We start from the raw sequence: 72,089 nt of genomic DNA, 5'->3' as shown, positions 1-72,089 counted from the left end.
ACATGTCATCCTGTCCACCTTGGTCTCTACCTCTGAAACAGGACCTTCTGATACAGGGTCCCTTCAAACATCAAAATCTAACTTCTCTGAAGCTGACTGCTTGGAAATTGAACGCTTGATTTTATCAAGACGTGGGTTTTCTGAGTCAGTTATTGATACCTTAATACAGGCTAGGAAACCTGTTACCAGAAAGATTTACCATAAGATATGGCGTAAATACCTATATTGGTGTGAATCCAAAGGTTACTCTTGGAGTAAGGTTAGGATTCCTAGGATATTGTCTTTTCTACAAGAAGGTTTAGAAAAGGGTTTATCTGCTAGTTCATTAAAGGGACAGATCTCAGCTCTGTCCATTCTGTTACACAAACGTCTGTCAGAAGTTCCTGACGTCCAGGCTTTTTGTCAGGCTTTGACCAGGATTAAGCCTGTGTTTAAAACTGTTGCTCCACCATGGAGTTTAAACCTTGTTCTTAATGTTTTTCAGGGCGTTCCGTTTGAACCCCTTCATTCCATTGATATAAAGTTGTTATCTTGGAAAGTTCTATTTTTAATGGCTATTTCCTCGGCTCGAAGAGTCTCTGAATTATCAGCCTTACATTGTGATTCTCCTTATTTGATTTTTCATTCGGATAAGGTAGTCCTGCGTACTAAACCTGGGTTCTTACCTAAGGTAGTTACTAACAGGAATATCAATCAAGAGATTGTTGTTCCTTCTTTATGCCCAAATCCTTCTTCAAAGAAGGAACGTCTACTGCACAACCTGGATGTAGTCCGTGCTCTAAAATTTTACTTACAGGCAACTAAGGAATTTCGACAAACGTCTTCTCTGTTTGTCATTTACTCTGGGCAGAGGAGAGGTCAAAAAGCTTCCGCTACCTCTCTTTCTTTTTGGCTTCGTAGCATAATTCGTTTAGCTTATGAGACTGCTGGACAGCAGCCTCCTGAAAGAATTACAGCTCATTCTACTAGAGCTGTGGCTTCCACTTGGGCCTTCAAGAATGAGGCCTCTGTTGAACAGATTTGCAAGGCTGCAACTTGGTCTTCGCTTCATACTTTTTCCAAATTTTACAAATTTGACACTTTTGCTTCATCGGAGGCTATTTTTGGGAGAAAGGTTCTTCAGGCAGTGGTTCCTTCTGTATAAAGAGCCTGCCTATCCCTCCCGTCATCCGTGTACTTTTGCTTTGGTATTGGTATCCCAGAAGTAATGATGACCCGTGGACTGATCACACTTAACAGAAGAAAACATAATTTATGCTTACCTGATAAATTCCTTTCTTCTGTAGTGTGATCAGTCCACGGCCCGCCCTGTTTTTAAGGCAGGTAAATATTTTTTAATTTATACTCCAGTCACCACTTCACCCTTGGCTTTTCCTTTCTCGTTGGTCCTTGGTCGAATGACTGGGAGTGACGTAGAGGGGAGGAGCTATATGCAGCTCTGCTGGGTGAATCCTCTTGCACTTCCTGTTGGGGAGGAGTAATATCCCAGAAGTAATGATGACCCGTGGACTGATCACACTACAGAAGAAAGGAATTTATCAGGTAAGCATAAATTATGTTTTTCTGTTTAAAGGGACATTCTAGGGGTGTCATGTAAATAATAAAGGACCTCAGGGACTACAGAGGATGGCACTACAATCTTGTTATCCTGAATCTAGAATTCTGAATGCTGGATATTCTCTGTGGAACTGTATGCATTCTCTGAGTTTGAAGTATTTTGACGAATAGTAGTATCCTGTAAGGAAGCTTTGTTAGCTAGGGAATGTCCCTGTTGTAGGATAGTGGTAGGCTCTACATCTTCTTCACTTTTTTCCCTATATGGGATAGGGTATTCGCTTTACCATTCTTTGCTCCAGGATAATATGAGATGAGGAAGTGAAAGTTTTTTTTTTTTTTAAAGCAATATGCTCTGTTTGAATCACAAAAGAAAGTTTTTGGGTTTCATATCCCTTTAATTTCAACTTTGCAGGATATAAAAACTGAAAATGCTTTCCCTTCTTTATGTTAAACTGTAAAAAAAAAAATGCTCTTCTTCTCCAGGAAACCTTTAGGGAATAATCTTTATAAATAAATATGTGCTGTTGTTCAGAGATCCAAGGAAATGTTTTTCATATGCACCAAAAACTACAGATTTCTCTTGAAAGTTCAAATATTTAATAATTGGTCTTGATTTAGAACTTCCATTTGAACAATCTTTAAAGGTATATGAAACCGATTTTTTTTCTGCCATGATTCAGATAGAACATGCACTTTTAAGCAACTTTCTAATTTACTCCTATTATCATGTTTTTTTTGTTCTCTTGTTATCTTTATTTGAAAAATCAGGAATGTAAGCTTTGGAGCCAGAACATTTTTAGTTAGAACCCGCGCTTGCTGATTATTTTTTTAGCTCTTCCATTTTATGGCATATACCGGTACTTATATTATCAGTTTCCAGAGCTGCCAATTTCTTTTCAACTGATCTTTGTCTTTAGAATCATATATTCTAATTAGAAATATTAACAACTGCTTTTTGGAGCTTATCCATTTTCGGTATTAAAGGGATATGAAACTCAAAAATTTTCTTTTACGAATCAGATAGAGCCTGCAATTTTAAACATTCTAATTTACTTTTTTTTTATCAATTTTACTTTGTACTCTTGGTATCTTTTGTTGAAAAGCAGGGATGTGTGCTTAGGTGCCGGCCCATTTCTGAAGCACTATTTGGCAGCAGTTTTGCAAGAATGTTATCCATTTGCAAGAGCACTATTTCCTGCCATGTAGTGTTCCTGATGTCTACCTAGGTACTGTATCTTTTTAACAGGGAATATCATGGGAGGAAAGCAAATTTAATCATATAAGTAAATTGGAAACTTTTTGAATTGGTATGCTCTGTCCGAATCACAAAAGAAAATGTTTGTGTTTCATTGTAATATGGTTTTAATTGTAATTTGTGAGACAATGCGGTTAGGAACATCTGATTGATCCTGAGCAAAGACATTTAGGGAGGTTTCTTGATTATTTTTCTTTTAAGACCTTTTTAGTCTAAGATGTAATTTTAGCTGCTGATATATACTTATCTATATAAGCAGCTATATAATTTTTTTTCCGATGTTTAAATGCTTATTACCTTTTCCTTATTAGTGAATATATAAATATATTTTCTCCAACATAGGTGTGTCCGGTCCACGGCGTCATCCTTACTTGTGGGATATTCTCTTCCCCAACAGGAAATGGCAAAGAGCCCAGCAAAGCTGGTCACATGATCCCTCCTAGGCTCCGCCTACCCCAGTCATTCTCTTTGCCGTTGTACAGGCAACATCTCCACGGAGATGGCTTAGAGTTTTTTAGTGTTTAACTGTAGTTTTTATTATTCAATCAAGAGTTTGTTATTTTGAAATAGTGCTGGTATGTACTATTTACTCAGAAACAGAAAAGAGATGAAGATTTCTGTTTGTATGAGGAAAATGATTTTAGCAACCGTCACTAAAATCCATGGCTGTTCCACACAGGACTGTTGAGAGCAATTAACTTCAGTTGGGGGAACAGTGAGCAGTCTCTTGCTGCTTGAGGTATGACACATTCTAACAAGACGATGTAATGCTGGAAGCTGTCATTTTCCCTCTGGGATCCGGTAAGCCATGTTTATTACGATTGTAAATAAGGGCTTCAAAAAGGGCTTATTAAGACTGTAGACTTTTTTTGGGCTAAATCGATTGATTATTAACACATATTTAGCCTTGAGGAATCATTTTATCTGGGTATTTTGATATAATAATATCGGCAGGCACTGTTTTAGACACCTTATTCTTTAGGGGCTTTCCCAAAGCATAGGCAGAGCCTCATTTTCGCGCCGGTGTTGCGCACTTGTTTTTGAGAGGCATGGCATGCAGTCGCATGTGAGAGGAGCTCTGATACTTAGAAAAGACTTTCTGAAGGCGTCATTTGGTATCGTATTCCCCTTGGGGCTTGGTTGGGTCTCAGCAAAGCAGATACCAGGGACTGTAAAGGGGTTAAAGTTCAAAACGGCTCCGGTTCCGTTATTTTAAGGGTTAAAGCTTCCAAATTTGGTGTGCAATACTTTTAAGGCTTTAAGACACTGTGGTGAAAATTTGGTAAATTTTGAACAATTCCTTCATGTTTTTTCGCATTTGCAGTAATAAAGTGTGTTCAGTTTAAAATTTAAAGTGACAGTAACGGTTTTATTTTAAAACGTTTTTTGTACTTGTTATCAAGTTTATGCCTGTTTAACATGTCTGAACTACCAGATAGACTGTGTTCTGAATGTGGGGAAGCCAGAATTCCTATTCATTTAAATAAATGTGATTTATGTGACAATGACAATGATGCCCAAGATGATTCCTCAAGTGAGGGGAGTAAGCATGGTACTGCATCATTCCCTCCTTCGTCTACACGAGTCTTGCCCACTCAGGAGGCCCCTAGTACATCTAGCGCGCCAATACTCCTTACTATGCAACAATTAACGGCTGTAATGGATAATTCTGTCAAAAACATTTTAGCCAAAATGAACACTTATCAGCGTAAGCGCGACTGCTCTGTTTTAGATACTGAAGAGCATGACGACGCTGATATTAATATTTCTGAAGGGCCCCTAACTCAGTCTGATGGGGCCAGGGAGGTTTTGTCTGAGGGAGAAATTACTGATTCAGGGAACATTTCTCAACAAGCTGAACCTGATGTGATTGCATTTAAATTTAAGTTGGAACATCTCCGCATTCTGCTTAAGGAGGTATTATCCACTCTGGATGATTGTGACAAGTTGGTCATCCCAGAGAAACTATGTAAAATGGACAAGTTCCTAGAGGTGCCGGGGCTCCCAGAAGCTTTTCCTATACCCAAGCGGGTGGCGGACATTGTTAATAAAGAATGGGAAAGGCCCGGTATTCCTTTCGTCCCTCCCCCCATATTTAAAAAATTGTTTCCTATGGTCGACCCCAGAAAGGACTTATGGCAGCCAGTCCCCAAGGTCGAGGGAGCGGTTTCCACTTTAAACAAACGCACCACTATACCCATAGAGGATAGTTGTGCTTTCAAAGATCCTATGGATAAAAAATTAGAAGGTTTGCTTAAAAAGATGTTTGTTCAGCAGGGTTACCTTCTACAACCAATTTCATGCATTGTCCCTGTCGCTACAGCCGCATGTTTCTGGTTCGATGAGCTGATAAAGGCGGTCGACAGTGATTCTCCTCCTTATGAGGAGATTAAGGACAGAATCAATGCTCTCAAATTGGCTAATTCTTTCACCCTAGACGCCACTTTGCAATTGGCTAGGTTAGCGGCTAAGAATTCTGGGTTTGCTATTGTGGCGCGCAGAGCGCTTTGGTTGAAATCTTGGTCGGCTGATGCGTCTTCCAAGAACAAGCTACTTAACATTCCTTTCAAGGGGAAAACGCTGTTTGGCCCTGACTTGAAAGAGATTATCTCGGATATCACTGGGGGTAAGGGCCACGCCCTTCCTCAGGATCGGCCTTTCAAGGCAAAAAATAAACCTAATTTTCGTCCCTTTCGTAGAAACGGACCAGCCCAAAGTGCTACGTCCTCTAAGCAAGAGGGTAATACTTCTCAAGCCAAGCCAGCTTGGAGACCAATGCAAGGCTGGAACAAGGGAAAGCAGGCCAAGAAACCTGCCACTGCTACCAAGACAGCATGAAATGTTGGCCCCCGATCCGGGACCGGATCTGGTGGGGGGCAGACTCTCTCTCTTCGCTCAGGCTTGGGCAAGAGATGTTCTGGATCCTTGGGCGCTAGAAATAGTCTCCCAAGGTTATCTTCTGGAATTCAAGGGACTTCCCCCAAGGGGGAGGTTCCACAGGTCTCAGTTGTCTTCAGACCACATAAAAAGACAGGCATTCTTACATTGTGTAGAAGACCTGTTAAAAATGGGAGTGATTCATCCCGTTCCATTAAGAGAACAAGGGATGGGGTTCTACTCCAATCTGTTTATAGTTCCCAAAAAAGAGGGAACGTTCAGACCAATCTTAGATCTCAAGATCTTAAACAAGTTTCTCAAGGTTCCATCGTTCAAGATGGAAACCATTCGAACTATTCTTCCTTCCATCCAGGAAGGTCAATTCATGACCACGGTGGATTTAAAGGATGCGTATCTACATATTCCTATCCACAAGGAACATCATCGGTTCCTGAGGTTCGCATTCCTGGACAAACATTACCAGTTCGTGGCGCTTCCTTTCGGATTAGCCACTGCTCCAAGGATTTTCACAAAGGTACTAGGGTCCCTTCTAGCTGTGCTAAGACCAAGGGGCATTGCTGTAGTACCTTACTTGGACGACATTCTGATTCAAGCGTCGTCCCTTCCTCAAGCAAAGGCTCACACGGACATTGTCCTGGCCTTTCTCAGATCTCCCGGATGGAAAGTGAACGTGGAAAAGAGTTCTCTATCTCCGTCAACAAGGGTTCCCTTCTTGGGAACAATAATAGACTCCTTAGAAATGAGGATTTTTCTGACAGAGGCCAGAAAAACAAAACTTCTAGACTCTTGTCGGATACTCCATTCCGTTCCTCTTCCTTCCATAGCTCAGTGCATGGAAGTGATCGGGTTGATGGTAGCGGCAATGGACATAGTTCCTTTTGCACGCATTCATCTAAGACCATTACAACTGTGCATGCTCAGTCAGTGGAATGGGGACTATACAGACTTGTCTCCGAAGATACAAGTAAATCAGAGGACCAGAGACTCACTCCGTTGGTGGCTGCCCCTGGACAACCTGTCACGAGGGATGACATTCCGCAGACCAGAGTGGGTCATTGTCACGACCGACGCCAGTCTGATGGGCTGGGGCGCGGTCTGGGGATCCCTGAAAGCTCAGGGTCTTTGGTCTCGGGAAGAATCTCTTCTACCGATAAATATTCTGGAACTGAGAGCGATATTCAATGCTCTCAAGGCTTGGCCTCAGCTAGCGAGGGCCAAGTTCATACGGTTTCAATCAGACAACATGACAACTGTTGCGTACATCAACCATCAGGGGGGAACAAGGAGTTCCCTGGCGATGGAAGAAGTGACCAAAATCATTCTATGGGCGGAGTCTCACTCCTGCCACCTGTCTGCTATCCACATCCCAGGAGTGGAAAATTGGGAAGCGGATTTTCTGAGTCGTCAGACATTGCATCCGGGGGAGTGGGAACTCCATCCGGAAATCTTTGCCCAAGTCACTCAGCGGTGGGGCATTCCAGACATGGATCTGATGGCCTCTCGTCAGAACTTCAAAGTTCCTTGCTACGGGTCCAGATCCAGGGATCCCAAGGCGGCTCTAGTGGATGCACTAGTAGCACCTTGGACCTTCAAACTAGCTTATGTGTTCCCGCCGTTTCCTCTCATCCCCAGGCTGGTAGCCAGGATCAATCAGGAGAGGGCGTCGGTGATCTTGATAGCTCCTGCGTGGCCACGCAGGACTTGGTACGCAGATCTGGTGAATATGTCATCGGCTCCTCCTTGGAAGCTACCTTTGAGACGAGACCTTCTTGTTCAGGGTCCGTTCGAACATCCGAATCTGGTTTCACTCCAGCTGACTGCTTGGAGATTGAACGCTTGATCTTATCGAAGCGAGGATTCTCAGATTCTGTTATCGATACTCTTGTTCAGGCCAGAAAGCCTGTAACTAGAAAGATTTACCACAAAATTTGGAAAAAATATATCTGTTGGTGTGAATCTAAAGGATTCCCTTGGGACAAGGTTAAGATTCCTAGGATTCTATCCTTCCTTCAAGAAGGATTGGAAAAAGGATTATCTGCAAGTTCCCTGAAGGGACAGATTTCTGCCTTGTCTGTGTTACTTCACAAAAAGCTGGCCGCTGTGCCAGATGTTCAAGCCTTTGTTCAGGCTCTGGTTAGAATTAAGCCTGTTTACAAACCTTTGACTCCTCCTTGGAGTCTCAATTTAGTTCTTTCAGTTCTTCAGGGGGTTCCGTTTGAACCCTTGCATTCCGTTGATATTAAGTTATTATCTTGGAAAGTTTTGTTTTTAGTTGCAATTTCTTCTGCTAGAAGAGTTTCAGAATTATCTGCTCTGCAGTGTTCTCCTCCTTATCTGGTGTTCCATGCAGATAAGGTGGTTTTACGTACTAAACCTGGTTTTCTTCCAAAAGTTGTTTCTAACAAAAACATTAACCAGGAGATTATCGTACCTTCTCTGTGTCCGAAACCAGTTTCAAAGAAGGAACGTTTGTTGCACAATTTGGATGTTGTTCGCGCTCTAAAATTCTATTTAGATGCTACAAAGGATTTTAGACAAACATCTTCCTTGTTTGTTGTTTATTCTGGTAAAAGGAGAGGTCAAAAAGCAACTTCTACCTCTCTCTCTTTTTGGATTAAAAGCATCATCAGATTGGCTTACGAGACTGCCGGACGGCAGCCTCCCGAAAGAATCACGGCTCATTCCACTAGGGCTGTGGCTTCCACATGGGCCTTCAAGAACGAGGCTTCTGTTGATCAGATATGTAGGGCAGCGACTTGGTCTTCACTGCACACTTTTACCAAATTTTACAAGTTTGATACTTTTGCTTCTTCTGAGGCTATTTTTGGGAGAAAGGTTTTGCAAGCCGTGGTGCCTTCCATTTAGGTGACCTGATTTGCTCCCTCCCTTCATCCGTGTCCTAAAGCTTTGGTATTGGTTCCCACAAGTAAGGATGACGCCGTGGACCGGACACACCTATGTTGGAGAAAACAGAATTTATGTTTACCTGATAAATTACTTTCTCCAACGGTGTGTCCGGTCCACGGCCCGCCCTGGTTTTTTTAATCAGGTCTGATAATTTATTTTCTTTAACTACAGTCACCACGGTACCATATGGTTTCTCCTATGCAAATATTCCTCCTTAACGTCGGTCGAATGACTGGGGTAGGCGGAGCCTAGGAGGGATCATGTGACCAGCTTTGCTGGGCTCTTTGCCATTTCCTGTTGGGGAAGAGAATATCCCACAAGTAAGGATGACGCCGTGGACCGGACACACCGTTGGAGAAAGTAATTTATCAGGTAAACATAAATTCTGTTATTGTTTCCTTCACAAGCAGAACTGCCTCCGCAAGTTTAACATATCATGACAGTTATTAAGGAAGCTTTAGTTAAAGGGACAGTCTAGTCCAAAATAAACTTTCATGATTTAGATAGGGCATGTAATTTTAAACAACTTTCCAATTTATTTTTATCACCAATTTTGCTTTGTTCTCTTGGTATTCTTAGTTTAAAGCTAAACCTAGGTAGGCTCATATGCTAATTTCTTAGACCTTGAAGGCTGCCTCTTATATGAATGCATTTTGACAGTTTTTCAGCACTAGAGGGCATTAGTTCATGTGTGTCATATAGATAACACTGTGCTCACGCATGTTGAGTTACCTAAGAGCCAGCACTGATTGGCTAAAATGCAAGTTTGTCAAAAGAACTGAAGTAAGGGGGCAGTTTGCAGAGGCTTAGATACAGGGTAATCACAGAGATAAAAACGGCATTGATATAACTGTGCTGGTTATGCAAAACTGGCAAATAGGTAATAAAGGGATTATCAGCTATCCTTTTATACAATAAACATTCTGTTGTAGACTGTCCCTTTAATTGTAGTGTGTGTAGTTGGCTGGAGTTCAGTCTCTGCTAGGCCATGGTGGGATAGCTCTTTAGGAGCATTCTCCAGCACTAGGTAACAGAGCTCTTTGCTACCATGGAAGCGTACGCTACCAACGGCTCCTCTACCAGACGTTTCTTTATCATGATTTATAAATTACTTCACCACATTAACTCATGAAATACTTATTGTTCCAAACCCGCAAAAGTCCTATTCCATTTCATCAGAATGCCGACTTTTTTTGCACAAGATTTCCAAAATAAATATAATGTTCTTTACCCCATTGAAAATCCTATTTGGAGGATGTAATCTGGGTTTGAGTCTGCAGACAAGGCAACTCATGGTCATTAAAGGGACATTAAATTGTTACGTACAACTAGAGTATCATGGGTTCTACTCAACATGTTATGTTTTCTTTCTGAGCCATAGTCATTCTCCTATTTATTCTGTTATGTGTGATCAGTCCACGGGTCATCATTACTTCTGGGATATAACTCCTCCCCAACAGGAAATGCAAGAGGATTCACCCAGCAGAGCTGCATATAGCTCCTCCCCTCTACGTCACTCCCAGTCATTCTCTTGCACCCAACGACTAGATAGGATGTGTGAGAGGACTATGGTGATTATACTTAGTTTTTATAACTTCAATCAAAAGTTTGTTATTTTACAATAGCACCGGAGCGTGTTATTGCCTCTCTGGCAGAGTTTGAAGAAGAATCTACCAGAGTTTTTACTATGATTTTAACCGGAGTAGTTAAGATCATATTGCTGTTTCTCGGCCATCTGAGGGAGGTAAAAGCTTCAGATCAGGGGACAGCGGGCAGATGAATCTGCATTGAGGTATGTAGCAGTTTTTATTTTCTGAATGGAATTGATGAGAAAATCCTGCCATACCGTTATAATGACATGTATGTATACTCTACACTTCAGTATTCTGGGGATGGTATTTCACCGGAATTACTCTGTTAAAAGTACATTAAACCTTTTAATAGGTATTTATTATGTTAAACGTTTTTGCTGGAATGTAGAATCGTTTGCATTTTCTGAGGTACTGAGTGAATAAATGTTTGGGCATTATTTTTCCACTTGGCAGTTGCTTGTTTTAATTGTGACAGTTTCGTTTCTCTCTCACTGCTGTGTGTGAGGGGGAGGGGCCGTTTTTGGCGCTCTTTGCTACGCATCAAAAATTTCCAGTCAGTTACTCTTGTATTTCCTGCATGATCCGGTTCATCTCTAACAGAACTCAGGGGTCTTCAAACTTCTTTGGAGGGAGGTAGATTCTCTCAGCAGAGCTGTGAGACTTATATATTGACTGTGATTAAAAACGTTGCTCTGTAATTTTTATGTTTCAAATTTAATTATTGTTACTTTACTAATGGGAACAAACCTTTGCTAAAAGTTGTGTTGTTTTTAAGGATTGATGCTATAACTGTTTTTTCAGTTCATTATTTCAACTGTCATTTAATCGTTTAGTGCTTCTTTGAGGCACAGTACGTTTTTGTTAAATAAGATTGTAACCAAGTTGCAAGTTTATTGCTAGTGTGTTAAACATGTCTGATTCAGAGGAAGATACCTGTGTCATTTGTTCCAATGCCAAGGTGGAGCCCAATAGAAATTTATGTACTAACTGTATTGATGCTACTTTAAATAAAAGCCAATCTGTACAAATTGAACAAATTTCACCAAACAGCGAGGGGAGAGTTAGTGTACAAGATCTGTTATTAATGGGAGTGATCCAGCCGGGCACGGTGGCGCGTGCCTATAATCCAAGCTACTTGGGAGGCTGAGGCTGGCGGATTGCTTAAGTCCAGGGGTTCTGGGCTACCCTGTGCTATGTCGATCAGGTGTCCGTACTAAGTTCGGTATCGATATGGTGACTTTGGGGGAGCTCGGAGCCACCAGGTTGATCTAAGGAGGGGTGAACCGGCCCAGGTCGGAAACGGAGCAGGTCAAAACCCCCGTACCGATCAGTAGTGGGGTCGCGCCTGTGAATTGCCAGTGTAGGACAGCCTGGGCAATAAAGTGGGACGCTTCCTTTTAAAAAGGCTCAGGGACAATGGAATCAGGAGGAAAGTCTCCTGCCAATAAACATTCTGGAATTGAGAGCAGTTCTCCATGCCCGTCTGGCTTGGCCCCAGTTAAAGACTCGGGGGTTCATCAGGTTTCAGTCGGACAACATCACGACTGTAGCTTACATCAACCATCAAGGAGGGACAAGAAGCTCCCTAGCAATGATGGAAGTATCAAAGATAATTCGCTGGGCAGAGTCTCACTCTTGCCACCTGTCAGCAATCCACATCCCGGGAGTGGAGAACTGGGAGGCGGATTTCTTGAGTCGCCAGACTTTTCATCCGGGGGAGTGGGAACTTCATCCGGAGGTCTTTGCCCAAATACTTCGACGTTGGGGCAAACCAGAGATAGATCTCATGGCGTCTCGCCAGAACGCCAAACTTCCTCGCTACGGGTCCAGATCCAGGGATCCGGGAGCGGTTCTGATAGATGCTTTGACAGCACCTTGGAACTTCGGGATGGTTTATGTGTTTCCACCCTTCCCGCTGCTTCCTCGATTGATTGCCAAAATCAAACAGGAGAGAGCATCAGTGATTCTAATAGCGCCTGCATGGCCACGCAGGACTTGGTATGCAGATCTAGTGGACATGTCATCCTGTCCGCCTTGGTCTCTACCTCTAAGACAGGACCTTCTGATACAGGGTCCATTCAAACATCAAAATCTAACTTCTCTGAAGCTGACTGCTTGGAAATTGAACGCTTGATTTTATCAAAACGTGATTTTTCTGAGTCGGTTATTGATACCCTGATACAGGCTAGGAAGCCTGTTACCAGAAGGATTTACCATAAGATATGGCGTAAATACCTATACTGGTGCGAATCCAAAGGTTACTCCTGGAGTAAGGTTAGGATTCCTAGGATATTGTCCTTTCTACAAGAAGGTTTAGAAAAGGGTTTATCGGCTAGCTCATTAAAGGGACAGATCTCAGCTCTGTCCATCTTGTTACACAGGCGTCTGTCAGAAAATCCAGACGTCCAGGCCTTTTGTCAGGCTTTAGCTAGGATCAAGCCTGTGTTTAAAACTGTTGCTCCGCCATGGAGTTTAAACCTTGTTCTTAACGTTCTACAAGGAGTTCCGTTTGAACCCCTTCATTCCATTGATATAAAGTTGTTATCTTGGAAAGTGTTATTTTTAATGGCTATTTCTTCGGCTCGGAGAGTCTCTGAGTTATCAGCTTTACATTGTGATTCTCCTTATTTGATTTTTCATTCAGATAAGGTAGTTCTGCGTACAAAACCTGGGTTCTTACCTAAGGTAGTCACTAACAGGAACATCAATCAAGAGATCGTGGTGCCTTCCCTGTGCCCGAATCCTTCTTCAAAGAAGGAACGTCTTCTACACAATCTGGATGTAGTTCGTGCCCTCAAGTTCTACTTGCAGGCAACTAAGGATTTTCGACAAACGTCTTCCCTGTTTGTCGTGTACTCTGGTCAGAGGAGAGGTCATAAGGCTTCGGCTACCTCTCTCTCCTTCTGGCTTCGTAGCATAATTCGTTTAGCCTATGAGACTGCTGGACAGCAGCCTCCTGAAAGAATTACAGCTCATTCTACTAGAGCTGTGGCTTCCACTTGGGCCTTTAAGAATGAGGCCTCTGTTGAACAAATTTGCAAGGCTGCAACTTGGTCTTCGCTTCATACTTTTTCCAAATTTTACAAATTTGACACTTTTGCTTCTTCGGAGGCTATTTTTGGGAGAAAGGTTCTTCAGGCAGTGGTTCCTTCTGTATAATGAGCCTGCCTATCCCTCCCGTCATCCGTGTACTTTTGCTTTGGTATTGGTATCCCAGAAGTAATGATGACCCGTGGACTGATCACACATAACAGAAGAAAACATAATTTATGCTTACCTGATAAATTCCTTTCTTCTGTTGTGTGATCAGTCCACGGCCCGCCCTGTTTTTTAAGGCAGGTAAATATCTTTTAAATTATACTCCAGTCACCACTTCACCCTTGGTTTCTCCTTTCTCGTTGATTCTTGGTCGAATGACTGGGAGTGACGTAGAGGGGAGGAGCTATATGCAGCTCTGCTGGGTGAATCCTCTTGCATTTCCTGTTGGGGAGGAGTTATATCCCAGAAGTAATGATGACCCGTGGACTGATCACACAACAGAAGAAAGGAATTTATCAGGTAAGCATAAATTATGTTTTTTAACCCTTTACAAGTATCAGTTATTGAAGCTCTGCATATTTACACTGGGTGCCGCCATCTTGGAGCTGTCAAAAAGCAGATCTGTTAAAGTACAATGCTCCTATCACAGGCTACAACAATATGTGAGCTACAAGACGGCGGCGCCCAGTATAAAATGCAAAGCTTTAGCAGCTGGATTTTGTAATGAGGCAAAATAAGAAAACGGCTTTAAAGAGAGTTGCCAGTGCAGTAGGGAAAACAATTACATTGTGAGTAGTAACCAAGGTACTGTAGTTGTACACAGCTGTTTAATATTATAAAGTGAATTGTTTAGCAGTTTTTATCTAATTACGGAAAGATGTGTAGCAGGGTTAGCATTGATAAGTCAATAGGGTACATTAATAGCTCTGAGGATTAGAAACTGCCCCATTTTCAGAGCTAAATCACATGTAAAGGATTGCAAAGTTGTTTTACTACACACAACTAAACGATAAATATTAAAATCTCATGGAGTTTTTTGTCACACCCTTCCTTATATATTAAGTTTAAGGCACAAGGGTTGCAGGAGTACTCTAGTTGGATAATACCTAAATACTTCTGAAATGTAGAATTCTTAGGTTTCATCTGGAGGATAAAATCATGTAGGTTACAACGTATTTGTTCCAGGATTGTAAAGGAACAAACCCCATGTGATATTGACAGAGGTGTAGGACGAATTACAAATAAAACACCATTATAGAGACACCATAATGATTTTAATAAAAGAGAAAATTAGATAATGAGATTTAACAGTAAGATGATATAGCTAATTAAACAATTATATCATTATCAAACAATTAAGAGATAAGCAGATTTCTCATATCTGTCCTTGAAACTTGTTTAGCACAGCCAACTACCTAGAAAAAAGGTGCTGGCATGAAGTCCATTGTAGCGTTTACAAGCTTTTACAACCCAGCATATTTGTATCAGAGGTTTCCAACACTAGTACTATAAGACAAGCAAAGATAAAGATACATATTTTGCTATTATAGCTTATCTCTACACCTGGGCTGTGCACAGTGAAGCTTTCTATATGCTCCAAAAATGTCCTGGATAAAATATTGATTCCTTCTCACTATGTTCTGCATGTAAACTTTGAAATCACTAGATGATAATTACATAATGCTTAAAGGGACAGTCTAGTATAAATTAAATGGATGAAGGGAAAAACCCAGGCGCCAACTGTACGGAGGCAGGTAAATACATATACTAACAGAAAATAATTTTAAAACAATTTATTACATCCAGAATGGTGTATACAGTACATCCAGAATAATGTATACAGTACAGTAAATTACACAGTACAATAAAAAGCAGTAAAACCAAATTTCATGGATCCATGAGGGTTTTTACAATGAATAAAAAATACCAGGTTAAATACATAGATAAAATCAAGATGGTGTAAAAACAAGATGATATAAAAACAACAAAGCCTTTCTAAATGCTAAAAATATATTATGAACCTTCTTGTAAAATGTTCTAATAAATATGTTCCAGTGGTTAAAAATAGTAAGTGGTCGATATGTGGTGTTCTGGGTGTAGGTGAATGTAGAACTATATAGCTGAAACAAATGGTCTCCAAAAACTGTGAAAGCTATTAAAATCCTAAAGATATATATACACTTTGTATGTGAGAAAGTCAAAACTTGTCGTGAAAAATAAAATCCTCCGTGAGAAAAGGGATTTGTAAATAATGTCTGTGACGAAAGTGCCGGTGAAAAAAGTGCAAAAGTCAAATGGCACTGAGGACAAAAAAACTTAAAAACTCCTTAAAAAACTGTGAAAGTAAATCAAATCCAAATCATGTGCAATAAGAAGATATAAAAACAAATCCAAATAAAGTCAATCAAAAAAATTAGTCCAAAAAATACTATAGATTCCAAAGTCTATGTCTAAACAGACACCCCTGAGGAAAAAACGATTAGGGAACCGTGATGTGTGCAACAAAAACACTTGCAATCAAATAATGGTCTAAAATGTGATCAAATTTCTAATCCCCTTGATAGGTGAAAGTCCCACCGTAAAAAGTTGATAGTAGAAAATTATAGATGTGTTGCCTCCTAGAAAAAAATAACAAATATAGTGTAGATGGTACAATAAAAAAGTCACATTCAGAATAAGGCTTACCAGTGTCTATGCGTTTCGGCCCGTGTCAGGCCTTTCTCAAGACTGCTAGACGCACCTCCCCTGGGCTACAGGTACATAGTAGGCGCTTATAAACAACCCCTTTCTAGTATAAATTAAACTTTCATTATTCAGAAAGGACTTTTAATTTTAATCAACTTTCCAATTTACTTTTATCATCAAATTTGCTTTTTTCTCTTGGCATTCTCAGTTTAAACTAAACATAGGTAGGCTCATATGCTAATTTCTAAGCCTTTGAGGGCTGCCTCTAATCACATGCTTTTTAAATCTCTTTTCAACACAAAGAGACAGAAAGTACACGTGGGCCATTAAGGGTTTAAATTTTTTAGCTAAGTTCAGTCAACATAATACCAACCCTACACAATACCAAACTTACATATATGCAATAAAGACACAACACTCAGAGTTGGGAGAAAAAATCACCTCCCCAACCAGGGGACGGGTTGCTTTATTAACTAAGTAAATAAATAACTTTAATACTGCATCGCTACCCAGCTGGCAAGATGATCTTGTCCTAATTAACCCTCTAAGGGGTGTGGCCGCCCTGGGAATGAGGACGCCCTCATTCCGCCTACGTCTCCGCCCAAGGAAGATCGACCAGCGAGCCGACCTATCCCTAGCCCCCCATGACTAGGGTCCTGAATGCCCGCTGTACTTTCCTTCTATGATGCTACTGACCAATTGGAATTTTAGGCCACACCCCTTTCCGCAACACTTGGGAAAGCATGCCGCCATGCAGACCCCCAACCTAACAATTTAGGGTTAACGGAGTCTCCAACACTGGATAGTCAACGGTCCCCCAGCCAAAAGACTGTTAGTCCCGAAGGGAGACCCCATATTACCATTTAGCGCCTCTGGGCTTACAAAGGTCCACATGACTATGTAGCCCCCGCCAAAGGAAATTGAGCCAGCTGCCTTAGAACTGCACACCTCCATCTGCTTCAGAACCTGTAAAAGAACGACATCGAACAACAAACAAACAGGGAGGACTGGGAGGGAAGACAAGAAACAGGTTAGTGGTTTTACTTTCAGTTCTGCAGCTCTATTATCAGCTCTGAATCTCCTCCTCCTAAGCTCCCTCCCCCTGCCCTGCAGGGAACACATCCTTTGACACAATCCCATTTTCTCCTTCCTTTCAAAAAATTAACCCTTAACTTGTTACATCCCTAAATAGGTCTTTCACTTTTCCTAAGGGTTTACATTTTTTAGCTAAGTTCAGTCAACATAATACCAACCCTACACAATACCAAACTTACATATATGCAATAAAGACACAACACTCAGAGTTGGGAGAAAAAAAACACCTCCCCAACGGGGGGAGGGGCTGCTTTATTAACTAAGTAAATAAATAACTTTAATACTGCATCGCTACCCAGCTGGCAAGATAATCTTGTCCTAATTAACCCTCTAAGGGGTGTGGCCGCCCTGGGAATGAGGACGCCCTCATTCTGCCTACGTCTCTGCCCAAGGAAGATCGACCAGCGAGCCGACCTATCCCTAGCCCCCCATGACTAGGGTCCTGAACGCCCGCTGTACTTTCCTTCTATGATGCTACCGACCAATTGGAATTTTATGCCACACCCCTTTCCGCCACCCAAAAAGAGGACAAGATACTCTTGCCCCACCAATCCTCACCTGAAGCCAGGACCTGCCTAATATTTTCCAGGAAAAAATTAGTTCCTCTATCGGACAAATGCACCTGATCCTTCCTAAACAATCCACCATGATCAATACGACTATTGTCAAGCATAACCACCTTCCTCCTTGAAGTCAGCACCTCCATACTGACCTCCCCATTTAGTTTCCTCCTCACTTGGAAACCCTTTAGGAGCCTAACCTGAGGCCTGCCCCATCACCTTCTGGCTTCAGCAACCAACTCGGGCAGGTGTTACCACAACACGCCCTTCCTACCCAACCACCTAATTGACACTTCTTCAGCCAATAAACCTAACTGCTGACCACTGTCTGGGATGCTGCCCGAATGGCCTCCCAACGTATATGAGTGGCCCACCATCCAAATTCTTCTGCATCCCATCTCCTGACCTGCAGAAAACCACCAACCATCAATAGGGTCCTGGCTACCCCAAATTCTAAAGCATCACAGCCGCTAACCTTTGATAAACCACTAGCGCTCCCTCCAACCTACAACTGCTTCAAACTCCTGATACATTTCTTCTACTGCCCCACAGACCAACGCCCCATAGCCTTGATCTCCCCCTCCGTTTCTAACCTGAAACTGATGATAAAAGGAACCCATCCCCTTGCACTAAAACCACCAATCTACCCCATGCCTGATTCCTCTTTTTTTTTTTTTTTTTAAACAAAACTGCGCATATTGATGGCCCTACCTGCGATTGCAAATTGAACCATCTACCCTTCCTCACCTGCTCTGTTTTAGATCTATCCACAAACACTAGAACTGCCTGTTCAACTAAACTAACGTGTCCTCTCAATAAACCTGTTCCCAGAGAAGTTTAGTATCACACTACCCAAGCACTTCAAAGAGCTTTTAAAAGGTACCCCCGTCACGCCAAGCTACAGTGTACGCCCGCCCAGACCTAGGTACTAGCAAACCCTTCAACAGCCTTAGCACAGCTCCCCCGCACTCACCACCTGCCAGAGATATGTTGGACACTCGTTACCCCTGACCTCTGCCTCTGGTGCTAGTTCCCTAAACTTCTCCCACTTAAACCGAGAAAGAGCATCAGCGATCTCATTCTGAACCCCTGGGACATGTCTAGCGCTAAACACAATGTTATGCCTCAAACATCTAAGCACTAACTGCCTTAGAACATTCACCACGGGTGGAGAACTAGCGGAAAGCCCATTAATAGCATAAACCACGCTTTGATTGTCGCAGCAAAAAACTACCGCTTTATTCTGTAACTTTTCCCACCATAGCTCAACAGCAACTAAGATAGGGAATAACTCCAAGAGGGTCAAATTCCTAACTAAACCTGCGCTGCACCAATCCTGCGGCCAAGGTGAAGAACACCACATGCCATCAAAATATGCCCCAAAACCTGCACTACCCGCAGCGTCCGTGTACAGATGTAACCCTCTACTGGAAACCGGAGGAGCCCTCCAGATCCTAACCCCATTAAAATCTTTCAAAAAGCACAACCATACCGCAAATCAGCAATGATTGCCTTAGATAACCTGATACGTGCCCTCGGGTTGGTTAAACCCCTTGTAGCGGCCTCCATCCTACGGTTAAATACCTTACCCATAGGCATGACTCTAGTAGCAAAATTTAGCGTACCCAACAATGATTGAAACTCTCTTAAGGTAGCATGACCTGTCTCCAGGAAAACTGAAATGCACGCAGTGGCAGCCCGGATCTTCTCCAGCGAAAGTCTACACTCCTTAGCCACTGTATCCACCTCGATGCCCAAGAAAACAAGACATGTAGATGGACCCTCCGTTTTCTCACTAGATAAAGGAACCCCAAACTCTGCCATCAGAGATTGCATCGTCCCTAAGATGTAAGCGCATTCGCCAGACCCTGCAGACCCTAAGAACAGAAAGTCATCCAGGTAATGAGCCACCTGACCGAGGCCAGACCTGTGTACTACTGCCCAATGAAGAAATGAACTAAATCGTTCAAAATATGCACAAGAGATGGCACATCCCATCGGCAGGCAGCGGTCCACATAGTACCGTCCCCCCGCCCTGCAACCCATCAAATGAAAACTATCTGGATGTATCGGTAAAAGCCGAAATGCAGATTCGATGTCTACTTTAGCCATCTCTGCCTCCCCCCCTAAACTCCTTACAATAGCTAATGCCGATTCAAATGATTAATAGGCCACTGACGTGTCAGCCTCATCCAGCGCATCGTTCACCGAATTCCCTTTCGGGTGGGACAGATGCTGAATTAGTCTAAACTTCCCCGGTTCTTTCTTGGGCACAATGCCCAATGGGGACACCACTAAATTTTCAAGCGGAGGGGACAAAAAAGGTCCCGCCATTCTACCTAATCTAACTTCCTTATCTATCTTTTCTTGCAAGACTTCCGGAAACTGGTACGCTTATTTTAAATTGCGAACCGCAAATGGGGGGCAAACTAACTTCCTAACTGGTATTCTAAAACCATAAGCTAAACCTGCCTGTAAAAATTCCGCCATCTCCCTATCCGGGTAATCCCTAAGCGCTCCGAAAATTGCCCCAAGTGTCATTGGCGTGTGAGCCCTTTCCCGCAAAACCCTGCTAGTGTGCTGTGAAAGTGCAAGCTCACCGTTTCCAGCTCCTGATACCACTCCGGCTGCCGCCGTCCCGGTCTGCGAGGATTCAAATGCGCCCACGATAACCAGCTCACCAGCCGTTGGTCTGCCTTTCGACGCCCCCATTGCACTCCTATTATTTTCCACCTGTGAAACAGAAAAAACAGAGGGAGCACCACAGACAAAAACAGGTGTCCCAGCGGACCCCCCAGCCTCTACCTCAGTAAACCTGGCTCCAACATTTTGATCCCCCACCATATTCCTAGCTAACCCCCGCCCCCCCCCTATTATTGACCAGATTTCTCCCCCCTTCAGGACGGGTAAGAGACCCGTGGGACCCCCTGCTGCCTTGGGGTGCTCCCTTTACCTTAGCAGGTCCTGCTTCTCCTGCGACCGGACCCACGCTAACGCCCGCCTCAGCAGCCGCAACCACTTGCTGATCACTCGATGCCCCCGGATCCAAGATGGCGGCCGGGACAGAGGTGTGCGGAGCTAAGCCGGACGCGCGGGACCAGACACAGGAGAAGAGAGACGCCGGAGGCCATGTGGCTCCATAAACGGAGCACCAGGGCTGCCCTCCATGCCATGCAGACAGGATATAGCTGCAGGTGAAGGGAATCTCACCGGGCTCCGCTGTGAAAAGCGGAGCTCTGGTGATTGCAACAGCAGATCGTCTGCTGGCTTCCTCAAAGGGTCAGAGGCAAATGATGCCCCCAGCGACTGAGGAGGAAAAAGACTAGGGGCAGAGAGGGACAGACCGGCCCCAGTAGGGAAAGAAAAGCGGGTGGGAAAATCAAGAGGCCTTAAAGTTAGAGCCAGAGAAGGTAAAGAGACATAAGCAGAAGTGACAAGACTAGGAAGGGAGACAGGGGCAGAGAAAATAGGACCAGGAGAAGAACTAGTGACAGGGATAGTGTAAATAGGCAGAAAATCAGCAGCTACAGGAAAGGCCCCAGCAGCAGATGATACTGCAGGGGAAGGGCTAGAGACAAATATAGAAGTCAGTGTAGAACTAATAGAGGGGTCACAGACAACCACTGTATCACCAGCTGATGCAACTGCTGTCCTCTTCTTCTTTCCTGATAGATTTTCCTCTTCATCAAACCTCCTTGGAGCCTTAGAAAAACGTTTGGATCTCTCCATGATGTGACCTGCAAGACAAGAAACAGGTTAGTGGTTTTACTTTCAGTTCTATTGGTGTGTTGGGTTAATAAACTATGCGCTGTGGGGGTAAAAGCTAGGGAGTCTCGAAGAAGTAATCTCACAAACTTCAAAGTGGGGGTAAAATCTGGATTGGATGAGACTCTTAAGCGCTTGTGCTTAATTACCCAATAAGGAAAGATAGTCTTACTATGTAGTTGGATTCAATGAGATCTATTTATTTTTAGAATTATAAATACATACAATAAAATTTAAAACAATAGAAATTGATTCTTAAAACAAATCTAACTGGTTGGCCAACCATACAGTGTGAATAAAATGATATGATATGTTTTCCAATCCCTGTTACTTAGTGTGTTATACAAACATATCTGTATATTTGAATTTTTGAATTTTGGTTTAATTGCAGATATTTTTTATGGATTTGATATAGTGGACTTGTGAAGAAGTATGGTATCCACAAAGAATATTCGCAATATTAATTCTTAATTACCATATTTACCATATTCGTTTGTTTAAAGCTGAATATACATAATTAAAATAGCGTCAATGGTATCAACAATATAATTAAAATAGCGTCAATGGTATCAACAATAGTAACAAATAATAAAAGTGAAACAAAAATAAAGTGTTACAGTAAAAATCGTATAAGTTATGAAAGATAAAGTCTTTCTGCCGTGATCGTTAGAGTAATTGTTAATTGCTTTTTGTTAAAAGCGCTGTTGTTAAGTCCTCCGTGGGGATAGTATGTGCGGGCGTGCTGCAACACGTTTTTATCTAATTGCTATATATATTGCGATTATAAGTCACTGTTAAGTAGTTTTGGTTATCTGTCCTTCACATTAACTTCCTTAGTTGGTGTAGGTATAATAAATCTTACCCGTTGTTTCTTTTGGGATACTTTGTTTCTGGTCTAGTTTCTTTTTGTACCCAATTCAATCTTTACTGTGATGAATGTGGATCGGAAGCCGGGATAGCCGCTGCCGGTGTTGTAGTGGTTTCAGTATGTCGAGTTGGTTTGTCTCTGCGATTACACACACTTGAAGAAGTAGATGCTGGGGTATTGTGGTAGTGTGCTTTAACCGTTAATCCTTTTGTCAGATGGCTGGGCTTTTTGCCTGGTTCAGGTTTTCAAAACCTCTTGAATTGTTGCGAATGTGTTCTGTTTAGATCCGTACTCTATTTGTTTCAGAGTATCCGATCTGCAGGTGTCCACAGGTTTCTTTAGGCCCAATTATTAGGTAAGGTATTTCAGTTGTTCTTGGCGGTCCTTTGAAAGGAGGACTAGGTGCTTTGAAGGTTGTTCTTGAACGCTTCAGAATATCTTTCAAGCGTATTTGTTGGTCCGTGGTTTGATGTAGTCTTGGCGGTCCACTTCGAAAGTGGACTATGAAAATGTTCAGTGTAGCAAGGAGTAGGCAGCGCGTTTCAGCTGATTAATACAGCCTTTATCAAGCATATCTTTCATAACTTATACGATTTTTACTGTAACACTTTATTTTTGTTTCACTTTTATTATTTGTTACTATTGTTGATACCATTGACGCTATTTTAATTATATTGTTGATACCATTGACGCTATTTTAATTATGTATATTCAGCTTTAAACAAACGAATATGGTAAATATGGTAATTAAGAATTAATATTGCGAATATTCTTTGTGGATACCATACTTCTTCACAAGTCCACTATATCAAATCCATAAAAAATATCTGCAATTAAACCAAAATTCAAAAATTCAAATATACAGATATGTTTGTATAACACACTAAGTAACAGGGATTGGAAAACATATCATATCATTTTATTTACTTTCAGTTCTGCAGCTCTATTATCAGCTCTAAATCTCCTCCTCCTAAGCTCCCTCCCCCTGCCCTGCAGGGAACACATCCTTTGACACAATCCCATTTTCTCCATCCTTTCAAAAATGAACCCTTAACTTGTTACATCCCTAAATAGGTCTTTCACTTTTCCATAGATAACACTGTATTCAGGCACAGGGGGTTAGTTAAGATTTAGCACAAAACAATGCTAAGTTTAAGACAATAGATAATAAACAATCAGTCATGTGATTAGGGGGCTGGAAGAAGGTTCCTAGATACAAGGTAATCACAGAGGTAAAAAGTATATTAATATAACTGTGTTGGTTATGCAAAACTGAGAAATGGGTAATAAAGGGATTATCTATCTTTTAAAACAATAACAATTCTATGGTAGACTGTCCCTTTAATAGAGCATGCAGGTACAGGTAAAGCAAAGTGGTAACGTATATCTTAATAAGTTGGGTCTCAAGGATGCTTAGGGTAAGATTCACCATGAGATTGATTGGTTGTAGGCTTGCACATTTGAGCCTGCACCCTCTAGCCAATTTGGATTTGGTGGATGAAAATCAACCCCCGAGTCATTCAACTGGGGTGATTGACAAGCCCTACTTTCACACAATTCATTGGTTGAGTGAGGGTAGGGGGTGGCATTGCACAAGCATTCGTGATTTAGAAAGAGCATGCAATTTTAAACAACTTTCCAATTTACGTCTAGGTAAAGGGGTAGTTTAGCCTCCCAAATTAAGAAAGGTACAACATCCCGCCGTGGAGGGGTCCATGGATAGGTTCCCAGTGGCGGTTGATTAAAAGTAAATTGGAATGTTGTTTAAAATTTTATTCTCTATCTGAATCATAAAAGAAAATGGTTGGGTTTCATGTCCCTTTAAATATTGTGAACAAATGCGACCCACAATCTGCAATCAAATGCGGGTAGGTTCACATGTGAATCCTGTCCATTCGCAGATAGATAAATATTGCCCATAGTATAAGTATGCTCTACCTGTCAGATTTTGAATTTACAGGGGTTACAAATAGCAAAACAAACTTTGACCACATGTATATTATAACAATGATTATGGCAACAAAAAGTAACCCTTATTCCCTATTACCCCAAACCCAACCACAAAAATCAACCTTTATCTAGCAGATGTCCACACCTCTTGTGTTCTGGTTAGAAGGTTGTAATATTCATTCCCAATTATAGCACAAACATGTAATCTAAAGGTATTGCAGTTTACAAAACCACCACTTGTTGACTGAGGAAAAATAGATTGTGTCCCTCTCTATGCTGCTATTAAAGGGATACTAAACCAAATCTATTCAGATAGAGCATGCAGTTTTAAGCAACTTTCTAATTTCTCTTGTAAGGTGTATCCAGTCCACAGATTCATCCATTACTTGTGGGATATTCTCCTTCCCAACAGGAAGCTGCAAGAGGATCACCCACAGCAGAGCTGTCTATATAGCTCCTCCCCTAACTGCCACCTCCCAGTCATTCTCTTGCAGCTTTCGACAAGGGAAGTAGCTAGAGAGATGTGGTGAATTACTGTAGTTTATCTTCAATCAAAAGTTTATTATTTTCAAATGGTACCGGAGTTGTACTATTTTGGCTTCTGGCAGAGAGGTTAAGAAGAGTCTGCCTGAAGTTTTTTGATGATCTTATCAGTTTCTAACTAAGGTCCACTGCTGTTCTCACACATAACTGAAGAGATGGGTAACTTCAGCTGGGGGAATAGCGTGCAGGGTCTCCTGCTCTGAGGTATGTGCAGTTTTAAATTTTTCTAGAGAGATGATAAGCTAGAAAATGCTGAAAATACCTGATTTATTTAAGGTAAGCCTGATTACAGTGATTTAATAACGACTGGTATCATTCTTGCTGTAAAGGGTAATATTTTTGTTTTTTATTCTCATTACTTAATAGATATAACGTTTGCTTGATGTATATAAACGTTTACTACAAATGGTGATAAAACTTTATTCTGGGGCCCAGTTTTTCCACATGGCTGACTAGATTTTGCCTAGGGATAGTTTTTTAAGGCCCTCTCACTGTGAGTACATGTTGGGAGGGGCCTATTTTCGCGCCTTAATTGCGCAGTAGTTTTTGCAGCTTGAGACATCCAGCTTCCCTGAAGGAGTCCCCTGACATATAGGACCCCTCTACAGGGTTTTTGTGCCATCCAAAGTCGTTGTATGGGCAGGTAGGAGCCACAGTAGAGCTGTGGCAGTTGGTTGTGACTGTTTAAAAACGGCTATATCGTTTTTTTGATCCGGTTTTGAAACTAAGGGGTTAATCATCCATTTGCAAGTGGGTGCAATGCTATTTCTGTCTATTATACACACTGTAAAAATTTCGTAGAATTTACTGCTTTTTTCACTGTTTTGCAGTTTATGTGTTTGTTTTTTTCTCTTAAAGGCACAGTACCGTTTTTATTTTTTGCTTGTTCACAGTTATTTAAGTGTTTTCCAAGCTTGCTGGTCTCATTGCTAGTCTGTTTAAACATGTCTGACATAGAGGAAACTCATTGTTCATTATGTTTAGAAGCCATTGTGAAACCCCCTCTTAGAATGTGTACCAAATGCACTGATTTTACTATAGATTGCAAAGACCATATTCTGGCTTTAAAAAATTTATCACCAGAAGAAATTGACAAGGAGGAAGTTATGCCGTCTAACTATCCCCACGTGTCAGAACCTATAACTCCCGCTCAGGGGACGCCAAGTACATCTAGCGCGCCCATTTCATATACCTTACAAGTTATGGCGGCAGTTATGAATCATACCCTTACAGAGGTATTATCTAAACTGCCAGGATTATACACACTGTAAAAATTTTGTAGAATTTACTGCTTTTTTCACTGTTTTGCAGTTTATGTGTTTGTTTTTTTCTCTTAAAGGCACAGTACCGTTTTAATTTTTTGCTTGTTCACAGTTATTAAAGTGTTTTACAAGCTTGCTGGTCTCATTGCTAGTCTGTTTAAACATGTCTGACATAGAGGAAACTCATTGTTCATTATATGTTCATTATTATCTAAACTGCCAGGATTGCAAGGAAAGCGAGACAGCTCTGGGACTAGAATAAATACAGAGCTCTCTGACGCTTTAGTGGCTATGTCTGATACACCCTCACAATGTACTGAAGCTGAAGCAGGGGAGCTTCAATCTGTGGGTGATTTTTCTGATTCAGGGAAGATACTTCAACCTGATTCTGATATGTCTACATTTAAATTTAAGCTTGAACACCTCTGCATATTGCTCAGGGAGGTCTTAGCAACTCTGGATGACTGTGACGCTATTGTAGTCCCAGAGAAATTATGTAGATTGGATAAATACTATACAGTACCTACTTACACTGATGTTTTTCCAATCTCTAAGAGGTTTTCTGAAATTATTACTAAGGAATGGGATAGACCAGGTGTACCGTTCTCTCCCCTTCCTGTTTTTAAAAAGATGTTTCCTATACACGCCGCTACACGGGACTTGTGGCAGACGGTCCCTAAGGTGGAGGGAGCAGTTACTCTAGCTAAGCGTACCACTATCCCTGTCGAGGACAGTTGTGCTTTTCTAGATCCAATGGATAAAATATTAGAGGGTTACCTTAAGAAAATTTTTATTCAACAAGGTTTTATTCTCCAGCCTCTTGCATGCATTGCCCCAGTCACTGCTGCTGCGGCTTTCTGGTTTGAGTCTCTAGAGGAGGCTCTACAGGTTGAAACCCCGTTGGAAGATATTATTGACAAGCCTAAGGCCTTTAAGCTAGCCAATTCATTTGTTTCTGATAACGTTGTTCATTTAACCAAGCTAACGGCTAAAAATTCAGGTTTTGCTATTCAGGCGCGTAGGGCGCTATGGCTTAAATCCTGGTCAGCTGACGTGACTTCAAAGTCTAAACTTCTCAACATTCCCTTCAAAGGACAGACCCTATTCGGGCCTGTACTGAAGGAGATCATTTCTGACATCACTGGAGGAAAAGGTCACGCCCTTCCTCAAGACAGGTCCAACAAATTAAGGACCAAACAGTCTAGTTTTCGGCCCTTTCGAAACTTCAAGAGTGGCGCAGCTTCAACTTCCTCTAGCACAAAACAAGAGGGAACTTTTGCCCAGTCTAAGCCGATCTGGAGACCTAACCAGGCTTGGAACAAGGGGAAACAGGCCAAAAAGCCTGCTGCTGCCTCTAAGACAGCATGAAGGAGCAGCCCCCGATCCGGAAACAGATCTAGTAGGGGGCAGACTCTCTCTCTTCGCCCAGGCTTGGGCAAGAGATGTCCAGGATCCCTGGGCATTGGAAAGTGTGTCCAAGGGTTATCTTCTGGAATTCAAAACCTCTCCCCCAAAAGGGAGATTTCATCTCTCACATTTATCTGCAAACCAGATAAAGAGAGAGGCATTCTTACATTGTGTTCAAGACCTCCTAGTTATGGGAGTGATCCACCCAGTTCCGCAGGAGGAACAGTGGCAGGGCTTCTATTCAAATCTGTTTTTAGTTCCCAAGAAAGAGGGAACATTCAGACCAATCTTAGATCTCAAGATCTTAAACAAATTTCTCAGACTCCCATCATTCAAGATGGAGACTATTCGAACCATCCTTCCTATGATCCAGGAGGGTCAATATATGACTACCGTAGACTTAAAGGATGCTTATCTTCACATCCCGATACACAAAGATCATCATCTTTTTCTCAGGTTTGCCTTTCTAGACAGGCACTACCAGTTTGTGGCTCTTCCCTTCAGGTTGGCCACGGCACCAAGAATCTTTACAGGGTCCCTCCTAGCGGTCCTAAGGCCGCGGGGTATAGCAGTAGCCCCTTATTTAGACGACATTCTGATACAGGCGTCGACTTTTCAAATCGCCAGGTCCCATACGGACATTGTTCTGGCATTCCTGAGGTCCCATGGGTGGAAGGTGAACGAAGAAAAGAGTTCTCTATCACCTCTAACAAAAGTTTCATTCCTAGGGACTCTGATAGATTCGGTAGAAATGTTCTTTATTCCACTTCTCGTCCTTCAGTGGCTCAGTGTATGGAAGTAATCGGTTTAATGGTAGCGGCAATGGACATAGTACCGTTTGCCCGCCTACATCTCAGACTGCTGCAACTTTGCATGCTCAGTAAGTGGAATGGGGATTACACAGATTTGTCCCCTCTACTAATTCTGGATCAAGAAACCAGTGATTCTATTCTCTGGTGGCTATGTCAGGTCCATCTGTCCAAGGGGATGAGCTTCCTCAGGCCAGATTGGACTATAGTAACAACAGATGCCAGCCTTCTGGGCTGGGGTGCAGTCTGGAACTCCCTGAAGGCTCAGGGCTCATGGACTCAGGAGGAGGCACTCCTTCCGATAAACATTCTGGAACTAAGAGCGATATTCAATGCTCTTCAGGCTTGGCCTCAGCTAGCTGCAGTCAGGTTCATCAGATTTCAGTCGGACAACATCATGACTGTAGCCTATATCAACCATCAGGGGGGAACAAGGAGCCCCCTGGCAATGTTGGAGGATTCAAAGATAAGTCTATGGGCAGAGGTTCACTCTTGCCATCTCTCAGCTATCCATATCCCAGGAGTAGAGAACTGGGAGGCGGATTTTTTAAGTCGGCAGACTTTTCATCCGGGGGAGTGGGAGCTCCATCCGGAGGTATTTGCCCAGCTGATTCAACTATGGGGCAAACCAGAACTGGATCTCATGGCGTCTCGTCAGAACGCCAAAGAAGGAACATCTATTACACAATCTTGACGTGGTTCGTGCTTTAAAGTTTTATTTACAAGCTACTAAAGATTTTCGTCAAACATCTGCATTGTTTGTTGTCTACTCTGGACAGAGGAAAGGCCAAAAGGCTTCAGCAACTTCTCTGTCTTTTTGGTTAAGAAGTATAATCCGCTTAGCTTATGAGACTGCTGACCAGCAGCCTCCTGAAAGAATTACAGCTCATTCCACTAGAGCGGTGGCTTCCACATGGGCTTGTAAAAATGAGGCTTCTGTTGAACAGATTTGTAAGGCGGCGACTTGGTCTTAGCTTCATACTTTTTCTAAATTCTACAAATTTGCTTCTTCGGAGGCTATTTTTGGGAGAAAGGTCTTACAGGCAGTGGTGCCTTCCGTTTAAGCGCCTGCCTTGTCCCTCCCTTCATCCGTGTCCTATAGCTTTGGTATTGGTATCCCACAAGTAATGGATGAATCCGTGGACTGGATACACCTTACAAGAGAAAACAAAATTTATGCTTACCTGATAAATTTATTTCTCTTGTGGTGTATCCAGTCCACGGCCCGCCCTGTCATTTTAAGGCAGGTGTTTTTTATTTTTAAACTATAGTCACCACTGCACCCTATAGTTTCTCCTTTCTCTTGCTTGTCTTCGGTCGAATGACTGGGAGGTGACAGTTAGGGGAGGAGCTATATAGACAGCTCTGCTGTGGGTGATCCTCTTGCAGCTTCCTGTTGGGAAGGAGAATATCCCACAAGTAATGGATGAATCCGTGGACTGGATACACCACAAGAGAAATAAATTTATCAGGTAAGCATAAATTTTGTTTTACTCCTATTAGCAATTTTCTAAGTTCTTTCGGTATCTTTATTTGAAAAAGCAGGAATGAAAACGTAGGAGCCTACCCATTTTTGGTTCAGAACCCAGGATAGCACTTGCTGATTGGTGGCTACATTTAGCCACCAATCAGCAAGTGCTACCCAGGTGCTAAACCTAAAATGGGCTGGCTCCTAAGCTTTCATTCCTGCTTTTCAAATAAAGATAGCAAGAGAAAGAATACAAATTAATAATAGGAGTCAATTAGAAAGTTGCTTAAAATTGCTTGTTCTGTCTGAATCATGAAACAAAAAAATTGGGTTTAGTATCCCTTTAATGTAAATTTATTATAGCCAAAATTATCTGTCTCATAGAACACATTCTGATCTCCTTTAAAAATAGCAACTTTTTACTTCTAATATCTAATTTATCTATCTCTAAAATAAATATATTTTCTGTATGCTCCCAGGCTTTCTTGGACATAATACAACATAACATTACTCTTGACCTTGCTTTTTATGTAAAAATCTTAACTTACAAGTTTTGAAATCTCCCAAGTAGGGATAGGCGAATGTGTAATACTATTTTGAATTTGAATATTACATTTATAAAACACAGTTGTAGACTAGAAATACTATTTCGAATTCGAATGTCACATTCAAATTCGAATATTACATTTCGAAATTGAATGAATACATAGCTAAACATTTTATTATTATATCTGCAATATAAGTCATGAAAACATAGAGAATTTAAACACTTTTAATGTGGTCAAATGCACATTGTGGAACTCTTGGGAATTTGGGGTGTAAATATATTTCTGAGGAGTTTTTTTCCACTGTGCAATAGAATGTTCGCATTTTAAATGCATAAAAGGGCATACAGCATGTGCTCCAGTGGCGCAATCGGTTAGCGCGCGGTACTTATAAGACAGTATTTGATGAGCAATGCCGAGGTTTTGAGTTCGAGCCTCACCTGGAGCACTTATTTTCTGTTAATTTAGGGCCAGATTACGAGTGGAGCGCTAACTGATACATTGCAGGTGTTTTTTCATGTCAGGTTAACCACTCATATTACAAGTTGGTAGTAAACTTGCACTCAAGTAAACGCTTGAGTGCAATCGCGATTTACGCTAGAATGATTACCGCTTCCTGCATTGGAGACCTTTGCAGTTAAATAGATGAAAACATGAAAAAAACATTCATGCGATATTCATTTTTAATAAAAGTTTTAACTATGTATTTACTGTAAATTTCTCTTGTTAAGTGTATCCAGTCCACGGATCATCCATTACTTGTGGGATATTCTCCTTCCCAACAGGAAGTTGCAAGAGGATCACCCACAGCAGAGCTGCTATATAGCTCCTCCCCTAACTGTCATATCCAGTCATTCTCTTGCAAGCCTCAACCAAGATGGAGGTCGTAAGAGGAGTGTGGTGTTTTATACTTAGTTTATTCTTCAATCAAAAGTTTGCTATTTTTAAATGGTACCGGAGTGTACTGTTTATCTCAGGCAGTATTTAGAAGAAGAATCTGCCTGCGTTTTCTATGATCTTAGCAGAAGTAACTAAGATCCATGGCTGTTCTCACATATTCTGAGGAGTGAGGTAACTTCAGAGAGGGAATGGCGTGCAGGTTTTCCTGCAATAAGGTATGTGCAGTTAATATATTTCTAGGGATGGAATTTGCTAGAAAATGCTGCTGATACTGAAATAATGTAAGTAAAGCCTTAAATGCAGTGAGAGCTACTGGTATCGGGCGTATTAATAGAGATACATACTCTTATAAAAATGTAATATAAAACGTTTGCTGGCATGTTTAATTGTTTTTATATATGTTTGGTGATAAAACTTATTGGGGCCTAGTTTTTTTCCACATGGCTGGCTTGAATTCTGCCTAGTAACAGTTTCCTGACTTTCCACTGTTGTAATATGAGTGGGAGGGGTTTTTTTGTGCAGCAAAAATTACAGACACAGACATCCAGCTTCTTCCTGCATAATCCAGGATATCTCTGGAGGGCTCAAAAGGCTTCAAAGTCGTTTTTGAGGGAGGTAAAAAGCCACAGTAGAGCTGTGGCAGTTGTTGTGACTATTTAAAAAAAAAACAAAAACAAAAAAAAAAAAACGTTTTTGTCAGTTATTATTCTGTGTTTGGTATTAAGGGGTTAATCATCCATTTGCAAGTGGGTGCAATGCTCTGCTAACTTGTTACATACACTGTAAAAATTTTGTTAGTGTAACTGCCTTTTTTCACTGTTATTTCAAATTTTGGCAAAAATTTGTGTTTCTTAAAGGTGCAGTAACGTTTTTTATATTGCTTGTAAACTTGTTTAAAGTGTTTTCCAAGCTTGCTAGTCTCATTGCTAGTCTGTTTAAACATGTCTGACACAGAGGAAACAACTTGTTCATTATGTTTGAAAGCCATGGTGGAGCCCCATAGGAGAATGTGTACTAAATGTATTGATTTCACCTTAAACAGTAAAGATCAGTCTTTAACTATAAAAGAAATATCACCAGAAGATTCTGACGAGGGGGAAGTTATGCCGACTAACTCTCCCCATGTGTCAAACCCTTCGCCTCCCGCTCAGGGGATGCACGCTAATATGGCGCCAATTGCATCAGGGACGCCCATAGCGATTACCTTCCAGGACATGGCTGCAATCATGAATAATACCCTGTCAGAGGTATTATCCAGGTTGCCTGAATTAAGAGGCAAGCGCAATTGCTCTGGGGTTAGGAGAAATACAGAGCGCGCAGATGCTGTAAGGGCCATGTCTGATACTGCGTCACAATATGCAGATCATGAGGACGGAGAGCTTCAGTCTGTGGGTGACGTCTCTGATTCGGGGAAACCTGATTCAGAGATTTCTAATTTTAAATTTAAGCTTGAGAACCTCCGTGTATTGCTTGGGGAGGTATTAGCTGCTCTGAATGACTGTAACACAGTTGCAGTACCAGATAAATTGTGTAGGCTGGATAAATACTATGCGGTGCCGGTGTGTACTGATGTTTTTCCTATACCTAAAAGGCTTACAGAAATTATTAGCAAGGAGTGGGATAGACCGGGTGTGCCTTTTTCCCCACCTCCTATATTTAGAAAAATGTTTCCAATAGACGCCACTACACGGGACTTATGGCAGACGGTCCCTAAGGTGGAGGGAGCAGTTTCTACTTTAGCAAAGCGTACCACTATCCCGGTTGAGGACAGTTGTGCTTTTTCAGATCCAATGGATAAAAAGTTGGAGGGTTACCTTAAGAAAATGTTTATTCAACAAGGTTTTATTTTACAGCCCCTTTGCATGCATAGCGCCTGTCACTGCCGCGGCGGCATTCTGGTTTGAGGCCCTGGAAGAGGCCATCCATACAGCTCCATTGACTGAAAATATTGACAAGCTTAGAACACTTAAGCTAGCTAACTCATTTGTTTCTGATGCCATTGTTCATTTGACTAAACTAACGGCTAAGAATTCCGGATTCGCCATCCAGGCGCGTAGGGCGCTATGGCTTAAATCCTGGTCAGCTGACGTGACTTCGAAGTCTAAATTACTCAACATTCCTTTCAAGGGGCAGACCTTATTCGGGCCTGGTTTGAAGGAAATTATTGCTGACATTACTGGAGGTAAGGGTCATACCCTTCCTCAGGACAGGGCCAAAGCAAAGGCCAAACTGTCTAATTTTCGTGCCTTTCGAAATTTCAAGGCAGGTGCAGCATCAACTTCCTCCGCTTCAAAGCAAGAGGGAACTTTTGCTCAATCTAAGCAGGCCTGGAAACCTAACCAGTCCTGCAACAAAGGCAAGCAGTCCAGAAAGCCTGCTGCTGCCTCTAAGACAGCATGAAGGAATGGCCCCCTATCCGGCGATGGATCTAGTAGGGGGCAGACTTTCTCTCTTCGCCCAGGCATGGGCAAGAGATGTTCAAGATCATATCTCAGGGATATCTTCTGGACTTCAAAGCTTCCCCTCCACAAGGGAGATTTCATCTTTCAAGGCTATCTGCAAATCAGATAAAGAAAGAGGCATTCCTACGCTGTGTGCAAGACCTCCTAATTATGGGAGTGATCCATCCAGTTCCGCGGACGGAACAAGGACAGGGTTTTTATTCAAATCTGTTTGAGGTTCCCAAAAAAGAGGGAACCTTCAGACCAATTTTGGATCTAAAGATCTTAAACAAATTCCTCAGAGTTCCATCTTTCAAAATGGAAACTATTCGGACCATCCTACCCATGATCCAAGAGGGTCAGTACATGACCACAGTGGACCTAAAGGATGCCTACCTTCACATACCGATTCACAAAGACCATCATCGGTTTCTAAGGTTTGCTTTCTAGACAGGCATTACCAATTTGTAGCTCTTCCCTTCGGGTTGGCTACAGCCCCGAGAATTTTTACAAAGGTTCTGGGATCACTTCTGGCGTTTCTAAGACCGGGAGGCATAGAGGTAGTTCCGTATCTAGACGACATCCTGATACAGGCGTCAAACTTTCAAGTTGCCAAGTCTCATACAGAGATAGTTCTGGCATTTCTGAGGTCGCACGGGTGGAAAGTGAACGAGGAAAAGAGTTCTCTATCCCCACTCACAAGAGTCTCCTTCTTAGGGACTCTTATAGATTCTGTAGAAATTAAAATTTACCTGACGGAGTCCAGGTTATCAAAACTTCTAAATGCTTGCCGTGTTCTTCACTCCATTCCGCGCCCTTCGGTGGCTCAGTGTATGGAGGTAATCGGCTTAATGGTAGCGGCAATGGACATAGTGCCATTTGCGCGCCTACATCTCAGACCGCTGCAATTATGCATGCTTAGTCAGTGGAATGGGGATTACACAGATTTGTCCCCTCTGCTAAATCTGGATCAAGAGACCAGAGATTCTCTTCTCTGGTGGTTGTCTCGGGTCCACCTGTCCAAGGGTATGACCTTTCGCAGGCCAGATTGGACAATTGTAACAACAGATGCCAGCCTTCTAGGTTGGGGTGCAGTCTGGAACTCCCTGAAGGCACAGGGATCGTGGACTCAGGAGGAGAAACTCCTTCCAATAAATATTCTGGAGTTAAGAGCGATATTCAATGCTCTTCTGGCTTGGCCTCAGTTAGCAACACTGAGGTTCATCAGATTTCAGTCAGACAACATCACGACTGTGGCTTACATCAACCATCAAGGGGGAACCAGGAGTTCCCTAGCGATGTTAGAAGTCTCAAAAATAATTCGCTGGGCAGAGTCCCACTCTTGCCACCTGTCAGCAATCCATATCCCAGGCGTGGAGAACTGGGAGGCGGATTTTCTAAGTCGTCAGACTTTCCATCCGGGGGAGTGGGAACTCCATCCGGAGGTGTTTGCTCAATTGATTCATCGTTGGGGCAAACCAGAGTTGGATCTTATGGCGTCTCGCCAGAACGCCAAGCTCCCTTGTTACGGATCCAGGTCCAGGGACCCAGAAGCGACGCTGATAGATGCTCTAGCAGCACCTTGGTTCTTCAACCTGGCTTATGTGTTTCCACCGTTTCCTCTGCTCCCTCGACTGATTCCCAAAATCAAACAGGAGAGAGCATCAGTGATTCTGATAGCACCTGCGTGGCCACGCAGGACTTGGTATGCAGACCTAGTGGACATGTCATCCTTTCCACCATGGACTCTGCCTCTAAGACAGGACCTTCTGATACAAGGTCCTTTCAATCATCCAAATCTAATTTCTCTGAGACTGACTGCATGGAGATTGAACGCTTGATTCTATCAAAGCGTGGCTTCTCCGAGTCAGTCATTGATACCTTAATACAGGCACGAAAGCCTGTTACCAGGAAAATCTACCACAAGATATGGAGTAAATATCCTTATTGGTGTGAATCCAAGAATTACTCATGGAGTAAGGTTAGGATTCCTAGAATATTGTCTTTTCTCCAAGAGGGCTTGGATAAAGGATTATCAGCTAGTTCCTTAAAGGGACAGATTTCTGCTCTGTCTATTCTTTTGCACAAGCGTCTGGCAGAGGTTCCAGACGTTCAGGCATTTTGCCAGGCTTTGCTTAGAATTAAGCCTGTGTTTAAACCTGTTGCTCCTCCGTGGAGCTTAAACTTGGTTCTTAAAGTTCTTCAAGGAGTTCTGTTTGAACCCCTTCATTCCATTGATATTAAACTTTTATCTTGGAAAGTTCTGTTTTTGTTGGCTATTTCCTCGGCTCGGAGAGTCTCTGAGCTATCTGCCTTACAATGTGATTCTCCTTATCTGATTTTTCATGCAGATAAGGTAGTTTTGCGTACCAAACCTGGGTTTTTACCTAAGGTGGTTTCTAACAAGAATATCAATCAAGAGATTGTTGTTCCATCATTGTGTCCTAATCCTTCTTCAAAGAAGGAACGTCTTTTACATAATCTGGACGTAGTCCGTGCCTTGAAGTTTTACTTACAAGCTACTAAGGATTTTCATCAAACATCTTCCCTGTTTGTTTTTTACTCTGGACAGAGGAGAGGTCAAAAAGCTTCGGCAACCTCTCTGTCCTTTTGGCTTTGGAGCGTAATACGCCTAGCCTATGAGACTGCTGGACAGCAGCTCCCTGAAAGGATTACAGCTCATTCTACTAGAGCTGTGGCTTCCACATGGGCCTTCAAAAATGAGGCCTCTGTTGAACAGATTTGCAAGGCTGCGACTTGGTCTTCGTTTCACACTTTTTCAAAATTTTACAAATTTGATACTTTTGCTTCTTCGGAGGCTGTTTTTGGGAGAAAGGTTCTTTGGGCAGTGGTTCCTTCCGCTTAATCCTGCCTTGTCCCTCCCGCTTAATCCTGCCTTGTCCCTCCCATCATCCGTGTACTTTAGCTTTGGTATTGGTATCCCACAAGTAATGGATGATCCGTGGACTGGATACACTTAACAAGAGAAAACATAATTTATGCTTACCTGATAAATTTATTTCTCTTGTAGTGTATCCAGTCCACGGCCCACCATGTCCTTTTAAGGCAGGTCTAAATTTTAATTAAACTACAGTCACCACTGCACCCTATGGTTTCTCCTTTCTCTGTTTGTTTTCGGTCGAATGACTGGATATGACAGTTAGGGGAGGAGCTATATAGCAGCTCTGCTGTGGGTGATCCTCTTGCAACTTCCTGTTGGGAAGGAGAATATCCCACAAGTAATGGATGATCCGTGGACTGGATACACTACAAGAGAAATAAATTTATCAGGTAAGCATAAATTATGTTATTTCACATTCCTATGCTCTGCACATAGCATAATATGTTCTAAGTATTTATAAATAGATATGCCTATATATATATATATATATATCTGTATATATCTATACCTATATATAATTATATATATATATATATATATATATATATATATATATATATATATATATATATATATATACTGTATATATAGAGTTTAAGATATATATTTGTGCAAAATAACACCATATATTTATATATATATATATATATATATATAGAAATATTTATTTATGAATAAATAGAACATATTTTGGTATGTGAAGAACATTGAAATGTGAAATATTCATATTTTCATGTGTGGTTAGCGCACTTGAGAATATGGGATCTGGTTTTCGCGTGAGTTGGGTGTTTTTACTCCATTGACTCCTATGGGGGAATAGGTTAATGCATGCGCAATATTCTAAGTTCCGCTTCTTGCGCTCGTCCGGCTAGCGCACAAGAGAAAACAGTTTACTTTCAACTCATAATACAAGCTCAACCCGACCCACACAAAAAGCTTACTTCTAGCGCTATTAGCGCTTGAGCAGGAGCATTAAATAACGCTCCACTTGTAATCTGGTTCTTAGCATTATATTTTGAAATGTTAATTTAATTGTATCTTTCTTTCTATAAATCTTTTGGTTATATTGTCAAAACAATAAACAGTTGTCCAACAATTAAATCTAATACAAATTTAGGAAGATTAGCCTCATCAAAATAAATGGTAACTTGTCTCTTCTACAATAAATTTTAACTTGCCTTTTCCAAGTGGTCTGTGACATACAACCACTCCTGATCAGACTGTACAGGCAAGGCTGTGACTGAGATGCTGGAATGAAAGGGTTAACAAAACACTTTCTAAACTATCCTAACTCCAAAAAGTAAAAAAAAAACAATTTTATCACCACCCCTATCTGCATCTATAACCCCAAATGCTGCCACCAAAAAGGATATTTAAAATTATTAGTTTTTTTGTCCCCTACTGCAAAGATTAAAATCTAAAAAGCCAATTTGGTAAAAAAATCTGTCTTAAAAAATACCAGTCTCTTTCAGTAACGTGGTTCAAATATAAGACAAAGGCAAACTTAATAAAGGAACATTAATTATGGGCAAAAAGGAGTCCCAGTGCATGTATATATAAAAAAAAAGGTTAACAAACAATGTACACACAGCAAACATTTTTTTTAAATAAAAAGGAGAACTAACAGAAACCTGTTACTTTACCAGAAGTCTTATAGTCTTCTGTTTCCAGGGAAATTACCAGATACACTGTTATGCATAGTTTCCCATGTAAAATAGCAAAGGTATATTGTTGAAATCAAAGTTATATTACACTTAACTCTGATATCAGATTTCTTTACCAAACCTCCTTCCAGAGTGGGCCAGGGAAGTACCCACCCTCTCTTAGGATGTCATAAAGCTCTTAATACTTGGCTGAAATTATAGAACACCTTATAACTTCTGTTATGTATATCTAGTTCATGTAAACAGATATGCAATCCCCCTGTGATGTCATAAGGATTATTTTGTCTGAAAGGTCTAATAGACATAAAATCTTATTCTAATTTGAACCAACAATAGTCCTTAATTGGCTTTGGGCCATTGCCTGGATAGAGAGACTATGTTCTATCACCCTCTGCGTTGACAGGTTGAGGCAATAAACTGACCTTAGGCAATACAGTTATCTCTAGTGAAGCTTATAACTATTTATGAGGAACTCTGGTGTTTTAAGGGAAAAAAACACAAGGAAACACATCCTTTAGAACCCTTGTGCCTAAATGATGCCTTCATGACACCTCCCCCAAATAAAAGATGAAAAGGGAGGTTGCATACAAGCTATTCCAGGTGCGTATCAAAGGGAGCTCTCTCTTGATGTGATAACCCCATTCCCAGACAAATTGCACATAGTGTTTTTGCCATCATGAGGCCCTTAATTAAAAAATGTTACTCAATTTGCTTGGTCTGTGAAATATACATCACACCCTGTTACAGGTGTGTCTGTGGTGCCCAGTTTCCTTTCACACCCTCTGACCCTTTAGCATGATGGTTGCTGTTGATTAACTAACCAGTGATCGTGCCCCTCCACCTGAGTAGAATCCCTTCTCCTTGTACTCCTTCTCCTTGTTATGGTTGGTAGAAGGTTGCCTAGATGAATCCCCTATTTTCTCCACTGTGGTGCCTATCTGCTGGGAACTTTGAATCTGCACTATTACCAGTGTATGTGATTAATGGGACTGTGGTGCTGTGTGAATACGCTTCTCTGTGTTTCTCCCATTTGGATCTTCATTCTGAGTCAGTCCCTGTCCTCTAGTCCGTGCAGACTGCTTATAGGTCACAACTCGGGTTACTGGGGTCTCTGTCAGCCACAATCTTACACATTCACTTTGAGGGTCCCTCAAGTAGTATCCTGTACCCTACTACCCCACACATGCTGCTTTTGGCACAGATTGGTCTCTACCTCGGGTCTCTCTCACAGTCAGGCTGCCACTTCACATTCTCACTCAGGATTTGGGATCCTTCTGGCTCTATTACAGACAGGCACAAATCTTTCTTCTGCCATTTCTCCCATTTACCCTGTCCTCTTACACCTTCTACAGAAGAAGGCTGGAAGAAGGTTCCTAGATACAAGGTAATCATAGAGGTACAAAGTATATTAATATAACTGTGTTGGTTATGCAAAACTGGGAAATGGGTAATAAAGGGATTATCTATCTTTTAAAACAATAACAATTCTATGGTAGACTATCCCTTTAATAGAGCATGCAGGTACAGGTAAAGCAAAGTGGTAACGTATATCTTAATAAGTTGGGTCTCAAGGATGCTTAGGGTAAGATTCACCATGAGATGAATGCATTGATTGGTTGTAGGCTTGCACATTTGAGCCTGCACCCTCTAGCCAATTTGGATTTGGTGGATGAAAATCAACCCCCGAGTCATTCAACTGGGGTGATTGACAAGCCCTACTTTCACACAATTCATTGGTTGAGTGAGGGTAGGGGGCGGCATTGCACAAGCATTCGCCCGTGCAATGTTAAAGGGACATTAAACTCAATTTTTTTTCATTCATGATTTAGAAAGAGCATGCAATTTTAAACAACTTTCCAATTTACGTCTAGGTAAAGGGGTAGTTTAGCCTCCCAAATTAAGAAAGGTACAACATCCTGCCGTGGAGGGGTCCATGGATAGGTTCCCAGTGGCGGTTGATTAAAAGTAAATTGGAATGTTGTTTAAAATTTTATTCTCTATCTGAATCATAAAAGAAAAAGGTTGGGTTTCATGTCCCTTTAAATATTGTGAACAAATGCGACCCACAATCTGCAATCAAATGCGGGTAGGTTCACATGTGAATCCTGTCCATTCGCAGATTGATAAATATTGCCCATAGTATAAGTATGCTCTACCTGTCAGATTTTGAATTTACAGGGGTTACAAATAGCAAAACAAACTTTGACCACATGTATATTATAACAATGATTATGGCAACAAAAAGTAACCCTTATTCCCTATTACCCCAAACCCAACCACAAAAATCAACCTTTATCTAGCAGATGTCCACACCTCTTGTGTTCTTGTTAGAAGGTTGTAATATTTATTCCCAATTATAGCACAAACATGTAATCTAAAGGTATTGCAGTTTACAAAACCACCACTTGTTGACTGAGGTAAAATAGATTGTGTCCCTCTCTATGCTGCTATTAAAGGGATACTAAACCCAATCTATTCAGATAGAGCATGCAGTTTTAAGCAACTTTCTAATTTACTCCTATTATCAATTTTCTAAGGCCTAGATTTAGAGTTTGGCGGTAGCCGTCAAAACCAGCGTTAGAGGCTCCTAACGCTGGTTTTAGGCTACCGCCGTATTTGGAGTCAGTCAGGAAAGGGTCTAACGCTCACTTTCCAGCCGCAACTTTTCCATACCGCAGATCCCGTTACGTCAATTGCGTATCCTATCTTTTCAATGGGATCTTTCTAACTCCGGTATTTAGAGTCGTGGCTGAAGAGAGCGTTAGAAATCTAACGACAAAATCCTAAATAATTAACCCCTAATCTGGCCGAGCCGCAAAGCGCCGCTACCTACATTATAGCTATGTACCCCTAATCTGCTGCCCCCTAACACCGCCGACCACTATATTATATTTATTAACTCCCTAATCTGCCCCGCTCAACGTCGCCTGCAACCTGCCTACACTTATAACCCCTAATCTGCCGAGCGGAGTCCTCACCGCTACTATAATAAAGTTATTAACCCCTAATCCGCCTCACTCCCGCCTCAATAACCCTATAATAAATAGTATTAACCCCTAATCTGCCCTCCCTAACATCGCCGACACCTAACTTCAATTATTAACCCCTAATCTGCCGACCGAATCTCGCCGCTACTGTAATAAATGTATTGACCCCTAAAGCTAAGTCTAACCCTAACACTAACACCCCCCCTAAATTAAATAATTTTAAATCTAACGAAATAAATTAACTCTTATTAAATAAATTATTCCTATTTAAAGCTAAATACTTACCTGTAAAATAAACCCTAATATAGCTACAATATAAATTATAATTATATTATAGCTATTTTAGGATTAATATTTATTTTACAGGCAACTTTGTAATTATTTAAACCAGGTACAATAGCTATTAAATAGTTAATAACTATTTAAATAGTTACCTAGTTAAAATAATTACAAAATTACCTGTAAAATAAATCCTAACCTAAATTACAATTAAACCTAACACTACACTATCAATAAAATTAATTAAATAAAATACCTACAATTACCTACAATTAAACCTAACACTACACTATCAATAAATTAATTAAATACAATACCTACAATTATCTACAATTAAACCTAACACTACACTATCAATAAATTAATTAAATACAATTCCTACAAATAAATACAATGAAATAAACTAACTAAAGTACAAAAAATAAAAAAGAACTAAGTTACAAAAAATAAAAAAATATTTACAAACATTAGAAAAATATTACAACAATTTTAAAACTAATTACACCTACTCTAAGCCCCCTAATAAAATAACAAAGCCCCCCAAAATAAAAAAATGCCCTACCCTATTCTAAATTACAAAAGTTCAAAGCTCTTTTACCTTACCAGCCCTGAATAGGGCCCTTTGCGGGGCATGCCCCAAAGAATTCAGCTCTTTTGCCTGTAAAAAAAAACATACAATACCCCCCCCCCAACATTACAACCCACCACCCTCATACCCCTAATCTAACCCAAACCCCCCTTAAATAAACCTAACACTAAGCCCCTGAAGATCTTGCTACCTTATCTTCACCATACCAGGTTCACCGATCGATGCAGAAGAGCTCCTCCGATGTCTTGATCCAAGCCCAAGCGGGGGGCTGAAGATGTCCATGATCCGGATGAAGTCTTCATCCAAGCGGGAGCTGAAGAGGTCCATGATCCGGCTGAAGTCTTCTATCAACGGCATCTTCAATCTTCTTTCTTCCGGAGCCATCATCTTCCAGCCGACGCGGAACATCCTCTTCTCCCGACGCCTACTCGCCGAATGACGGTTCCTTTAAATGACGTCATCCAAGATGGCGTCCGTCGAATTCCGATTGGCTGATCGGATTCTATCAGCCGAATCGGAATTAAGGTAGGAAAATTCTGATTGGCTGATGGAATCAGCCAATCAGATTGAAGTTCAATCCGATTGGCTGATCCGATCAGCCAATCAGATTGAGCTCGCATTCTATTGGCTGTTCCGATCAGCCAATAGAATGCGAGCTCAATCTGATTGGCTGATTCCATCAGCCAATCAGAATTTTCCTACCTTAATTCCGATTGGCTGATAGAATCTTATCAGCCAATCGGAATTCGACGACGCCATCTTGGATGACGTCATTTAAAGGAACCGTCATTCGGCGAGTAGGCGTCGGGAGAAGAGGATGTTCCGCGTCGGCTGGAAGATGATGGCTCCGGAAGAAAGAAGATTGAAGATGCCGTTGATAGAAGACTTCAGCCGGATCATGGACCTCTTCAGCTCCCGCTTGGATGAAGACTTCAGCCGGATCATGGACATCTTCAGCCCCCCGCTTGGGCTTGGATCAAGACATCGGAGGAGCTCTTCTGGATCGATCGATGAACCTGGTATGGTGAAGATAAGGTAGGAAGATCTTCAGGGGCTTAGTGTTAGGTTTATTTAAGGGGGGGTTTGGGTTAGATTAGGGGTATGTGGGTGGTGGGTTGTAATGTTGGGGGGGTATTGTATGTGTTTTTTTTACAGGCAAAAGAGCTGAATTCTTTGGGGCATGCTCCGCAAAGGGCCCTGTTCAGGGCTGGTAAGGTAAAAGAGCTTTGAACTTTTGTAATTTAGAATAGGGTAGGGCATTTTTTTATTTTGGGGGGCTTTGTTATTTTATTAGGGGGCTTAGAGTAGGTGTAATTAGTTTAAAATTGTTGTAATATTTTTCTGATGTTTGTAAATATTTTTTTATTTTTTGTAACTTAGTTCTTTTTTATTTTTTGTACTTTAGTTAGTTTATTTCATTGTATTTATTTGTATATATTGTATTTAATTAATGTATTGATAGTGTAGTGTTAGGTTTAATTGTAGGTAATTGTAGGTATTGTATTTATTGATAGTGTAGTGTTAGGTTTAATTGTAACTTAGGTTAGGATTTATTTTACAGGTAATTTTGTAATTATTTTAACTATTTTAGCTATTAAATAGTTCTTAACTATTTAATAGCTATTGTACCTGGTTAAAATAAATACAAAGTTTCCTGTAAAATAAATATAAATCCTAAAATAGCTATAATATAATTATAATTTATATTGTAGCTATATTAGGATTTATTTTACAGGTAGGTATTTAGCTTTAAATAGGAATAATTTATTTAATAAGAGTTAATTAATTTCGTTAGATTTAAATTATATTTAACTTAGGGGGGTGTTAGTATTAGGGTTAGACTTAGCTTTATTGGTTAATACATTTATTAGAATAGCGGTGAGCTCCAGTCGGCAGATTAGGGGTTAATGTTTGAAGTTAGGTGTCGGCGATGTTAGGGAGGGCAGATTAGGGGTTAATACTATTTATTATAGGGTTAGTGAGGCGGATTAGGGGTTAATAACTTTATTATAATAGCGGTGCGGTCCGCTCGGCAGATTAGGGGCTAATAAGTGTAGGCAGGTGGAGGCGACGTTGTGGGGGACAGATTAGGGGTTAATTAATATAATATAGGGGTCGGCGGTGTTAGGGGCAGCAGATTAGGGGTACATAGGGATAATGTAAGTAGCGGCGGTTTACGGAGCGGCAGATTAGGGGTTAATAATAATATGCAGGGGTCAGCGATAGCGGGGGCGGCAGAATAGGGATTAATAAGTGTAAGGTTAGGGGTGTTTAGACTCGGGGTATATGTTAGAGTGTTAGGTGCAGACGTAGGAAGTGTTTCCCCATAGAAAACAATGGGGCTGCGTTAGGAGCTGAACGCGGCTTTTTTTGCAGGTGTTAGGTTTTTTTCGGCTCAAACAGCCCCATTGTTTTCTATGGGGGAATCGTTCAAGAGCACGTTTTTGAAGCTGGCCGCGTCCGTAAGTACCGCTGGTATCGAGAGTTGAAGTTGCGTTAAATATGCTCTACGCTCCTTTTTTGGAGCCTAACGCAGCCATTCTGTGAACGCTCAATACCAGCGGTATTTAAAAGGTGCGGCCAGAAAAAAGCCATCGTTAGCTACGCACCCCTTTGGCCGCAGAACTCTAAATGTAGGCGTTAGTTCTTTCGGCATCTTTATTTGAAAAAGCAGGAATGAAAACTTAGGAGACGACCCATTTTTGGTTCAGAACCCAGGAAAGCACTTGCTGATTGATGGCTACATTTAGCCACCAATCCGCAAGCACTACCCAGGTGCTAAACCTAAAATGGGCCGGCTCCTAAGCTTTCATTCCTGCTTTTCAAATAAAGATAGCAAGAGAAAGAATACAAATTAATAATAGGAGTCAATTAGAAAGTTGCTTAAAATTGCTTTTTTTGTCCGAATCATGAAACAAAAAAATTGGGTTTAGTATCCCTTTAATGTAAATTTATTATAGCCAGAATTATCTGTCCCATAGAACAAATTCTGATCTCCTTTAAAAATAGCAACTTTTTACTTCTAATATCTAATTTATCTATCTCTAAAATAAATATATTTTCTGTATGCTCCCAGGCTTTCTTCAACATAATACAACATAACATTACTCTTGACCTTGCTTTTTATGTAAAAATCTTAACTTTAGAATACAAGTTTTGAAATCTCCCAGGTAGGGATGGGCGAATGTGTTTATATTCGAATTCGAATGTTAGAACGAATGTTATTGTAGAAATTCAATTTACATAATAGAATGTTGATAGACTAGAAATACTATTTTGAATTTGAATATTACATTTATACAAAACAGTTGTAGACTAGAAATACTATTTTGAATTCGAATGTGACATTCGAATTCGAATATTACATTTAGCAATTGAATGAATACATAGCTAAACATTCTATTATTATATCTGCAATATAAGTCATGAAAACATAGGGAATTTAAACACTTGTAATGTGGTCAAATGCACATTGTGGAACTCTTGGGAATTTGGGGTGTATATGTATTTCTCAGGGGTTTTTTTTCACTGTGCAATAGAATGTTCATATTTTAAATGCATAAACAGTCATACAGCATGTGCTCCAGTGGCGCAATCGGTTAGCGCGCGGTACTTATAAGACAGTATTTGATGAGCAATGCCGAGGTTGTGAGTTCGAGCCTCACCTGGAGCACTTATTTTCTGTTAATTTAGGGCCAGATTACGAGTGGAGCGCTAACTGATAACATTGCGGGTGTTTTTGCGTGTCAGATTAACCACTCACATTACAAGTTGGTAGTAAACTTGCACTCAAGTAAACGCTTGAGTGCAATCGCGATTTACGCTAGAATGATTACCGTATCCTACATTGGAGACCTTTGCAGTTAAATAGATGAAAACATGAAAAAAAACAATCATGCAATATTCATTTTTAATAAAAGTTTTAACTATGTATTTACAGTAAATATTTCACATTCCTATGCTCTGCACATAGCATATGTTCTAAGTATTTATAAATAGATATGCCTATATATATATCTGTATATATCTATGCCTATATATAATTATATATATATATATATATATATATATATATTAAGATATATATTTGTGCAAAATAACACCATATATATATATATATATATATATATATATATATATATATATAAATATTTATTTATGAATAAATAGAACATATTTTAGTATGTGGAAGAAAATTGAAATGTGGAATATTCATATTTTTGTGTGAGATAGTGGGTGATGGTAGTGCGCTTAGTGTAGGGGTATTAAACACCTTTACTTAAATAGCAGATCCTTCAAGCTACTATAATGAAAAATTTAACAAGTGTGAGAGGGAAAGTAAGGGCGCTAGGAAAGCTAAAAATACCACTGAAAGCTGAGAGATAGATTGTATAATGACCAGGACTTCTAATAGATTAATAATGTATTTAATGTACCATAAAGGATGACAAGGAAACAAAATTACAACATTAAAGGGGACGTCTCCCAAGAAATTGCATAACAAAAAATACAGTATAAAATTATTATGAATAAAGACTGGATTCCAGTTAAACGGTGGATACTATGTACAAATAAAAGTTCATTCCTTAGGACCTTGCCATTTGCGAGATACAGTGTCTATATCTAAAGTCAGATGTCAGATATACAGATAATCTTGATTGCTGTTCTATGTAATATTCCCACAATAGAAAATCTTTACATCATCTGTATTTTGGTAGGCTAAAAAAGCTGTGACTGAGATGCTGGAATGAAAGGGTTAACAAAACACTTTCTAAACTATCCTAACTCCAAAAAGTAAAAAAAAATCAATTTTATCACTACCCCTATCTGCATCTATAACTCCAAATGCTGCCACCAAAAAAGGATATTTAAAATTATTAGTTTTTTTGTCCCCTACTGCAAAGATTAAAATCTAAAAAGCCAATTTGGTAAAAAATCTGTGCTTAAAAAATACCAGTCTCTTTCAGTAACGTGGTTCAAATATAAGACAAAGGCAAACTTAATAAATGAACATTAATTATGGGCAAAAAGGAGTCACAGTGCATGTATATATATATATAAAAAAAAAAAAAGTTAACAAACAATGTACACACAGCAAACATTTTGTTTTAAATAAAAAGGAGAACTAACAGAAACCTGTTACTTTACCAGAAGTCTTATAGTCCTTCTGTTTCCAGGGAAATTACCAGATACACTGTTATGCATAGTTTCCCATGTAAAATAGCGAAGGCATATTGTTGAAATCAAAGTTATATACACTTAACTCTGATATCAGATTTCTTTACCAAACCTCCTTCCAGAGTGGGCCAGAGTACACACCCTCTCTTAGGATGTCATAAAGCTCTTAATCCTTGGCTGAAATTATAGAACACCTTATAACTTCTGTTATGTATATCTAGTTCATATAAACAGATAGGTAATCCCCCTGTGATGTCATAAGGATTATTTTGTCTGAAAGGTCTAATAGACATAAAATCTTATTCTATTTTGAACCAACAATAGTCCTTAATTGGCTTCGGGCCATTGCCTGGATAGAGAGACTATGTTCTATCACCCTCTGCGTTGACAGGTTGAGGCAATAAACTGACTTTAGGCAATACAGTTATCTCTAGTGAAGCTTATAACTATTTATGAGGAACTCTGGTGTTTTAAGGAAAAAAAACACAAGGAAACACATCCTTTGGAACCCTTGTGCCTAAAATCATGATGCCTTCATGACACCTCCCCCAAATAAGAGATGAAAAGGGAGGTTGCATACAAGCTATTCCAGGTGCGTATCAAAGGGAGCTCTCTCTTGATGTGATAACCCCATTCCCAGACAAATTGCACATAGTGTTTTTGCCGGTTGCTGTTAATTAACTAACCAGTGATCGTGCCCCTCCACCTGAGTAGAATCCCTTCTCCTTGTACTCCTTCTCCTTGTTATGGTTGGTAGAAGGTTGCCTAGATGAATCCCATATTTTCTCCACTGTGGTGCCTATCTGCTGGGAACTTTGAATCTGCACTATTACCAGTGTATGTGATTAATGGGACTGTGGTGCTGTGTGAATACACTTCTCTGTGTTTCTCCCATTTGGATCTTCATTCAGAGTCAGTCCCTGTCCTCTAGTCCGTGCAGACTGCTTATAGGTCACAACTCGGGTTACTGGGGTCTCTGTCAGCCACAATCTTTCACATTCACTTTGAGGGTCCCTCAAGTAGTATCCTGTACCCTACTACCCCACACATGCTGCTTTTGGCACAGATTGGTCTCTCCCTCGGGTCTCTCTCACAGTCAGGCTGCCACTTCACATTCTCACTCAGGATTTGGGATCCTTCTGGCTCTGGTACAGACAGGCACAAATCTTTCTTCTGCCATTTCTCCCATTTACCCTGTCCTCTTACACCTTCTACAGAAGAAGGCTGGAAGAAGGTCCCTAGATACAAGGTAATCACAGAGGTAAAAAGTATATTAATATAACTGTGTTGGTTATGCAAAACTGGGAAATGGGTAATAAAGGGATTATCTATCTTTTAAAACAATAACAATTCTATGGTAGACTGTCCCTTTAATAGAGCATGCAGGTACAGGTAAAGCAAAGTGGTAACGTATATCTTAATAAGTTGGGTCTCAAGGATGCTTAGGGTAAGATTCACCATGAGATGAATGCATTGATTGGTTGTAGGCTTGCACATTTGAGCCTGCACCCTCTAGCCAATTTGGATTTGGTGGATGAAAATCAACCCCCGAGTCATTCAACTGGGGTGATTGACAAGCCCTACTTTCACACAATTCATTGGTTGAGTGAGGGTAGGGGGCGGCATTGCACAATCATTCGCCCGTGCAATGTTAAAGGGACATTAAACTCAATTTTTTTTTCATTCATGATTTAGAAAGAGCATGCAATTTTAAACAACTTTCCAATTTACGTCTAGGTAAAGGGGTAGTTTAGCCTCCCAAATTAAGAAAGGTACAACATCCCGCCTTGGAGGGGTCCATGGATAGGTTCCCAGTGGCGGTTGATTAAAAGTAAATTGGAATGTTGTTTAAAATTTTATTCTCTATCTGAATCATAAAAGAAAAAGGTTGGGTTTCATGTCCCTTTAAATATTGTGAACAAATGCGACCCACAATCTGCAATCAAATGCGGGTAGGTTCACATGTGAATCCTGTCCATTCGCAGATTGATAAATATTGCCCATAGTATAAGTATGCTCTACCTGTCAGATTTTGAATTTACAGGGGTTACAAATAGCAAAACAAACTTTGACCACATGTATTATGGCAACAAAAAGTAACCCTTATTCCCTATTACCCCAAACCCAACCACAAAAATCAACCTTTATCTAGTAGATGTCCACACCTCTTGTGTTCTGGTTAGAAGGTTGTAATATTCATTCCCAATTATAGCACAAACATGTAATCTAAAGGTATTGCAGTTTACAAAACCACCACTTGTTGACTGAGGTAAAATAGATCGTGTCCCTCTCTATGCTGCTATTAAAGGGATACTAAACCAAATCTATTCAGATAGAGCATGCAGTTTTAAGCAACTTTCTAATTTACTCCTATTAGCAATTTTCTAAGGCCTAGATTTAGAGTTTGGCGGTAGCCGTGAAAACCAGCGTTAGAGGCTCCTAACGCTGGTTTTAGGCTACCGCCGGTATTTGGAGTCAGGAAAGGGTCTAATGCTCACTTTTCAGCCGCAACTTTTCCATACCGCAGATCCCCTTACGTCAGTTGCGTATCCTATCTTTTCAATGGGATCTTTCTAACTCCGGTATTTAGAGTCGTGTCTGAAGTGAGCGTTAGAATTCTAACGACAAAACTCCAGCCGCAGAAAAAAGTCAGTAGTTAAGAGCTTTCTGGGCTAACGCCGGTTCATAAAGCTCTTAACTACTGTGCTCTAAAGTACACTAACACCCATAAACTACCTATGTACCCCTAAACCGAGGTCCCCCCACATCGCCGCCACTCGATTAAATTTTTTTAACCCCTAATCTGCCGACCGCCACCTACGTTATACTTATGTACCCCTAATCTGCTGCCCCTAACACCGCCGACCCCTATATTATATTTATTAACCCCTAATATGCCCCCCACAACGTCGCCGCCAGCTACCAACAATAATTAACCCCTAATCTGCCGACCGCCACCTACGTTATACTTATGTACCCCTAATCTGCTGCCCCTAACACCGCCGACCCCTATATTATATTTATTAACCCCTAATCTGCCCCCCTCAACGTCGCCTCACCCTGCCTACACTTATTAACCCCTAATCTGCCGAGCGGACCGCACCGCTACTATAATAAAGTTATTAACCCCTAATCCGCCTCACTCCCGCCTCAATAACCCTATAATAAATAGTATTAACCCCTAATCTGCCCTCCCTAACATCGCCGACACCTAACTTCAATTATTAACCCCTAATCTGCCGACCGAATCTCGCCGCTACTGTAATAAATGGATTAACCCCTAAAGCTAAGTCTAACCCTAACCCTAACACCCCCCTAAGTTAAATATAATTTAAATCTAGCGAAATAAATTAACTCTTATTAAATAAATTATTCCTATTTAAAGCTAAATACTTACCTGTAAAATAAACCCTAATATAGCTACAATATAAATTATATTTATATTATAGCTATTTTAGGATTTATATTTATTTTACAGGTAACTTTATATTTATTTTAACCAGGTACAATAGCTATTAAATAGTTAAGAACTATTTAATAGCTAAAATAGTTAAAATAATTACAAAATTACCTGTAAAATAAATCCTAACCTAAGTTACAATTAAACCTAACACTACACTATCAATAAATGAATTAAATACAATATCTACAAATAAATACAATTAAATAAACTAACTAAAGTACAAAAAATAAAAAAGAACTAAGTTACAAAAAATAAAAAAATATTTACAAACATTAGAAAATATTACAACAATTTTAAACTAATTACACCTACTCTAAGCCCCCTAATAAAATAACAAAGACCCCCAAAATAAAAAAATGCCCTACCCTATTCTAAATTACAAAAGTTCAAAGCTCTTTTACCTTACCAGCCCTGAACAGGGCCCTTTGCGGGGCATGCCCCAAGAAATTCAGCTCTTTTGCCTGTAAAAAAACTGTTCAGCCAATAGAATGCGAGCTCAATCTGATTGGCTGATCGGATCAGCCAATCGGATTGAACTTGATTCTGATTGGCTGATTCCATCAGCCAATCAGAATTTTCCTACCTTAATTCCGATTGGCTGATAGAATACTATCAGCCAATCGGAATTCGAGGGACGCCATCTTGGATGACGTCCCTTAAAGGAACCGTCATTCTTCAGTTGGACGTCGTCGGAAGAAGATGGGTCCGCGTTGGAGGTCTTCACGATGGAGCCGGTCCTCATCGGATGAAGATAGAAGATGCCGCTTGGAAGAAGATGGTTGCCGGTCCGGATCTACTCTTCTTCCCGGATAGGATGAAGACTTTGGACCCTCTTCTGGACTTCTTCAGCCATCGGATGGTGGATGTCTAGCCCCCGCTTGGGCTTGGATGAAGATTTTGGAGCCAGGACGCATCGGTGATACCCGGTGAGGTGAAGATAAGGTAGGAAGATCTTCAGGGGCTTAGTGTTAGGTTTATTTAAGGGGGGTTTGGGTTAGATTAGGGGTATGTGGGTGGTGGGTTGTAATGTTGGGGGGGTATTGTATGTGTTTTTTTACAGGCAAAAGAGCTGAATTTCTTGGGGCATGCCCCGCAAAGGGCCCTGTTCAGGGCTGGTAAGGTAAAAGAGCTTTGAACTTTTGTAATTTAGAATAGTGTAGGGCATTTTTTTTATTTTGGGGGGCTTTGTTATTTTATTAGGGGGCTTAGAGTAGGTGTAATTAGTTTAAAATTGTTGTAATATTTTTCTAATGTTTGTAAATATTGTTTTATTTTTTGTAACTTAGTTCTTTTTTATTTTTTGTACTTTAGTTAGTTTATTTCATTGTATTTATTTGTAGATATTGTATTTAATTAATTTATTGATAGTGTAGTGTTAGGTTTAATTGTAGATAATTGTAGGTATTGTATTTAATTAATTTATTGATAGTCTAGTGTTAGGTTTAATTGTAACTTAGGTTAGGATTTATTTTACAGGTAAATTTGTAATAATTTTAACTATTTTAGCTATTAAATAGTTCTTAACTATTTAATAGCTATTGTACCTGGTTAAAATAAATACAAAGTTACCTGTAAAATAAATATAAATCCTAAAATAGCTATAATATAATTATAATTTATTTTGTAGCTATATTAGGATTTATTTTACAGGTAAGTATTTAGCTTTAAATAGGAATAATTTATTTAATAAGAGTTAATTAATTTCGTTAGATTTAAATTATATTTAACTTAGGGGGTGTTAGGGTTAGACTTAGCTTTAGGGGTTAATACATTTATTAGAATAGCGGTGAGCTCCAGTTGGCAGATTAGGGGTTAATGTTTGAAGTTAGGTGTCGGTGATGTTAGGGAGGGCAGATTAGGGGTTAATACTATTTATTATAGGGTTAGTGAGGCGGATTAGGGGTTAATAACTTTATTATAATAGCGGTGCGGTCAGCTCGGCAGATTAGGGGTTAATAAGTGTAGGCAGGTGGAGGCAACGTTGTGGGGAGCAGATTAGGGGTTAATAAATATAATATAGCGGTCGGCGGTGTTAGGGGCAGCAGATTAGGGGTACATAGGGATAATGTAAGTAGCGGCGGTTTACGGAGCGGAAGATTAGGGGTTAATAAGTGTAAGGTTAGGGGTGTTTAGACTCGGGGTACATGTTAGAGTGTTAGGTGCAGACGTAGGAAGTGTTTCCCCATAGCAAACAATGGGGCTGCGTTAGGAGCTGAACGCGGCTTTTTTGCAGGTGTTAGGTTTTTTTTCAGCTCAAACAGCCCCATTGTTTTCTATGGGGGAATCGTGCACGAGCACATTTTTTAAGCTGGCCGCTTCCGTAAGCAACTCTGGTATCGACAGTTGCAGTGGCGTTAAATATGCCTGTACGCTCGCTTTTTGGAGCCTAACGCAGCCATTCTGTGAACTCTCAATACCAGAGGTATTTAAAAGGTGCGGCCAGAAAAAAGCCAGCGTTAGCTACGCGGGTCGTTACCGACAAAACTCTAAATCTAGGCCTAAGTTCTTTCTGTATCTTTATTTGAAAAAGCAGGAATGAAAACTTAGGAGACGACCCATTTTTGGTTCAGAACCCAGGATAGCAATTGCTGATTGGTGGCTACATTTAGCCACCAATCAGCAAGTGCTACCCATGTGCTAAACCTAAAATGGGCCGGCTCCTAAGCTTTCATTCCTGCTTTTTAAATAAAGATAGCAAGAGAAAGAATACAAATTAATAATATGAGTCAATTAGAAAGTTGCTTAAAATTGCTTGTTCTGTCTGAATCATGAAACAAAAAAATTGGGTTTAGTATCCCTTTAATGTAAATTTATTATAGTCATAATTATCTGTCCCATAGAACAAATTCTGATCTCCTTTAAAAATAGCAACTTTTTACTTCTAATATCTAATTTATCTATCTCTAAAATAAATATATTTTCTGTATGCTCCCAGGCTTTCTTGGACATAATACAACATAACATTACTCTTGACCTTGCTTTTTATGTAAAAATCTTAACTTACAAGTTTTGATATCTCCCAAGTAGGGATGGGCGAATGTGTTTATATTCGAATTCAAATGTTAGAACGAATGTTATTGTAGAAATTCGATTTACATAATAGAATGTTGATAGACTAGAAATACTATTTTGAATTTGAATATTACATTTAAACAACACAGTTGTAGACTAGAAATACTATTTTGAATTCGAATGTCACATTCAAATTCGAATATTACATTTCGAAATTGAATGAATACATAGCTAAACATTCTATTATTATATCTGCAATATAAGTCATGAAAACATAGGGAATTTAAACACTTGTAATGTGGTCAAATGCACATTGTGGAACTCTTGGGAATTTGGGGTGTAAATATATTTCTGAGGAGTTGTTTTCCACTGTGCAATAGAATGTTCGTATTTTAAATGCATAAAAGGGCAAACTGCATGTGCTCCAGTGGCGCAATCGGTTAGCGCGCGGTACTTATAAGACAGTATTTGATGAGCAATGCCGAGGTTGTGAGTTCGAGCCTCACCTGGAGCACTTATTTTCTGTTAATTTAGGGCCAGATTACGAGTGGAGCACTAACTGATACATTGCGGGTGTTTTTGCATGTCAGGTTAACCACTCATATTACAAGTTGGTAGTAAACTTGCACTCAAGTAAACGCTTGAGTGCAATCGCGATTTACGCTAGAATGATTACTGCATCCTGCATTGGAGACCTTTGCAGTTAAATAGATGAAAACATGAAAAAAACATTAATGCAATATTCATTTTTAATAAAGGTTTTAACTATTTATTTACTGTAAATATTTCACATTCCTATGCTCTGCACATAGCATAATAGTATTTATAAATAGATATGCCTATATATATATATATATATATATATATATATATATATATATATATATATATATATATATATATATATATGTATATATCTATACCTATATATAATTATATATATATATGTATATATATATATATATATATATATATATATACTGTATATATAGAGTTTAAGATATATATTTGTGCAAAATAACACCATATATATATATATATATATATATATATATATATATATATATATATATAGAAATATTTATTTATGAATAAATAGAACATATTTTGGTATGTGAAGAACATTGAAATGTGAAATATTCATATTTTCATGTGTGGTTAGCGCACTTGAGAATATGGGATCTGGTTTTCGCGCAAGTTGGGTGTTTTTGCTCCATTGACTCCTATGGGGGAATAGGTTAATGCATGCGCAATATTCTAAGTTCTGCTTCTTGCGCTCGTCGGGCTAGCGCACAAGGGAAAACAGTTTACTTTCAACCCGACCCACGCAAAAAGCTTACTTCTAGCGCTATTAGCGCTTGAGCAGGAGCATTAAATAACGCTCCACTTGTAATCTGGTTCTTAGAATTATATTTTGAAATATTAATTTAATTGTTTCTTTCTTTCTATAAATCTTTTTGGTTATATTGTCAAAACAATAAACAGTTTTCCAACAATTAAATCTAATACAAATTTAGGAAGATTAGCCTCATCAAAATAAATGGTAACTTGTCTCTTCTACAATAAATTTTAACTTGCCTTTTCCAAGTGGTCTGTGACATACAACCACTCCTGATCAGACTGTACAGGCAAGGCTGTGACTGAGATCCTGGAATGAAAGGGTTAACAAAACACTTTTTAAACTATCCTAACTCCAAAAAGTAAAAAAAAAATCAATTTTATCACCACCCCTATCTGCATCTATAACTCCAAAAGCTGCCACCAAAAAGGATATTTAAAATTATTAGTTTTTTGTCCCCTACTGCAAAGATTAAAATCTAAAAAGCCAATTTGGTAAAAAATCTGTCTTAAAAAATACCAGTCTCTTTCAGTAACGTGGTTCAAATATAAGACAAAGGCAAACTTAATAAAGGAACATTAATTATGGGCAAAAAGGAGTCACAGTGCATGTATATATAAAAAAAAGTTAACAAACAATGTACACACATTAAACATTTTTTTTAAATAAAAAGGAGAACTAACAGAAACCTGTTACTTTACCAGAAGTCTTATAGTCTTCTGTTTCCAGGGAAATTACCAGATACACTGTTATGCATAGTTTCCCATGTAAAATAGCAAAGGTATATTGTTGAAATCAAAGTTATATACACTTAACTCTGATATCAGATTTCTTTACCAAACCTCCTTCCAGAGTGGGCCAGGGAAGTACCCTGTCATAAAGCTCTTAATCCTTGGCTGAAATTATAGAACACCTTATAACTTCTGTTATGTATATCTAGTTCATGTAAACAGATAGGCAATCCCCCTGTGATGTCATAAGGATTATTTTGTCTGAAAGGTCTAATAGACATAAAATCTTATTCTAATTTGAACCAACAATAGTCCTTAATTGGCTTCGGGCCATTGCCTGGATAGAGAGACTATGTTCTATCACCCTCTGCGTTGACAGGTTGAGGCAATAAACTGACCATAGACAATACAGTTATCTCTAGTGAAGCTTATAACTATTTATGAGGAACGCTGGTGTTTTAAGGAAAAAAAACACAAGGAAACACATCCTTTGGAGCCCTTGTGCCTGAAATCATGATGCCTTCATGACACCTCACCCAAATAAGAGATGAAAAGGGAGGTTGCATACAAGCTATTCCAGGTGCGTATCAAAGGGAGCTCTCTCTTGATGTGATAACCCCATTCCCAGACAAATTGCACATAGTATTTTTGCCATCATGAGGCCCTCAATTAAAAAATGTTACTCAATTTGCTTGGTCTGTGAAATATACATCATACCCTGTTACAGGTGTGTCTGTGGTGCCCAGTTTCCTTTCACACCCTCTGACCCTTTAGCATGATGGTTGCTGTTGATTAACTAACCAGTGATCGTGCCCCTCCACCTGAGTAGAATCCCTTCTCCTTGTACTTCTTCTCCTTGTTATGGTTGGTAGAAGGTTGCCTAGATGAATCCCCTATTTTCTCCACTGTGGTGCCTATCTGCTGGGAACTTTGAATCTGCACTATTACCAGTGTATGTGATTAATGGGACTGTGGTGCTGTGTGAATACACTTCTCTGTGTTTCTCCCATTTGGATCTTCATTCAGAGTCAGTCCCTGTCCTCTAGTCCGTGCAGACTGCTTTTAGGTCACAACTCGGGTTACTGGGGTCTCTGTCAGCCACAATCTTTCACATTCACTTTGAGGGTCCCTCAAGTAGTATCCTGTACCCTACTACCCCACACATGCTGCTTTTGGCACAGATTGGTCTCTCCCTCGGGTCTCTCTCATAGTCAGGCTGCCACTTCACATTCTCACTCAGGATTTGGGATCCTTCTGGCTCTGGTACAGACAGGCACAAATCTTTCTTCTGCCATTTCTCCCATTTACCCTGTCCTCTTACACCTTCTACAGAGGACGCCACTTGTTCGGGCACACATAATCCAGCTGCCCGTACTTCAAGTCATTTTCTCCCCTTATATTTTCACTATTCTCTACAGACTCCACTGTTTCAAGCACAAATAGACACACACCATCCATCTGCCTCACCTCACAGTTATCCTTTCTCTGTAGATTTCTGTTCTACAGATCCTACAGGTTCAAGCACAGACAGACACACAGCATCAATCTGCCTTAGCTCACAGTCAGTCTCTCCCTGTGCATCTCATCTCTGTGCTTGAACCAGCAGGATCTGTAGAACAGACAGACACACACCATCCATCTGCCTTATCTCCCAGTCAGACAGTCCTCTCACACCTTCACATCTCAGCACAGACATCCCCAGTTCAGGCACAGCACTTGGCAAACATGCACTGTGTCCTCCTTCCTGGTCAGCATGTCTCTGAGCATTTTTGCACACATCCCTTTGCACATAAGGGCCCGTATCTAATGTCACTAGGTCAGATGTGTCATTGTCAGGCACATACAGTGATTAAAACCTACCCAGATCAGTACCCAGTTTCTCAGACCTCTCTATAATGGAGTAACACAGGGGAGGGGTTTTAATGGGAAATAAATGATAATTTAAGGTAATGTAAAAACAAGTCTAGGAAAGGCATGTATTAATGTTTTACTAACATATTGTCATGGTCTCACATTTGAAACTAGGAAAATAGCATTTTATGTTAACCTCCTATTGACAATACTTTTCATTAAAATGCATTGTACCCAATGGGATCGTTTGACAGCCAATATTTCCATGGTGGTTCTAGCCATCATTACCATAGTAACAGTAAACTGGTAAAGCAAAATGGAGGATTGAGGGATTGATTTCCACTACTCAAAATAAATGTCCTAAAAAAAAAAAACCTATCTCAAGAGTGGCTGAATTTTAGATACTCAAAGCTCTTTAATAGCCCAGACTTGGTCCACAGCCATCCTGGTATTCCCTCTTTAAACCCTATCCTTTTTTTTGGGGGGGGGGGGATATATTGTAGTGTTTAAAATCAATGTTGGCCCCTGTCCTCAAATGGAAAGTTTTGAAATTGTAGCACAAGTGCAATTCAAACACTTTTGATAGACAATGTGGAACACTTATGATATACTGTTTGAATTAACGACCTTATTTACATTTTCTTTCCTCTATTCTCGTTTGCATTTCCTTTGTTTTGTGTATGTTTTTCAATAGTATCTATGATCTCATTTAGTCTATTGTCGCTAAATTGTTATGTAATGCTGACCTTTATTCCAGTCCATCATAATTCCTAATCTAAATACATACATTTATTTTTTTATTAATTAATTGTTTTATGAATTTATTAAAATAACTACTTGTATTTATTTTTCTTTAGGCTTCACTTTCCTGTCAAAATCATATGGCAGCTTGAGTGATTTTTTTATTTTGCTTTGTTTTCAAAGCCACTCTAGTCTGTTAGAGGAGCCACCATTTGAATTAGCAAACCTGGTCAAATTGCATAAAAAATATAACAGGAAAAATTAGTTAGAAACAGACCTTCCCAGAAGCAAAATATACATAGCCAAAGCAAAAAATAAAAAATGATGGCTAATTAATAGAAAATTGATAAGAATTACTTAACGTGATTGTTTTTACACTTAGCCAAAATATCAATGAGAAATGTAACAGTTTGAAATAATGTTATCCAAACACATTGTTGAGATCATAAATACAATTTTTGATAATCAAACCTAATTCAGTACAAGTTTTATCATTTAAAATTGTGAATTGAGCCATTTATTAAACCAAAAGAACATTGCATTTATTATTGAAAAAAAAAACACAAGCAAAGAAATTCCATTCAAAGCAGACCAAAATAGGTTTTTAACAGAGCAAGACTGTTGCATTTTAAAGGTCCCAAAATTCTGTTAAAGGCTGCTGGAAAACTGTAGTTTAATAGTTTGACATATTACTATCAATTTGTCTCTATACAATTTATAGGGGGTAGCATATGAAGACTTTGCAAAAAAATATATGAGGTAAATCACATAGCTAATGCTAATGAATTGAAATAGAGCTTCAATTGGTTTAGAAATAAGCTTCACAAAAAACAAGTGCCCCGTGTGAGGATCGAACTCACGACCTTCAGATTATGAGACTGACGCGCTACCTACTGCGCTAACGAGGCAGCTGTGAAACTGTTAATGGTATGGTTTAAAGTGTGGTATAAATGTAAAGATTTTAAATTTAATAACCTCTTTGCTACCAGGCATTTCAAAGAAGAATTTGCCCAAAATACCAGAGAATTTTTAGCATTTTTGATATCACTCCATTTAAACAGAATTAGAATTTAGTTGTTTTTTTTATTTACCTGACAAAACTATATATATAAACCCTTTATTTGTATATATCCAACAGGAGGTACAATAGCATCTGGGGTAAGGTGACCAGATTTTTAAAATTAAATCCGGGGACATTTTTTTTTTTTTTTATTGGCAATTGGTTAACAACTATTTTATTAGCATATTTTCCTCAAACACACATACACACACTTACACAAACATACATATACACACACACGCATACATATACACACACACATATATACACACACACACTTACACATACATATACACACACACACACACTTACACATACATATACACACACATACACACACTTACACAAACATACACACACACAAGCATACATATTCACACACACACAAGCATACATATACACACATACACACACACTCAAGCATACATATACACACATACACACACACACACAAGCATACATATACACACATACACACACACACAAGCATACATATACACACATACACACACAGAAGCATACATATATACACATACACACACACACAAGCATACATATACACACACACATACACACACACACACTTACACATACATATACACACTTACACACATACACACACACACACACACACTTACACACATATACACACACATTCACACACTTACACAAACATACACACACATACACACACACACAAGCATACATATACACACATACACACACACACACAAGCATACATATATACACATACACACACACAAGCATACATATACACACATACACACACAAGCATACATATACACACATACACATACACACACACAAGCATACATATACACACATACACACACACAAGCATACATATATACACACATACACACACAAGCATACATATACACACATACACACACACGCATACATATACACACATACACACACACAAGCATACATATATACACACATACACACACAAGCATACATATACACACACACACACACACACAAGCATACATATACACACACACACACACACACAAGTATACATATACACACACACACACAAGCAAGCATACATATACACACACATACACACAAGCATACATCTATACACACACACGCATACATATACACACATACACACACACAAGCATACATACACACACAAGCATACATATACACACAAGCATACATATACACACACAAGCATACATACACACACAAGCATACATATACACACAAGCATACATACACACACAAGTATACATATACACACAAGCATACATATACACACACAAGCATACAAGCATACATATACACACACACACAAGCATACATACACACACAAGCATTTATATATACACACACACAAGCATACATACACACACACATACACATATATGTGTGTATATATATATATATATATATATATATATATATATATATATATATATATAGTTAGCTAGTTAACATATATTTCAAAGGACATAAAAGTAGAACAAAAAATAAACTACACTTTATCAAATAAAAAGTGACTAAGCATAATGCGTCCAGTATGCTACTAGTGCTGACTAAAAAACAAACAAAAAAATCACAGATACAGTGGACGGGTTCCAATTTGTTATATACTACCAATAGTGCAACAATAAAATGCTCTTACTATGTATTTACCCCTTGCGAATGGAATAAACACATAGTTACAGCTCTAGTGCAGCGATGCAGAATAAAAATTGAAAAAGCTCTTTCTAAATCATGAAATAATCACTTCATGTCACATTTAAGTGCTGATACAGGTTTAAAAAAAAAAAAAAAAATATCAACCATGACATAATCTAGGGTCCATACCCAGGATTTTTTTTTGTGCACAATAGAGCAGCACTTTACAGTTTTAAGACTGATCAGTAGATATAATGGGAGCTGTAAATGGTAAAAAAATATATATGGGCAGCATAATTTATATCTTAGCCTTTCGTGTGCCCATTTATCATCTGCTTTAATGAAATTTGAAGTTCATAAGTAAGAAATTGTTTAAGGCTATGAGACCCTCTGCACTCCTGTTTGTGTTTGATCCGATGTCATATTTTTACCATAGTTCCCCTTAGGCAAGTAAAAGTTTAAATGGTTGTGAAACGTTTGAGTAAACAACGCTGCCATCAGTATATGGTGGAAAGGGTTAAACAAAAGTCAGATTACTTATAATAACAATATACATTACATGTATGTGAGCAACATAACAGTAACAAAGACTATATAAATCGTAGAGTTTGAATGTGTAATTTGGCACCTGAAATATCATGTATTTCACACTGAAATTATTTAAAATACAATTAACCCCTTGTCTCCCGAAATGAGTTCATAATTATTGCTATCTTAGTATTGGTCCGCAATACCGCAGTGCCACAACCTGGATCTCCTCTATCATGTTGTTGGTAAATATCCCCTTCTGTATGAGGATACTGCACAGCTCGGCCAGCTGCAATCCCTCAACTAGCTCCACTCTTCCCTCCTGCGTGTTGTCTGCTGGCGTAGAATGCTCGGCTGGGAGGAAGTTAGTTATCAGGTGAAAGATCACTTCCTCCCAGTGCTCAGTCTTCCCGGGGACATTTCCAGGGACACAATTTGTCCAGGGACAGTCTCCTCAATCCGGGGACTGTCCCCGGAAATCGGGGATGTCTGGTCACCCTAATCTGGGGTGGCTACTTCACACCTCGCAGGATGTATTGAAGAGACACCTCCTCAGCAAACAAAAGGAAAAACAACACAAAATAACACTGGGTTATACAATCACCCTTTATACTATACATTCCCAAAGTATTTTCCTCGGCATAAACAGAGAAAAAATGAAACATATATGTACATCATATCACATATACCTAGCTCTCACCCTACTATTATCACGTACCCAAAACTAAAAAGTTACATCTTTCCTTACCTTTCCTGTATGTGTATAAATTCTTAGAGGCCCTATGTCTATTGCATACATTTTAATCTGTTTGACTAAACATATCTCTCCAATATTTTCCTCTTTTTTCCCTTTTTTCTCTTTCTTTCCCCCCTTCTCATTCTCTCCATATTTCTCTTCCCTTTTTTCCTTCTTTCCCTTCTCTTTCCCTTTTCTCTTTTCCTATTCCCTTGAGGAAAATCCACACCTATTGTTGGAATATTTTATATTTTATACACCCACCGCCATTAACACACATAAACAAACAACACATAAAAAATTAACAAAACAAAAAAAAAGAGAAAACAAGCCCACCACACCCCTAGCTCTCCCCCAGTCCCCCTATCCATCCACGATTATCAATCCTTATATCTAAAGACACTAGTACCATTCAGCCGGGAAGATGTTCCGCAAAATTAATTGTTCAAAATATTCCGTTTTCTGATAGTGAGATGTTAGTAAAAATTGTATGGATATAGGATAGGATAAAATAACCCTCAACCATTTTGAAAAAAAAAACCATAACTTTTTTCTTATGTATAGGTGATATGACAAATTGCTCAAAAAGTATTTGATAATACATAGACTGTATAAAACTCTCTATTGATGGGGCTGCCTTATTTTTCCAATTCTTTCAAATCAAACTATGACCTACCATGATTGCAGTATTTATTAAGTTATTATTTTCTCTATTTGGGTTTTCTATTAGCAGAAAAAAATATCTCTGGATTTGAGTTTCAGTCTACTTTCTAATTTACGAGTAAGCCAATATTCTATCTTAACCCAGGACAAGACCAAAAACAGTGTGTTCAATCCGCCACAGGATTATTACATTTAGGACAACAACCAGCTCCATACAAATTCCATTTATTCATTTTAAAGGGTGTAAGATAGACTTTATTAAGCAACTTTATCTGAGACTCTTTCCATGTTACAGATATATTTGCATTCTGAGTCCATTTGTAGCTTGTTCTAATTGTATCTATAGTCACATCCCTGTACCTTATTCTTCATATCTCTACTAACCTGTCCGAAGCTAATTGACCTTGTTTAGCCAACATAATTTTATATAGTATGGATATATTATGATTTCCCGTTTTGTATATGATCATATATGACGCAATTTTGGTCTCTTAGTGAAAAACAATTAAGAGTGAGTGCACCTATTGGATTGAGACAGCTCAACCCTAATATACAGTTGTTCCTTCAAACAACTGTGAGGGATCGATGGGGTAAAAAAACAGGTGAGGGGAGCTGTGTGTATTTCAATACATATATATGTGTGTAATCGTGACCTATAGATGAGCTTCTCGTGTTAATTTTTGATTTTTCTGCAATATATATTGCACTAAGAAATGGGTGAACAAATAGGTGAAAAATAATGGAGGTATGACTACAAGAGGTTAAAAAACAGAATATTTAATTGTTGCAATAAAAAACACAATATTTGACTGGATTATAAATTCTGACTTGATTAAGTTAGTGGTAAAGAGCTCTATTACCTTGAGGAAAATAGTATAGTTAAAATGTCTTAAAGTTAAAATGACATTACATTCATACTATAGTATTCAAAGCATTTGATAAGAACAAAAATAAAGGTAAAAATAATTATCGTGGAAGGTGGAAATAAATGTTCATCTGATGATTTGCATGTATCTTTTGATGTGACTTTAAGTGGAAAAGTAATTACTCACAGTTTGCATGAAAAATTTTCCAAGGTGTCTGATTGGTTGGAACAGACAAGCCTTTATGTGAATAAGATAATATATTCCGCTGTGATTTTGACAAAAATTCTTTAAAACTTGTAGATCGATTGTAGATGAGGATAACAAATACTTGATGGTAAAGATGCTGAAACTGTTTACCTATACTGGGTTTGCAAGAGTTTCAGTTGTTGGTATAACTTGGTTCCGTTTGCTGAAACTGTTTACCTAAACTTGGTTTGCAGGAGTTTCAGTTGTTGGTATAGCTTGGTTATAGAAACTGTTTACCTTGTATTGGTTTGCTGGAGTTTCTAGTGTATAGCAGTCACCGGTAGCGGGTTTTTCTTATTCATTCCTGGGTAGTCTTACCGAAACGCGTAGATTTACCCCTAGTGTGCACTCCAACAACTCAAGTCTGCATCTAAGACTACCCAGGACTGAATAAGAAAAACCCGCTACCGGTGACTGCTATACACTGAGCACCACAAGATTTGAAGCGGACACTCACCATACCTGAAGCTCCAGCAAACCTTGAAAAAGGTAAACAGCTCCAGCAACTGTCAAGAAAATTTCTTTGTAATTACCAGTTGATCTGAAACTCCTGCAAACCACTTTAAGGTAAACAGTTTCACTATAGATCAACTACCAGCAACTGAAACTCCAGCAAACCCTGGGAGGGTATATAGTTTCAGCAACAACAGACGCCTACAAAAAGAATTGTTCAAACGGTTCTAAACAACAATACAGAGAACACCCCACGCAACTAGACAACTAGAAACTCCAGCAAACCAATACAAGGTAAACAGTTTCTATAACCAAGCTATACCAACAACTGAAACTCCTGCAAACCAAGTTTAGGTAAACAGTTTCAGCAAACGGAACCAAGTTATACCAACAACTGAAACTCCTGCAAACCCAGTATAGGTAAACAGTTTCAGCATCTTTACCATCAAGTATTTGTTATCCTCATCTACAATCTTGATCTACAAGTTTTATAGAATTTTAGTCAAAATCACAGCGGAATATATTATCTTATTCACATAAAGGCTTGTCTGTTCCAACCAATCAGACACCTTGGAAAATTTTTCATGCAAACTGTGAGTAATTACTTTTCCACTTAAAGTCACATCAAAAGCTACAATCTTGATCTACAAGTTTTAAAGAATTTTAGTCAAAATCACAGTGGAATATATTATCTTATTCACATAAAGGCTTGTCTGTTCCAACCAATCAGACACCTTGGAAAATTTTTCATGCAAACTGTGAGTAATTACTTTTCCACTTAAAGTCACATCAAAAGATACATGCAAATCATCAGATGAACATTTATTTCCACCTTCCACGATAATTATTTTTACCTTTATTTTTGTTCTTATCAAATGCTTTGAATACTATAGTATGAATGTAATGTCATTTTAACTATACTATTTTCCTCAAGGTAATAGAGCTCTTTACCACTAACTTAATCAAGTCAGAACTTATAATCCAGTCAAATATTGTGTTTATTGCAATTTTGGTCTCTTCCAATGCTTCCATATTATGTCTCTTAAGCCCTTGTATAAAATGCCTAATCTGCAAATATGCAAAGAAATTCTTATTAGGTATATTAGAGATAGCTTCAAAGGTTTTCACATGTTGCATGTTATCAAGACACTGATGAACAAAATTCAATCCTTTGTGTGCCCACCTTTTAAAGATTTCTGATGATAGATCTGGTATAAATTTTGGGTTTCCCCTAATTGGGAGAAAGGAAGATAATTCATAATTCATGTTTAAAGCTATATTAAGTTTTTGCCACGCAATCACCACATTACAAATTGTATTTATATTTCTTATGCATTTTGGGAGTTGTGGGGCTGAGCAATGTAATATGGCCTTTAAGAAAAATGGAAAGATCACTTCTTCTAGCAAAAGAGATGTAAGGTAATTATCTTCTGTTATCCAATCCACAGCAAAACGTGCTAACGTAGCTATATTATATTTTTTAATACCAGGAAGGGCTAGTCCTCCGTCTTCTAAATTACATGTTAATTTTGCTATAGATAGTATATGTCTCTTCTTGCCCAATAAAAATATAGCGCAATCTTTCTAAAAAAAATTAATATCATGACTATGTAGGAATAACGGGACATTCTGTAAGATGTACATTAATTGCGGAAATAGAATAGTTTTAATAATCATAACCTTAGCTGATAGGGAAATAGGAAAAGCTTTCGAACTCTCGAACTTCAAAGTTGCTTTTCTAAAAAAAAGGTGTGAAATTCAGCCTATACCACTGTTTTGAGTTCACATGTAAATGTATTCCTAAATATTTAATAGATAAAGTCTCTTTAAATACACACTCCTTTATGCTATTCCTGTTTTTGTTGATCCATAAAATTTCCGACTTGCTAGTATTGACTTTGTATCCTGAGAAGGAACCAAATACCTTTATGATATTTAAGGCCTTTGGTATATTCTTTTTAGTGTTTTCCACTAATAACAACAGATCATCTGCATATAACAGCAGAGATATCTTTTGTTCTCCTAAGCATATACCTTTTAGCTCTTCCTGCAACATATTAGCCAAGAGTTCTATAGAAATGTTAAACAATAGGTGCGAGAGTGGGCAGCCCTGCCTAGTTCCCCTATTCAGTGTAAAGTTATCTGTCTGACTACCATTAATCAATATAGATGAGTTTGGATAGTCATATATTATCCTAATGAATTGAATGAAATGTCCAGAAAATCCAAACTTTTCTATGGATGTATATAAATGGTCCCATATTATTGAATCAAATGCTTTTTCGGCATCAACCATAATTAATGCCAAATCTTGTTTAATCTGAGCTTTACCATCTAACTTATCCATAAAATATTCAAGAACCAATGTGACTTTATGCATATTTTTGATAGAGGATCTTCCGGTCATGAACCCAGATTGATCTGCATGTATAACATGCTCGAGACACAGCTTCAATCTATTAGCAATAATATGTGTTAATATCTTATAATCTGTGTTCAACAGAGATATGGGTCTATAAGACCCTGGATCTAGAGGATTTTTATCTTTTTTTAGAATTAACGTTATATTAGATGCTGCAAAATATTTAGACATTTTTTGTGCATAAACATAATATTGATTGAACAGATTAGAGTATCCACTATCTCTATTTTTAATATTTTGTACATTTCTGCGGGGATCTGATCTGGACCCCGGAACTTTATTACATTTAGCATGTTCTATAGCTTCTATGACTTCCTCTCTAGTAATCACACTATTTAAATTGTTTATGAGGTCTAGTGGAACTTTGGGTGGTTTCACTCTGTGTCAAAAGGCATTTTTATTATTTATATCCAATTCTCCAGATGTATAGATCTCTTGGTAATATTTCAAAAAAATCTCTTTAATCTTAGAGGGCTCTGTATATCTATTTTGCTCACTTACCAAGGCTTCTATTATATTATTTTTTTTCCTGGCTTTATCCAGTCTAGATAAAATTTTTGCTGATTTGCCATGATGACCTTTATAAATTGCATTCAATTTCAGCTCTTCCCAAGCACTTTTCTGTTTAATGAACAAATATATTTCCAGTTTTGCTTGTTTATATTTGTCCCATAGCTTTTTACTAGATTCATTCATATATTTGCGGTATACATTGCGTACTTGACTAGACAACTGTATTTCTTTAGCCTTTACCTTTTTCTTTTTTATTATCATATATGCTTTAATCTCGCCTCTTAACCAGGCTTTGGCTGTTTCCCAAAAAATCTCAACCTTTTCTCTATAAGATTCATTAAATATTTTAAAGTCTCTCCATTTTTGTATCAGTCAATTACAGAAATCCTCATTACTTACTAAAAATTTAGGGAAGAAAAAAATTAGACCCTTAACCAGATATCTAATGCTATGACTGCGTTAATCAGAAATACTTATATCATGCATTTTAGTTTTTACTTCTAGATTAAAAGTTGAGTTAGATATTAGAAATAAATTATCCTAGATAAAGCACCAAAAGCTTTCGAATCACACGTAAACGTTTTGATATCAGGATGTTGTGTACGCCATATATCGTGCATCTTAAGATTTTTGCATAATTGTGCAAATATTTTAGCCTTTTGCTTAGAGAAGAAAACTTTTTTTAGGACTACATTTTTCTAATTTGGTAGGAATTAAATTAAAATCACCTGCTAGTATTACATTTTGTCCAATGTATTCCGATAAACGGAAAATTAAATTGTTCCAAAAATTTACATCTGTTTTATTGGGACCGTATATATTGCATAATATTAAGTTGGTTCCATTGACCTGTAGTTCTACTATCAACCACCTTTCATCCGGATATATATCTGTATTAATAATACTATATATCAGATTTTTATTGATTAATATCGCTACTCCCTTCTTTCTCCTGGAACAATTGGTGGCTATCACCTCCCCAACCCATTTACTTTTACGTTTAACCACTTCTTCCAATTTTAAGTGCGTTTCCTGTATACAGGCTATATGGGGGTTAAGTCTCCCAAGTTGCCTCACTATTAATTTCCTTTTGATTGGGGAGGTGATGCCACCAATGTTCCAGGATAGGCATCTAATATTTTCCTTTACCATTGAATTCTATTAAATTTTATGTACAAGGAGGAGAGACGGGGGGGGGGGGGGGGGGGAGAGAAAGAAGAAGAAAAAAAAAAAAAAAGACAACAAACACAACACACAGACACTTCAACCAAAATTTGTCAACACCTTTCATTAGATTTACTTAAAACTTCTTAGTTCAGGAGTCTTCATTGAATCCATTTTATTTATAGACCTAAGCTCACTCATTTTTTTCCTATTAAAACAATCTTTGGCTTCTGCTACATTGCCCAGCTTGATAAGACCATCCTCGTCTTCAATCACAATTTTTGCAGGATATAAAAGCCTAGCTCTATATACCACTTGTATTAACTTAGTGCAGTATGGGGCCATTTCCTTTCTCCTAGCGGCCGTGTCCCTGGAATAATCTTGAAAAAGCAAAATGCTGCTTTCCCCAATTATCAATTTTTCCTTTTTCCTATATAGTCGCAGAATATTCATCTTATCTTGGAAATCTAAAAATCTAACCATAATTGGTCTGTGAAGATTTTTTCCAGTGGCACCGCCCCTAGGAGGGCTCATCCTGTGGGCTCTTTCTATTTTTAATGGGAGAGTCTGTTGTTCAACACCTAGCATTTGAGGTAATATAAAAGCAGCAAAATGCAGTGTGTCTTTAAACTCCTCTGTTTCTGGAAAGCCTATAATCTTTACATTGTTTCGTCTGGAGCGATCTTCCAGTTCATCTATTCTAGTATTCAGAAGTTTGTTTTATTTTATCTAGTGTTGATACTATATCTGATTATACATATCCTCAATTACTGATATTCTATCCTCTGCCTCCGTTAACATACTAGCAAATTGTCTAACTTCTGCCGATAAACTTGACATCTGATTTTTCAAAGAATCAAATTGGGGTAAAAAAATATCTGAAAGTTGGTTCACCATTAGTTGCATATCCACTTTCGTAATTACCCCTTCATTCTGTGTCTCACTTAGTGCATCAGATAACCGATGCTTCCTATCTTTAATTTTTAGGGTGCATGGTCTGAGAGGTGATATTAGTGCTGGAAAGAAACCTTTCCATGTGTTCTAAAAATATATGTGATTAATAGCAAATAGTTTAAAGAAGGAGAAAAAAAAGAAAAAAAGAAATGACTTTACTCTGTGGTTAATACGTGTATTTGATTCTTTTCTTTCTTTTTTTCTCTTTCCCCTTTAACTGTTAAGGGGAGGTGTAGGGGTGTGTATGTGAAATCCAATTACCAATAAAGAAATATACCTGTGTTATCGTTATAATTAAATGACCATGACACTATCTGTCAAATTAATTACCACCTGGCTAACATCAACACATTGTCCTGTAATCGTAGCTATATTGATCTAATTTACTACCTCTTGTTATGTAAACCCTGATTTATACTTCTCAGTAGTACAATTTAGCACGGAAAAACCTTGCCTTTATCTGCATCTAATACATACATATAATACATACATATAATCCTAAAATTCTTGTGAATTTATGTTATCTTCGCGGCTAACCTAATCTGCGCTTGGCATTTTTAAAGAAGATAACATTCAAGCAATTAGAGACAGTTTCAAACACTTTATCAGTTACACTTTTATCTAATCAGAAAACAGACCTTTTGTAAAGCACTATGCTACCTATGCAACAATACACTTATAGCACTTAGTATACTTTTCAACACCCAGGGCATACAAATAATTTAGACCCTATATCTTTAGCAACTTGCTTAGTAATATATACCATGTATCTACTTTACTTTACATTCCTCAAGTTTCAGCATATTGTATCTTTTCTAATCCTCTGTTCTACTGCTTTACCAATTAGCTTTTCAGGGCCTTATGCCAATTTTACAAACATCAGAGCTTTAATAAGACACAATTATAACCGACGAATTACAGTTTTTCTGTTCTCCTAAACGTTACAACTAAAATCTTCTAGTATGCTGTCGGCCTACCCATAGCCAGGCCATTAGTATAGCAGTTGATTTAGCAGTACACTGCTTTAAGCCTAAACAGCTACTATATCAAGTTTGTTATATACTTAGTTCAAGGCCCAAATTTCAGAGGTAAGCGTAATGGATAAAGAAAGCAAAACGGAGAAGTGTACAGTCCTCTGTGTCCTCCCCTCTCAGTTACTGGCACAGCACATGCTGTATACTTTCTCTCCCCAATTCCCTTTTCCCTCATATGCTTTTCTTTTTCCTCTTTATCTTCTTTTCCTCTTTTTCCCTCTTTATATCCTTGTCGTTTAGCTTCCTTTAATCTCAGCGATAAATAACACCAGATAAACTATGACCAGGTCTTCAAACTGTTATTACTTATAGCTGTATATAGAGGGGGAATAAAAGTCAAATAATGCACTCTTTTTATCTTTTAGTGAGTAAACAGCTCTTAACCATATGTGTGTGCAATATATCGCTAGACAGTAATTGCGGTTCTGCCTTATACTCCTCCGCTTTGTCCGCTTTATCCGCGGTCTGTCTGTGCCATAGCTTAGTCACCCCTGATCCTCAACTCTCAGCTGCAAATCCCTCTCCAGCTGGAGATACACTCTCCTCCCGCTGTCTAACAGTTTCCATGTCTTACCTGTTGGTTGATATAACGCCGCCTGCTGCACAAGTGCTTATGTTAAGCTTCAGCTGCAGCTCCAGAGGATGTACCACCTGCGGCTCCCGATGACCTCCTCCTCCAGGTATTCAGATGCTGGTGGGAAAACTTCTGCTACGGCTTCAACGGACGAGCCGATCTCGGCTCCTCAGCTCCTCTGCTCTCCGCCTGCCGTCCGTCAAGTTACTGTTCAGCCTTTCCGTACCCGTCTGCTGGCAATCCTCCCGCTGTCTCAGCTCTCAACATCAATCTGCTGGCCCGTGTAGCACAACTTACTGCTCCGGTGCTTAAGGCAAAGTTTGGCTGCGGTTCTAGCGGGTGAACCACTTGCGGCTCCTGATGACTTCCAGGTCAAACCCCTTAGTCACAGGGGTTGGTGTCCTAGGAAGGCTACTGATTGCTGCCTCCAACAACAGACATTAACCTTGGGTTGATCTTAGTCATGCTCTATCCAGCAGCACGCCATTTTAGCGTGTTCCTCCTAGCTCCTCCCTCCGGAAGTGAAAAAAACTATATATATATATATTTTAGGTAGACAACCAAAGGTATTGATCTAGGCCCATTTTGGTATATTTTATGCCCCCATTTCACCGGCAAATACGATCATATAAAAAAATAAAAAGTTAACTTTTTCACAAACTTTGGGGTTCTCAATGAAATTATTTACATACCGCTCGTACAATCATGACACAAATGAAAGCTTCTCTGGGATCCCCTTTTTTCCATAAATGGCCGACATACTTGGTTTTGACATTGATTTTTGGTCATTAGAATGCAGCTAATTGCAGCTGCGCACCACACGTTTATTATTCCCAGCAGTGAAGGGGTTAATCAAGTAGCTTGTAAGGTTAATTTTAGTTTTGTAAGGTTAATTCCCGTATTATATCTCTTTTTTCTCATTTATCTCCATTGTTTCT

The 72,089-nt window shown here is 39.3% G+C and overlaps 4 non-coding genes across 4 annotated transcripts; 3 read left to right on the top strand and 1 right to left on the bottom strand.

Annotated features, from left to right (window-relative positions):
* Positions 1-30,560: 30,560 nt before the first annotated feature.
* TRNAI-UAU (transfer RNA isoleucine (anticodon UAU)) lies at positions 30,561-30,653 on the top strand. Its single transcript is given in 2 exon segments — positions 30,561-30,598; positions 30,618-30,653. It is a non-coding gene; the product is annotated as a tRNA-Ile (tRNA).
* Positions 30,654-45,547: 14,894 nt separating this feature from the next.
* Positions 45,548-45,640, top strand: TRNAI-UAU (transfer RNA isoleucine (anticodon UAU)). The gene is given in 2 exon segments: positions 45,548-45,585; positions 45,605-45,640. It is a non-coding gene; the product is annotated as a tRNA-Ile (tRNA).
* Positions 45,641-54,041: 8,401 nt separating this feature from the next.
* On the top strand, positions 54,042-54,134 carry TRNAI-UAU (transfer RNA isoleucine (anticodon UAU)). Its single transcript is given in 2 exon segments — positions 54,042-54,079; positions 54,099-54,134. It is a non-coding gene; the product is annotated as a tRNA-Ile (tRNA).
* A 4,983-nt stretch (positions 54,135-59,117) lies between these two features.
* Positions 59,118-59,190, bottom strand: TRNAM-CAU (transfer RNA methionine (anticodon CAU)). The gene has a single exon. It is a non-coding gene; the product is annotated as a tRNA-Met (tRNA).
* Between the last annotated feature and the right edge of the window lie 12,899 nt (positions 59,191-72,089).

Source organism: Bombina bombina, chromosome 6 (genome assembly GCF_027579735.1).
Source record: "Bombina bombina isolate aBomBom1 chromosome 6, aBomBom1.pri, whole genome shotgun sequence".
In the NCBI taxonomy this organism is placed as follows: domain Eukaryota; kingdom Metazoa; phylum Chordata; class Amphibia; order Anura; family Bombinatoridae; genus Bombina; species Bombina bombina.
The sequence above is the reverse complement of the archived record's forward strand: the minus strand, read 5'-3'. Positions and strand labels throughout refer to the sequence as shown.